Here is a 72,089-nt window from a genome sequence, read left to right as displayed (position 1 = left end):
CATATTCAGTGACCCTAATACCCCATACAGGAGGCGAGGGCCTCTATTCCTGCCTTTGGCCGGGGTAGTGTCCGCAGAGAGGCTGTATGGCAGCCATGTGTGGGTTGGAAGTACTGAATCCCAGCCTCCTCGATTCCCACATAGTATCCCACACAAAGCCCATTGACTCAGGCTTTGTGTGGGTTTCTGCTGTTTGTTTGTGGCTTTGGGGCTGGTAGGTGGATAGGAAGCTAAACAATTGGGTCCTCTGATCATTAAACATGTACACGCAGAGCTGTGTAGAGATAAACAGAATAAACGGGCAAACACGGTGCTTGATATGGCATTGTTATATACTGTTTATATAGAAGTGTATATACAAGTTTTTATGCACACAATGTAGATATTGTTTCCAGTAGATAGGTGTGTGGGTGGGGTGGGTTCAGTTAATATGAGTATCAGTATGTAAATGAAGAGTTGACATCTTTTCTGGATACAATACAATATTGCCTTTGCTCAGAGCTTTGTTTCTGGTATATTGTGAATAGATTACAAGCTGAAATCTTGCATGTTTCCAATCAATTTTGAGACTATCTGATTTAAGCTGTGATTTGTTCCATCTCTCATACTGCTTGTGTTTTCTTTACCCACATTCCATTTATATGGCTTCCTTTTGACTGGATATGACTGGAGGATAGCTAATGTGATGTCAATTTTTAAAAAGGGATCCAGAGGTGATCCCTGCAATTACAGGCCTGTAAGCCAGACTTCAGTACCAGGCAAACTGGTTGAAACTATAATAAAAAACAATATTGTCAGACACACAGATGAACATAATTTGTTGAGGAAGAGTCAATTTGGTTTTAGTAAAGGGAAATCATGCCTCACCAATCTACTAGAATTCTTTGAGGGGGTCAACAAGCATGTGAACCAAGAGGATCCAGTGGATATAGTGTACTTAGATTTTCAGAAAGCCTTTGATAAGGTCCCTCACCAAAGGCTCTTATGCAAAGTAAGCTGTCACAGGGTAAGAGGGAAGAGTCTCTCATGGATTGGTAACTGGTTAAAAGATAGGAAACAAAGGGTAGGTATATATGGTCAGTTTTCAGAGTGGAGAGAGGCAAATAGTGGTGTCCCCCAGGGGTCTGTTCTGGGACCAGTCCTATTCAACATACTCAAAAATGATCTGGAAAAAGGGGTAAACAGTGAGGTGGCAAAATTTGCAGATGATACAAAATTACTAAAGATAGTTAAGACCCAGGCAGACTACGAAGAGCTACAAAAGGATCTCTCAAAACTGGGTGACTGGGCAACAAAATGGCAGATGAAATTTAATGCTGATAAATGTAAAGTAATGCACATTGGAAAGCATAATCTCAACTATACATATAAAATGATGGGGTCTAAGTTAGCTGTTACCACTCAAGAAAGAGATCGTGGAATCATTGTGGATAGTTCTCTGAAAACATCCACTCAATGTGCAGTGGCAGTCAGAAAGCTAACAGAATTCTAGGAATAATTAAGAAAGGGATAGATAATAGGACAGAAAATATCATGTTGCCTCTGTAGAAATCCATGGTATGCCCACATCTTGAATACTGTGTGCAGATGTGGTGGCCCCATCTCAAAAAAGATATATTGGAATTGGAAAAGGTTCAGAAAAGGGCAACAAAAATTATTAGGGGTATGGAAAGGCTTCCGTATGAGGAGAGATTAATAAGACTGGGACTTTTCATCTTGGAAAAGAGACAGCTAAGGGGAGATATGATTGAGGTCTATAAAATCATGACTAGTGTAGAGAAAGTAGATAAGGAAGTGTTGTTTACTACTTCTCATAACACAAGAACTAGGGGTTACCGAATGAAATTAATAGGCAGCAGGTTTAAAACAAACAAAAGGAAGTATTTCTTCACATAACGCACAGTCAACCTGTGGAACTCCTTGCCAGGGAATGTTGTGAAGGCCAAGACCATAACAGGGTTCGAAAAAGAACTAGGTAAATTCATGGAGGATCGGTCCATCAATGGCTATTAACCAGGATGGGCAAGAAGGGTGTCCCTACCCTCTGTTTGCCAGAAGCTGAGAATGAACGACAGGGGATGGATCACTTGATGATTCCCTGTTCTGTTCATTCCCTGTGAAGCACCTGGCTCTGGCCACTGTCAGTAGACAGGATACTGGGCTAGATGGATCTTTCATCTGACCCAGTAGGACCAGTCTTATGTTCTTTTACATGCTACAATATGGGGATGCATTTTCTTGCTGCTATCATTAATAGTTTGAACAAGTATAGTTTTTTGTAGGTAAGAAAGTTTGGGGGTGTGTGCCCTAAATTCTTTGGTTCTTCTGAGATGCACTCAGTCCACCTAAGGATTGGGGGAGGGGAGGACACTTCTGATTCCATTTTGCCCTGTCCTTGGGCACAAATCAAAGCAGCCTTAAGACTAAGCAACTGACATAATACAGACTTCAAAATTTGAGACTGGCAATTCCCAGTTTTCTTTGCTGTCCTTAAGAAACGTATTGGGAATATTAGGGGTACATTTTGGAACAGGAAAGGAATTCCAGAAGGTTGCCACTTAATCTGCTAAGGTTAGATGTAGTACAGGCTAGGTTTATGGTATCAAAACCCAACTCTGCTCCAAATACAGAAGGTAAGGTTTCAGATTCCTCTTGACCTCTATAACACAGATTATTTTTTAGCTCAAATGGTAAATGCATGTGTTTTCTGAAGCTAAAAGACCAAGGTTCTAATAATGGACCTAATGGTTTTGAGCCTAAATGAGGGTAGTGCAAGTGTAAGTACAAAGTGTAAGTAAAATAGTTTGCACTGTTCTTGTGTTACAGGGTATTAATTATTACCCTATGGAGCCACTCAGAGAAGCGCTGTACTAACGGTATGTCTACACTATGGGATTATTCCGATTTTACAGAAACCGATTTTTGGAAACAGATTGTATAAAGTCGAGTGCACACGGCCACACTAAGCACATTAATTCGGTGGTGTGCATCCATGTACAGAGGCTAGCGTCGATTTCCAGAGCGTTACACTGTGGGTAGCTAACCCATAGTTCCCGCAGTCTCCTCCGCCCATTGGAATTCTTGGTTGAGATCACAATGCATGATGGGGCAAAAACAGTGTCACGGGTGATTCTGGGGAAATGTCGTCAGTCAATCCTCCCTCCGTGAAAGCAACGGCAGACAATCATTTCGCACCCTTTTCCCTGGATTGCCCAGGCAGACGCCATAGCATGGCAACCATGGAGCCCGTTCAGCCTTTTTTCACTGTCACTGTATGTCTACTGGATGTTGCTAACAGATGCGCTACTACAGTGCTACAGAGCAGCATCCCCTTGCCTTTTGCAAGTTAGCAAAAATGGTTACCAGTACCGTCTGCTGCTTTGCAAGTTGACAATGACGGTTACCAGTCATACTGTACTATCTGCTGCTGTCATGGGTGCTTCTGGCCGGCCTCAGTGAGGTCGGGCGGGGGCGCATGGACAAAAATGGGAATGACTCCCCAGGTCATTCTCTTCTTTAAGTTTTGTCTAAAGGGAGAGTCAGTCCTGCCTAGAATATCAGGCAAGCCTACTAAAGAACCAGAGAGGCAAACGGCCGCTCCGGGTCAGAGCCCCAAACATCCCGCAGAAATGATGAGCTGCATGCCATTCTAGGGGGTGCCCCTGCAACAACCCCACCCATTGCTTCCCTCCTCCCCCACTCTTCCTTGGCCACCGTGGCAGTTATCCCCTCATTTGTGTGATGAAGTAATAAAGAATGCATGAATAAGAAACAACACTGACTTTATTGCCTCTGCAAGCAGAGATCAAAGCGGGGAGGGGAGGGCAGCCTCCAGCTGCTATGATATTCCAGGCAGGAGTGAATCTCCAGGAGACAAAGCTTAAAGAAGAGAATGACCGGGAGTCATTCCCATTTTTGCCCAGGCGCCCCCCGGCCGACCTCACCAAGGCCAGCCAGGAGCATTCATGGGACGACGATGATGGCTATCAGTCCTACTGCACCATCTGCCATCCGGAAGGGAAGGGAAGGGGATGCTGCTGTGTAGCACTGCAGCACCGTGTCTGCCAGCAGCATCCAGTAGACATACGGTGACATTGAAAAAAGGCGAGAAATGATTTTTTTCCCTTTGCTTTAATGGGGGGGTGGGTTTGATGACATATACCCTGAACCACCCACAACAATGTTTTTGACCCTTCAGGCTTTGGGAGCTCAGCCAAGAATTCAAATGGTTTTCAGAGAGTGCAGGAACTGTGGGATAGCTACAGTCGTCAGTCGCCCCTCCCTCCGTGAGCGTCCATTTCAGTCTTTGGCTTTCTGGTACGCTTGTCTCAGCTCCTTAAGTTTCACACAACACTGTGTTGAGTCCCTGTTGTAGCTTCTATCCATCATGGCCTTGGAGATTTTTTCAAATCTTTTGGCATTTCGTCTATTGGAACGGAGTTCTGATAGAACAGATTCATCTTCCCATACAGAGATCAGATTCAGTATCTCCTGTACGGTCCATGCTGGAGCTCTTTTTTGATTCTGGGACTGCATGGTCACCTATGCTGATCAGCGCTCCACGCTGGGCAAACAGGAAATGAAATTCAAAAGTTTGTGGGGCTTTTCCTGTCTACCTGGCCAGTGCATCCGAGTTCAGATTGATGTCCAGAGTGGTCACAATGGTGCACTGTGGGATAGCTCCCGTAGGCCAATATCGTTTAATTGCGGCCACACTAACCCTAATCTGAAATGGCAATACTGATTTCAGTGCTACTCCCCTCATTGGGGAGGAGTACAGATATCGATATTAAGAGCCCTTTATATTGAAATAAAAGGCTTCATTGTGTGGACGGGTGAGCGTTAATTCGGTTTAACGCTGCTAAAGTCGAAATAAACTCGTAGTGTAGACCAGGCCTAAAGGTTGTACAACCAGACTTCTCTAAGAGTTCTAAATTCACTCCCATTGCCCAGAGAGGATATGTGCGTGACTTTTTTCAGGATAAAATAGACTTTTTCTGGACAATATCTGAAGACAATTGGTCAAACCATGTTTGAGAGTGATGATTAAAAATGATACCACTTTTTGAAAATACACTCACAATATCTGTTTGCGTTCCTCTCACTACAAATCTGTGATTGCCAAACTTGAAATTGTGCAAGCCATTAAACACCACTGAAATTTGTGACCCAGGCAACATTTTTTTTTAAATATTTATTTACCAAGAATTGCCATTATCATTTTGCATAGTGACCTAGGCCTTCTAAAACCTCCAATGCCCAACTAATGCTTTATAAAGTCTAGAGTCGAAGCAGTTCAAGCAGAAGAGGAATGGGAGCTCTGTGGATTATGCCTAAACTCCACAGTGCAGTTCAGAATAGGAGGGACTGGAGGTCGCAGGGAACCTGCTGGCTTTCTCCAGCCTCTCCAGAGTAAATGAGGCAGGGGAAAACAAAATGTGCCGTTTAGTGGTATGTGTGAGGAACAAGGACTGTGAAGGGCAGCATGAGCTGTCGGAACCAGAACGCTACAAAGCTCCACATTCCAAGGAGAGGAGGAAGGAACTTTTTGCTCCGGATCTAAAGGCAGGGAGAGGTCACTGGTTTCATGTGTTTTTAAACCATGGAAATTAACAGAATAAAGGCTCTCTCAGTGCAGGTTGCTATCTGCGTATCTACCAAGGAACTGCATAGTTAAAAAAATCTATGCATTTTAAGTCCGGAAATGAACAGATAAGGGAAGATAAATATTCCAATATACTCATAGTCTGTACAATCTCTTAGACAAACATAGCTATGTAAAATATCCTATTGCATATGCCAAAGCCAACTTTAATTCTACGCCTATAGACTCGTTTAGGAAGCCCTTGTAAAATAATACATGGTCCATTGTGGTATATTTTACATGGTTAGAGTCAGTGCTGGGAGAGGGCTTTTATAACACCCATGAGATGAAATGGAAAGATTAGATGCCTCAGATCAACCAAATGTGCACACACACACACACACACACACACCCTGGAGGTGGACCCGACCCAAAAACCTGAATTCAAATACACAATAGAGTTGAGAAATTTCAGAGCTGGATTCAGCTCTGAGGTTCAGACCTTGTTTCACCAAAAATGAAGAGACTCAAAGGAATAGATATGTATATCTTGCTTCTTGTGGAAGAATGTGCCTGGATCTTCTAATATGGCCTGATGTCTGCAATACTCCCTATAGTCAGCATTTGTATTCTCTGAGACGGGACCATGCTTAGTAAATGTACTACTGAGAAGTGTTCATTCCTATTGTTACTATGAGGGGGAAGGGTGAACCAATTTAGGCAAAGTGAAACCCAGCCAGAACCTGGCCTGGATTAGTTGCAGCAGAGCTGGTTGAAAAAGGTTCTCCTCTACTAAGGATCCTGTGTTTGCTGGAAGGATTCTTTCATTAGGGAATAATGCAGGGAGCAGAGATGAGTAAGCTCTGGTAAGGCTGCTCCCGCTGCCACTACACAAAGCTTCACTCCAAAAGCTAGGTTAGGTGGTGGAGCATCAGCACAGGACTAAGCAACTCAAGAGATTGGAGCAGGGCCGGCTCCAACTTTTTTGCTGCCCCAAGTGGCGAAGAAAAAAAAAAGATAAAGCCGCGATCGGCAGCACTTGGGCGGCAGTTCTACCGCGCTGCTTCATTCTTCGGTGGCAATTCGGCGGTCGGTCCTTCCCTCCGAGAGGGACTGAGGGACCAACCACTGAATTGCCGCCGAAGACCCAGACGTGCCGCCCCTTTCCATTGCCCGCCCCAATCACCTGCTTCCTGCACTGGTGCCTGGAGCCGGCCCTGGATTGGAGACAGGCTCTAAGGACTCTTGGAGTGCATTACACACTGATGCTAACCCATGAGTAGGGTTTTGCAAAGGGAGAAGTGATATGATAAAGGGCAGGGATAGCTCAGTGGTTTGAGCATTGGTCTGCTAAACCCAGGGTTGTGAGTTCAATCCTTGAGGGGGCCACTTAGGAATCTGGGGCAAAAATTGGTTCTGCTAGTGAAGGCAGGGGGCTGGACTCAATGACCTTTCAAGGTCCCTTCCAGATCTAGGAGATTAGTATATCTCCAAATTATTATTATTTGTGTATTTCCAAATTCCAAGGCCAGAAGGGACCATTGTGGTCATCTAGTCTGACCTCCTGTATAACACAGGCCACAGGACTCCCCCAAAATAATCCCTAGAGGCGATCTAGAAAACAATCCAGTAATAGTATTGCCCTATCTCACAGGGCTGTTCTGAGGATAACTATGCTAAAGTTTGTGAAGTGCTCAGATTTTATAGCAACGAGGGCTATATACCATAGGGCATAGCTAGATAAATTGCTTCCTACCCATATTTCAGTAGGGCCCTTTGGATTATTTCTCTTCTTGCTGGCAGCCACAGCTCCTCCCAGTTCAGTGTCCTCTGGGAATTTCTCTTCTCTGTTGGACATTCACTCCAGCAGATGAGGAACTGTATTAACAGACTACTGACAAAGTCACATTGTTATTTATCATTCATATAGCTATACTGATGCTCTGTTCTCTTTTTACCCCTAATAAAGCTTTCTTTGTTTCATACACACACTCAGTGGTTGTGAATGGAGAAGTATTGCAATTAAGTGCATTCAGGGAAGATATGTAGTGATTCCAGAAATTCTATGTGAGGGCAAGAGATGGCGGTGTTTGTTTGCTAGTTTTAAGAGGGACCCCTAGATATGTGGAACTTGGCCTTTGTTGCTGCTATTAATCACCTGGAAAAACGGCTACATAATAAACATTTCACACATTGTCCCCAGCACCTTCTAATTACTCAGTTCAAACACTCAAACTTATAAATGGATCCCATTCTCCTAAATCTAGTCTCTTAGAGTATGTCAGATGGGACTGGGCTCAGAACTTCCTTACAGCTGAGGGTTACCGCTGGAGCCCAGGAGCGGGACAATGGGCAGTAACAAGTGCCCGCTCCCCAGGCTGCGCCTGGTTTAAATGTGTTCTAAGGCTGGTGATGAAGAGAAGTCACCCATAAGAAAGGCAGTGAAAGCTCAATGGATTAGACCATGAGATCATGATTTGAGGAATGAGAACTAGTCGGCAAGATGAACCTACTGCTGTAACCAAACACTACTATTAGGACTGGTTTGAAATTTTTGGATGGACAGGTTCCATCAGAAAATGCCAATTTGTAAGAAAGTGAAATGTTCAACAGAAGTGAGTTTGTTCTGATGGAAGCTCCATTGAAAACTAGACAAGTTTCAGTCAGAAACTTACCTGATTTCCTGCCAGTCTACCTGCCTCCCTAGGTCCCTGGTATCCTATATGGATGGCTGCTGGGAAGCCCAGGGTCCCTGGCTCTGCAGCAGCCCATTGGCTCCCAGGGCTGCCTGATGAACTGCCCAGAGAGCAAGCTGAAAAAATCTGTTTCACTTGATCTGAAATGGAATTTCTTCTGTCTTTCCCTCCTGCAAAAAATATTTTTGACCTTTTGTCTTGATCTTTCATGGTGGAAAAGGTTGAATTTAGAATGGCTATAAAACAATACCGGTGAGAGAAGTGACTGTTTAGACCTATAGACAGGCTACGTTGCCTCTGACACCAGCAATTTACTCCTGTGTTCCTTCCCCTTGCCTTGTGGTGTCTCCTTGGCACTCCTTTTGGGGTCAAAGATTGATCAATCAGCTTCTTCCCTCCCCTCCCCACACTCTCCACCCTCTTCTCTCTTTCTTCTCCTTTTCTTTCTTCAATGTTCTGTTTGTCTCTGCTGGGATAGTGTTACCTGCAGGAGAGGAAGAAGTACTGCAACCAGATTCAGTCCAATACTTCCTCCAGCCCCTACAGGTAATGCTGGTACAGCCAGACTATGTCACTATCACCTGGCACTAGAAGGCTGGGTGCCAAGGGTGCATATCACAGGGAACTGAGAGAGGTTTTAGAGCTAAGAAAGGAGATTGTTTCTTCTGGGCATACACTTTGTCCTGGACTTCAGGAATGATTTCCAGGTGCTTCATGCTCTTAGGCCTGTGTGCTAAGCAAACCTAATGATGGGGCTCTCAAAGGAAACTCTGCCACACAGAGATAGGTCCATTGCAGCAGTTTCACCTGTATGTATCTAGGATATGCCTTAAAAAAACAGATGTGGTGCTAGGCCTGGTTTGGGAGGCAGAATCCAACAGATCCTAAGTAAAAATTTTTGACTCACAACAAATTTCACTTATGTCACCTTAGAGAAACAGATAGTGGGTGGGTTTGGCAGCACAATAGGAACCCATGTGTCACCTGCTCTCTCTTTTACTTGAGAATGTATACCAAGCTGTACACATTTCCCTTCCAAATAAATTGCATTTATAAACTAAGGAGCAAACTGCTATATATTTTATATCCTGTTCATTGCCATTTTGAAAACAACCACATGCTAAATTTTAGCAAGCGGACCATATAGCCAATGAATATCTCCCAAGTGGAACTGTTTTAGTTTAGTTGATTGGTTACTACTATGGCAGGTACAAGTATAAATAGAAGAACAAAACTCTTGATGGTCCCTCAGCAAGTACCTTGAGCCCCAGATACGTATTTCCCTTCTAATTTTCCTGCAACACTTTTGACCAAATGACTGTTTTGATTATATTGTGAACTGTGATTTTTTTGCCTTTGATTCCACAGACTGATTGTTATTCAGAGTAGGTGGAAAAAAACGTGGCCTGGCTTTTTTTTCCCATTTGCTTCAATGAGAACAGTGGGTGATCAGTATTTCTGAAAAGTAGATTGTACAGCAGAACAGCCAAAAGGGATTTTGAAAAGCAAATAGCCGAAGATAAAGACAAATAACAAAAAATTCTCAAAGAATATCAGAAGCAAGAAGCCTTTCAGGGTTTATTAAATTACTAGGGAGGAAAAGGACACTGCAGAGATGTTACTAAAAAAATACACCTCAGCCTTTCTAAAAGGGGATGATGGGCAGATACCTACCCCTGAGATACTTTATACAGGTGGTAATAAAGATGTGGCAGTGCTAGAGAGTGAGGTGTCAACATAAGACATGCTGGAACAAATGGATAAAATAAAAGAGCAAGAAGTCACCTTGACTGGTTAGTGACTTGGCTGAGCTGTTAACAAAAATCTGTAATAGATAATGAAATTTAGTAGATTGGAAGGTAGCCAGTGTTGATGCTATTTTTAAACAGGTGCTTAGGTTGAGCCTGGGAACTACAGATCAGAAAGCCTTACCAGGACCAGGTACATTAATTGAAAAAATAGAGAATTATAAAACACTTACATGATAGCATAAAGAGAGGACCAGCAGCGCTCCTGTAAAGGAAAATTGTCTGGCTAACCAATTAGAATTCTTTTTAGGGAGTTAACAAATTAGTGTATAAAGGAGAACCAGTAGATGTAATTTGTTTGGACTAGAGCTGGCCAGGAATTTTTTTCAGGGAAACAGATTTTTACTAGGAAAATGCCAATTTGTCAAAACAACATTTGTGAAAACATCTCAGTTTCAACAAACTCCTGATGAAACACAGGCATGGATCTGATGGAACTTTGTCTGGTTTCCTGCCAGCTCACATGGTGGGCTGCTGGGGAATCTGGGCGTCCAGGTGTTGTCAGAGTTATACCAGTGTGGTGCTCTGCTTTCTCCTTGTTGATATCACTCGGCTGCGTGCATGAGTTCCCTCTGTGTGCTGCCCCAGCTCTGCAGATAGCTGACACAGCAGACCTGACGAGAACCCCCAATAACCACAGAGTCCAGTAAGATGCAAAGTCACATCGGCTAGGTTTATTGCGACCTCGGACACAATGGCAGTTCCCTGTAGGTTTCTTAGCCTAATTCAGGGCATACTATGAGAAAGTGCCTCTTGGCAATGGACCCGGCTCAGTCAGTGGCGGGACTTTCCACTGCCCCCTCGGCTGGACAAAGACACCGCCCCAGGGATGCATTCTTATACACAGGTACAAACAAGTTACACATCACTCCTGACGTATGAGGTTCAACCCCTCTACGTAGCAAGGTACAACCCCTCTACGTATTAAGGTGCCGCCTCTCACCTTGTACATGTTGGTTCGATCAAAACAACTCTATCCATCATTTTACCCTTTTGCCCCTGTCATTGGGATGGGCCAGCCTGTTTCTTGTTATCTGTGTGGAATGTGCAAGTATGTGAATGTTCTGATATATAGTGTTCAGTACCTTTTAGGTACATATCTTCTTGCAGCATCAGCCCTTTCCTTGCTTCTGTGAGCAGGGCCTGCCTCTGGCTCACAGCTTAACTTTGCTTTGTGTTAGCAAAGTCTTGACCATTACTTTAGTTCAGGCCTCAGGCCTCATACCGGGCCTCTGATACCAAGGTTTATATCTTAGGGCCTCCTCTTACTACACCAGGGTTCATGGCTGTGGGGCAGCTCTGCCACATGAACTGCCTTGGAGTTGGGGACCGCAGAGCTTCCTGGTTTTGGGGCAGCACCATTATGTGGACTGCCTTGGGACTGGGGACTGCAGTGTTTCCAAGGTTTGTTGTTCTAGAGCAACCCTTCCATGTGGACTTCCCCATAGACTGGGTCCTCAAGGCTTCCAAGCTCCCTGCCACAGAGCTGGGCTCCTGAGCTCTAGCAGGGGCTCAGCTCTTAGCTCAGCATCAGGATACCTGGTAGCCCTGAAAACCCCAGCAACACTATGACAGATTAAATTATGCCTGATTCTGCTCTTCCTTAAGCCCTGATCTACACTACAAATGTACGTCTGTATAACTACATTGCTCAGAAGTGTGGAAAAGCCACACCCTTGAGCGACGCAGTTAGACCAATCTAACTCCTGGTGTAGACATGGCTATGTTGATGGGAGGACTTCTCTTGTCGATATAGCTACTGCCTCTAGAGGAGGTGGAATTCCTAGACCGATGGGAGAAAGTCTCCTGTCAGCGTAGGTGGTGTCTTCACTTAGTGCTACAGCAAAGCAGCTGCGCTGCTGCAGCTGTGTAAGTGTAGACAAGCCCATGTATATCAGCGGTAACTCTCCTGAAGCCAATAGAGTTACATGGGTGTATAACTGATTTGAGAAAAAAATCATCTCATAATGTATCTACTATGACTAAAACATGGTTTCTTCTTTAAAATAGTTATAAAATATGCTTTTTCTGTCCACATAGGCTAGAAAATACATGTTATGATGCATCTTAGTCACAACCACATTTATTACACAACCTTGTTTGTACATGAATATTTTTGTAGTATAGATGAAGCCAAAAGATATACATACAGCACTGTACATGGATCATTGTCTGGAAAAGGTAATCAGAATCTAGACACCGATGCAAGTGTTATCCAAATCAATGAAAAGATTTCCATTGGCTTGAATGGATAGAGCCCAAATAACCTGATCCAAAGATCACTGAATTCAATAGGAGTCATTCCGTTGACTTCAATGAGCTTTAGATCAAGCCTTTAACTCATATATATAGCTGAGGAGATAAAATGAGCCCCTTAGATGTGAAAGATTTTCATCCTACATTCAAAGTTTCCAGATGAATCTGAAGACTACAAACTGCAATGGAACAAAAGGGGTTTTGGTTACTGGCGGTTGTCCTGGTATTAGAACTCAGAACACCTCAGAAGGAGGTGAACTACCAAGTAAGTACACTTAACATTTCATCCCAAGGTGATGATGTATGAGCCTGAGCCTGCTGCTATTAAATTCAATGACAAAACTTCTATTGACTTCATATGGTGACCTACACTCTTTGCAGAATAAGGAGTTTGTTACAAAGGTAATAGAAAAACACATCTGAACTGAAACTGTACTTTATGTAACTGGAAAGCTGTTTCCTAATAATGATACTGTATCAAATTGTCTTAAAAAGTCTCACTTTAGGAGTTCTTCCCATCTAACTCAGGGGTCGGCAACCTTTCAGAAGTGGTGTGCCGAGTCTTCATTCATTCACTCTAATTTAAGGTTTTGCGTGCCAGTAATACATTTTAACGTTCTTAGAAGGTCTCTTTCTATAAGTCTATAATATATAACTAAACACTTGTTGTATGTAAAATAAATAAAGTTTTAAAAATGTTTAAGCTTCATTTAAAATTAAATAAAATGCAGAGCACCCCGGACCAGTGGCCAGGACCCAGGCACTGTGAATGCCACTGAAAATCAGCTCGCGTGCCGCCTTCAGCACCCGTGCCATAGGTTGCCTACCCCTGTTCTAACTGATCATATTCATGTCTTTGGTGCGGAGGAGGCTCCTCCCCAAGCTTCTTCCACATTCTGGTTACTTTAAATCCCAAAGAAACAATGATAACTATCACTGAAATGGGAGTAGCATCTCTCACATACATTATCTTTAGTCTTTCATCTTAGTCTGTGCACAAAAGGTCGGGGCAGCTTTAGTTTACGATATAGATAGAGCTTATGGAAAACTGGGAGTTCAGTCAGATTTGAAAGATCGTATTACAGGCCTGATCCTGTAGTCTTCACTCTGACTTTGGTGTTTTTCTGCCAATGGAAGATTTGCCTGAATATGGATCTATATTATTGAATTATTAAATACAGAGGGTCCATTCCTCAGGGAGTGTAAATTGGTGCAACTCCATTGAAGTAAATTGAATTGTGAATTTACACCTGATGAGACTGTCCTGGAGACTCTGAAAAAAGCTTTTTGTCCTTGAGATTCTGTCATATCTCTATTCTGTCGGACAGAAAAAGAGCAATAAGTTCCCCTCTCTGAACATACACTTAGGAGACCAAAGACAGCAAAAAAATAGCTCTCTTAACAGGGGAACAAATAACCCTTGTGTTGGTTGGCAGAATAGGAAAATGATAGAATCTTAATGACAAAAAGTACTATTCACATCCTCTGTATGCATCACCTGGATAATAGCATAGCTGGGAGGTTTAAGAGTAGCAGCCATGTTAGTCTGTATCTGCAAAAAGAACAGGAGTACTTGTGGCACCTTAGAGACTAATACATTTATTTGAGCATAAGCTTTCATGGGCTACAGCTCACTTCTTCGGATGCATAGACTGAACATATAGTAAGGAGATATATATACATACAGAACATGTATATTCAAGCCTAAGTTAATGGTATCTAGTTTGCATATTAATTCAAGTTCAGCAGTTTCTCTTTGGCTTTAACTTAGTCTCAAATAGAGACTGGGATTGGCTGAGTCATTACACAGATTGAATCTATTTCCCCATGTTAAGTACCCTCACACCTCTTGTCAACTGTCTGAAATGGGCCATCTTGATTATCACCACAAAAGTTTTTTTTTTTGCCTGTTGATGATAGCTCATCTTAATTTATTAGCCTCTTAGAGTTGGTATGGCTACTTCCACCTTTTCATGTTCTGTATGTTTATATATCTCCTTACTATATGTTCCAGTCTATGCATTTGAAGAAGTGGGCTGTAGCCCATGAAAGCTTATGCTCAAATAAATTTGTTAGTCTCTAAGGTGCCACAAGTACTCCTGTTCTTATAGCTGGGAGAAGCTCTCACATTAAGCCATTAGGCAAATCTCTTATCTGTGGTGTAATCAAGTAAATTATAAAGTGCCTTTTGGTCACAGTAGAAATACTGAACTTAATTCACCTGTGCGAATGCAAGGTAACTTTCCAACAACCAAAATGTTTACAGGTCCTCTATCATGAGAAGTGAGATCTGCATTCTCAGTATCTTTATTCTAACAGATTGGGGTTTTAAAAACCAAATTAAATATGGAGTTATGGAGAATTTATAGCTGCAAAACTGTATATGTCAGACTATCCCATAGATAGTCCAGTGGAAATTGATGGAGTATGGATTAAAAATAGCAAAGAATCCTGTGGCACCTTATAGACTAACAGACGTTTTGTAGCATGAGCTTTCGTGGGTGAATACCCACTTCTTCGGATGCCATCTTGGCACAAAAGCTCATGCTACAAAATGTCTGTTAGTCTATAAGGTGCCACAGGATTCTTTGCTGCTTTTACAGAACCAGACTAACACGGCTACTCCTCTGGATTAAAAATAAGCATTTATGGGGTGGGGGGGGGAGGGAAAGAAAAATACAGTAACCTGGACTTTGTTGCAAACAGCCAAACGCCAGTGTGCAGTAAGCTCAAAAGAGAGAAAGGACTGTGGATATCTGGGAATCAATGCTGTGGAATGCCAGACAAAGAGATGCTGTTTTGATGCAAGCATCAAAGGTGTTCCCTGGCGATTCATTCCCTACTCAAAGCCAGGTAATGTATCTATGTGAAATACTCTCGGCTTCCAGTGTTTCCTCCCTACATCAGAGTTTTGCTCTCTCTTAGAGATACTGACTATGAAAAAGGCAACTGTAGCATTTGTAGCTTCACCAGTGAAAGTTCTAATGATCAAACCTTTCCTAAAGTAGAAACTGTCTCATGCCCAGTAATTAGAAGCATTGTCAGGAAATTGTTATTAAATGGGCAGCCTCTGTCCCTTCTCAATGAACCTCTCTCCCAAAATGTAGTTTCTCTTTCCAGGCCAGGAAACCCAGCAGGTCAAGCTCCTAGAGTTACACTATGCATCACCTGGAAGATGGTACCAGAGATCTCTCTAATTACAAAGGGTTAATCCATTTTTAGAAATTGTTGAAGTCCAACAGGTCATTAGTTTATGACCTTGTCTTGTAACAACTTCTACTGATGTGTTTATAACCATCCATAACACTAATCATGTTTGTAACATGCTGATAATATCTATTATTCATTTATTCATAGCATTTTATATGCCATTGATAAATGAAAACGTAATATCAAGTATACCAGAATAATAAAGATCCAGTAGTCCAGCACACAGGAAAACTCAGTCTTAACACTCCCTTCCTTTGTAGTGACTATTCCTAGCCAAGCATAACTTTATAAGCCAACACTGTTAGCTTCCTTCTTTAACAAAGAGTTCATGGAAATCCTGTGTCTTATGATAGCCCAAGGGATTTCAATATTGAGAAAGATGACTCCCAAGATTTGTCTTCAAGAATACCAGACTTATTGTGAGCCATGGGACCAGGTAAATTACTCTGAACATGAACTTTCCTGGGAAAACAGGCAGGAAAAAGAAGCAGCAAAGCTCTCAAGCGTGCTGGATTTGTCATGACGTTTCACATTTCTGCTGAATCAGGAAGTGTGTTCTGCTGCCGAGCCCAGTCACAGCAATGCTAGGTGAGTGGAAGTGGGGAGCTCAATACTTGTAGTTTAGTGGAAGGTGGATTACACTGGAATTGAGATGAGCATGATTTCAACTCTCACCTCTACTGGCTGCTGTTGACAAGTCTATGTACTAAAGCAATCGGAGCTGGGCACCCAATTCTCTTAGGCCCTTTTGAAAATCCCACTCTACAATATTATAGTTTGTCAGCTTTTACTGCAAGAACTGAGATTTCATTTCTCAATTTCTCAGTTTTTCAACTGGTAGGATGTTTAAATCTAGATGTTCTTATATTTTAGAGAACAATGAGGTTCAATTTCTGAAAGCATATGAGATAAATGCTAAAAATTTGAATGAGCAGAGTACTGAAAACTAACCATGAACAGGTACATGTGAATGTGCTATGGAAGTAAAGGAAAGAAAGAACCGTGGTTATTCAGGTATTTCAGAAAAAGAATGCCAAACTAAGAGATGTTGTTTTTATTCAGAATACCCAAGTGTACCCTGGTGTTTCCATCCTCGGATAAAAAAAGGTAACATACCTCTATGAAATGTGTATAATTATCCTATTGCTTGAATACATGAAACAAATGGTAGTGGAGAGAGATGCTGTGTTCTCCCCGGCCTGCATTATGCTTCGTGTGATGCTGGTAAATCCTTTTTTGGCAGAACTTAATGAGTCCTTCCTTTATGTGGTGTTCTGTCTCTCTTATACAGACACAATCACAGTATTACAGGCTGCACAGCATGGTTCATCCTTAATTGGCTATCACATAATAGCAGTAGGGGGAGGGATAGCTCAGTGGTTTGAGCATTGGCCTAGTAACCTAGGGTAGTAAGTTCAATCCTTGCAAGGGGGATTTGGGGATTGGTTCTGCTTTGAGTAGGGGGTTGGACTAGGTGACCTCCTGACATCCCTTCTAACTCTGATATTCTATGACTCATTTTTAGTGGACTATGTGTGCCTAACTCAAAATATCCAATACTGTGTAATGTGGAGAGGATACCCTTACATATGGCATGAGCCAACTCCCATTAACATCAGTGGGAAATTTAATTTAATTTTAATTTTAATTAAAAATCTAAATAATTCCATGAACATTTTCATTGGAAAATATTTTGACTTTTTTTTTGACCAGCTTTAATGCTGGTTGTGAACTTGAGGGTAGGGAGAGGAATAATAACAAAAAAAATGTTTAAAAATGTTTGCAGTTTTTCATTAGAATATCTTTTCAACTAGCTGCAGTGAAGTGTCTATCTTCATTAACCTGATAATTATTGCATGGGCATCACAGTTATCTGTTGCCTACACAGATAAATGACATATATTGGTTTCGTATTGCTGTATGTACATATGGTACTATTCTTCTGGCCCTCCACAGCTAGTATCCTGTGTCCTCCAGTAGCCATCAGCACAAATCCCACATGAAGGGCAGATTCCAGTTGTGGCATCCCAGTCTTTATGCAATTTCCACTGTCAGGGCCTCTACTCTGATCTTAGTCACTTCTTGGACATAACAGAACTAAAGAAAAAGAAAATCTTGATATACTCCTTCGCATAGACCAACTGAACTGTGTCCAGTCATCTGAGCATGTGTAAAAGGGGACTGTTGAGCTGAACAATTGCATAATATACACCATTCAATTTGTCACAGCTTTGCTCCTTTGTGATTCAGAAAAATAATTTTCATTGACCTCTGGACTTGATGGGAAAATCTGACCCTTTAAATATTGGTTTCCCCTTTTTTCTTCTCTAGATTGTTAAAGAAAATCTACTCCCAGAACATACACCAGGAACTTCTGTCAATAGAACCACTGAAGAAGGAATGTGTTTAAATCTTCTGGTTTGTACTCTGTAATAATTCTGATTTCTGGGTCATTCCTGTCTTGGATCTACTTCTTAACAGGAGCTGGCGGGTGGAGTCAGGGGCGGAGAAGAGCCCTCGGCTGGCTGGTGGGCAGGCCAAGAGGAGCGGTGGTTGGTGTGAGGGAGGCAGCGGGCTGGTGGGGTCTCGGGGTGCTGTGCAAGTGGAGCAGGCTGGGGTCCCTTCTGAGCATGGGCCCGGCTCCATGGCACCATTGTAAACCCAGGACTGCTTTCCATGACCCCAGCATGTTCTTAACTCAAGTTAAATAACTTGAGGAAAAATCCTAGTGAAGAGAAGGCAGTAGGTAGTTTTCACATGAGTTAGCAGACAGCGATGGAGCCTAGCCTTTCATTCATATGAAAACTATAAACTGCCCTCAAGTTAGTTGCAAAAGGCTCAGGCAGGGAACTCATTAGAAGAGACAAGCAAGAGAGAGGCGGAGGTGTTCTATTGGTAACAAGCACAGGTGACTTGGTCTAGAAACCTGCCGAGTAGCTGCAACTACTGTATCATTAAAGTCAGAATTACTCATTGGTGTCATCCTGAGAGCTCTGGACTCTCACACAAGCAATCACTTAAGTATAGTTTCTACTACCTAAGTAGATGGGTATAGTTCCCATCACTTTGGTATTTGAAATATGTATCATTCTTGCTTGTTTGCAAAAATAAAATGTACCTTTAAATCATAGTGTTAGTGTTATTGTAACCATGTTGATCCCAAGAGATGAGAGAGACAAGGTGGGTGAAGTCATATCTTTCATTTGACCAATTTCTGTTGGTGGAAGGCACAAGCTTTTGAGCAACACACAGCTCTTCTAGAGTTTTTGTGACAGTCTGAATGACTCTCTTCTGTACTGTGAGGATAGTATTATCTGCAGGCAACAGGCTTAGAAACGTAAGTGTCATTTAAGCCCAAATTTTCAAAGTAGGGTGCCTATGGTCAGACAGCTAAATCCACGTTCAGGGCACTTAATAACCAGCCTGGTTTATAGAAATACCGAATACCCACAAACCAGTGTGAGCTGTGGATGTTCAGCCCCTCTTTAAAATAAAATAAAATAAAATAATAATGATGATAAAAAAATCAAACCACTTATTTAGGTACCTAACTAGCAACTCTTGGAGGACTTCCCCAACCCCTGCAACACTAAATGACTTAATTCTACAGCTAGAAACTATGGTCTAATATCCGAAATGAAAAGATATCTGATGCCATTGAAAGCAAATGGATAGTTGTGTGTGGGAAGGAGGGGTGGGGGGGTTCACAGGACTCTGTCCATGATCCCTTCTTCTTCACCCTCTACTTGTGATCTCTGGGTAACTATATCCACAAATATAAATTCAAGACTATGCAGATGACTCAAATATACCTCTCCGCTGCAGACCCAACTCCTTCTGTCCAAACTAAAATTTCAACCTGTCTCTCTGACAGCTCCTCACAGCTGTCTGTCAGCTCAAGCTCAAGATGGCTAAAACAGAGCTCTTAAGCTTCCCCCACCCTGAAACTTGCTCCACTACTTCTTTCCTCAGTCACTGTGGACAATACCGTCGCCTTGCCTGTCATTCAGGACTGTAACCCGGGCATCAGCTTTTACTCAGACCTCTCTCTAGAACTCACCAGGGGTTTTGCAGACTAAGCTAAATCACAGAAAGACACTTTTAATGTGGACTAAGAGTGTCACATGGGGAGTTTGTGTGGCATAGCTATTGCACTTTACATTCATGCTTTAGTTTATTCTGCACTACCTTCTCTGTGTAGATAAGCCCTAAATCTTGCCAATTCTTTCCATATAATGTCGCTGATCCTGTTCTTTTCTGAAACTAAAACTCTTGTCCACCTTGTACTCACCTTGTATCTCGATACTACAACATCCTTTTCTCAGGCTAGGACAAATGCACTCTTGCTCCACTCACAACCATTCCGAATTCGGCTGCAGAGATTATTTCCTAGCCCATTGCTTTGACCATGGCCTCTCTTCACATCCTTCCGCTGGCTCCCTCTTCATTGTCATATCTAACATAAGTTACTTATCTTCATTTTATATACCTTTCATGACCTATCATCTCTCATTCTGTATTCAAAGGTCAACTCGCACCTCTGATCAGTCCATGATACCAGCCTCCATCTAATGCACCTTTGTGCTTTCTCCTGTGCAGCATCTCACACTTGGGAGAGCTCCCTGTAAATGTCTGCAAAGCCAAATCATTTTTCTCCTTCAAATCCCTCCTTAAAATTCTCCTTTGATATATCTACAAAAAACTTGACAATGGTTAGGCTGTTCATGTGCTGAGACCACTGCCTATCATGCTAACCAATTTTGTCTCATTGTTTCATGTCTGTCCGTCTGCATCCATCTGTTGTCTCTTATACGTCAATTGTAAGCTTTTTGGGGCAGACTGTCTTTTGTTCCAGGTTTCTACAATGCCTAGCACAGGGGCTTATAAGAAGCACACAGAATCTTTTTAAAGGGGATAAGGCAACGTGCCGCATTTATTGAAAGTACAATTTGAGCATTAAAATCACATTCTTCCACTCTCTCTCTCTCGTTCTCTCTCTCTCTCTCTCTCTCTCTCTCTCTCTCTTTCACACACACACACACAGTTCTGCAGCTGGATTGTATAGTTACCAGTCCTCAGTGTTGCTTGGTCAGTTCCAGTAGCCAGCTGAAACTGCACACAAGGGAGGGGAGCCGGGCCTCTGTCAAATGCATTCGAAGCTCTGATGTTGATGTAGAACGAACCCAATATCCAATGGCAATACACCTTTCTTTTATAGTGATCAGTTCCCACACAAGTCTATGGACCTTGCTGTGTCACACTGGAGCTGTCAATCACGAGGTATTCAAGGTTGCTTTAATTAGCATTATTTTGAGTTGTTACCAGGAGATCCGCAGCTGTTTCTTATCTGTCCCTTTGGCTCAACTCTTTATCTCATCCTTGGGGTGTATGCCTTGGCTTTCGGGTCGTCAATCTGCCATCTGTGTGATAATCAAGTTGGTGCCTCTTGACTCCTCCACTCCCTTCTTGACCATCCGGCCCAGTTGTCCTTTCTCAGTTAAGTACTGTACATTCTTCACTCACACCCAACAGTAAATAAGGCAATTAAAGCCATAAAACTTCTATCCTTCTAAGAACAAATGTTAACACAATCAGCAAAAAGTAAACGCAGAACAATTTCTTCTCACTAATTCAAAGCTAGCAAAATGGAGTATAAAGCAAAATAAGCAAAATGGAGTACAATTTTATTTGAGACAATTTCTTCCCATTAGGCTTTTGCTTACACCACGGCTGGGCCAGGGCCCACCCACTTAGCATCCAGGCCCACACAAATTTGGGCCGGAGCCCCCAAATCCACAGGATGAGAGGAGGCGAGTCATTCCAGGCAGAGGGTATCCTTCATGGGGGTGTGTTTGAGCACGGCTAGCGCTGGGGCCAGAGACAGGAGAAGCAGCACACAGCACTGGCAGGAGAGGGACACGGCCAGCTGAGCAGATGGACACCAAGCAGGGATGAAGGGCTGGACAGATCTTGAGCCCTGGAAGGGCCTCCCTCTACCCCCGCAGCCTCATCTTCTGGTGCCTGCTGAGAGGTAAGGGCCGGCAGAGACAGGCCCCCCATCTCCGCCTGCCCACCCAGTTTTCCTGTCCTAGCTACACCTCTGGCCTAGCACAATGAGTCCTGGTCACGACTGGAACTCCTGTGCACTTATACAATACAAATAATAGAGAGGACTTAGAACCTGGGTCTTCCACATCCGAGGTGAATCTCCTAACCACTGGACTATCAGAGAAACATTTTGAAAGGTCTGAGTTTTGTTCCGACACAGAATGAAAACAAATGTTAAAACCTCAAAATTTTTCAAGAAATGGCATTTTTATTGTCTGGCGCACCAGAGCCCTAAATAAAGTCAAAGATCTTACTCCAAAACACTATTACCAGCCTCTCACTTTAGGTCTCTTTTCTAGAGCTTCTCCCAAGATTGTTTTTAACTTGCTTCCTGTGCCTCAGATGATTACCCATTTGGTAATGAGCTGCACCTGTGCCTTAAACAGATCATGGCTTTTCTAGCCATTAGTAGCCAGGCAACCATCAGCATTAGCTCCTACACAGGAATACATATTTGCTCATTATTTCTTTTCCTAGTTTCCTTCGTGCTGGGTGGGAGAAAAGAAGTTGCAGCAAATTCAGAAAATTTAAATGCAAAAGAACACTTTACTATGTTTTTTATCATTAATGTCACTCTACTACTTATTCATATGCCTCCAGCCCAAGCCCCAAAGTCTACACAACAATGAAACATGACTGCAGCCCGACCCTGTGACCCCTGAGTCAGCTGGCCTGGGCCAGCTGTGGGTATTTCTTAGCTGTGTAGATATACCCTATGCATCAGGACTCATTCTGCTTTATTCCAAATACTTAATCTACCTGGCCACAGTTTTTCTCAAGCAAGTCGTTTGTTTCTAGTTTGTCCTCTTACATCTGATATATATATAGCTAATATTAATTCTGTGCATTTACACACTGCTTTATCATCTGTAGATCTCAGAGCACTTTATAAAAGGTGGGTAAGCACTTTAATCTTATTTTGCAATTAGCCTAAAACCTGAGATTTGAAACAACTTTATGAGAGGCAATGTGGTCCAGTGGACAGTGTATGAGTCCGTTAGGGATTCTGCCCCACATTTCCTACATAACCATAAGTGAGTCACTTAAATTCTGTTCCTCAGTTGCCCCAAACACTTCACTGTTACAGTGATGTTATTGATCATTATTAGGGCTGTGTGTCTGTCATGGAGGTCCCAGAAGTCAGGGATTCCATGACTTTCTGGGACCTCTGTGACTTCTGTAGCAGCCAGTGTGGCTGACCCCATGGCTGCCCAAGCAGCTAGCTCCAGAGCCAGCTGCTCAGGTGGCCCCCAGGGCTGCCACACTAGCCACTGCTCCAGGCCCCAGGCAGCAGACCTGGGGCGGCCGGAGTAGCCGCCATCCGCTGGCCCTGGCAGCTGGCATCACTGGCCCTGGGTGCCCTCCCAGCAGCGGCTCCCCCATTTCCCACCCCCCAGTGACCTCCCAGGTCTCTCCAGCGGCCCCTCTCCCCTCCTCCCCCCGCACAGATTTAATCACAGGTATTTTTAGTACAAGTCATGGACAGGTCAGGGGCCGTGAATTTTTGAATACCCGTGACTAAATCCTAGCCTTAATCATTATTTTAAAAGAGTTACTTACGCTGTATCTTAGCCATCAGCTCTGGGCCTTAGCTGAGCCTTTATCAGTCCTCTATCAGTCCTTCTGTAGCATCTGCAGTTATCAATAGTGTGACATTTTAAAGAATAAGGCCTGGATTTATGCCATTTAGATAAGCCTTGAGAGATAATTATCTGGAAATAAAAGAAAGAACCAACAAACTATACAGAAACTGCTTCTTTCAGATGTTTTGTTGCTGGTTTTATTTTTACTGTGTGGACGAGGGAAGTGCAACTCTGCTTCTCCTCCAGCCTTCTTTATACGTATAGCAGGAGCCCGAAGTGCTACGGATAGGTAGTCTATTGTAGACGGGAGCTACCATATGATTGAAGTCAGGCATGTACTTAAGTACCTTACTAAACTGAGGCCTCAGTTCTGAAGTGAGAAAACTGTTAAAAATCCTACATAACTTTCATCTGCTTTTCAGGTTTTCCCCCTTAACCCTGAATTATACACTACCAGAAAGTGCTGAGATACTACAGTGATGAGAGTGGTATAAGAAGCCATATAGAATAGAACTAGTGTCCCAGACATATGGACACTGAGGCCCAAATATTTAAGTGTTGCAGCACTCAGCTGATTTAGGCTCTTAGGCACCAAAATCCCATTGACAGTTGATGGGATTTAGGCTCTTTAGGAGCCTAAATCTCTTTTGAAAATGGTCTTTATGCTCCTAAATCTATTAAGCGTTGCAACGCTGAGTGCGGCAACACTTATGTCCTTTTAAAAATCTGCATCTTGGTGGCTTGCCAAAATATCACTTTTTTAATATTAAAAATAATTGATACTGAAATTGGCAGAACGCACCCACGACAGAGTATCGACTTACTTCTGATAAGGTTAGGTTGACAGTGCGGAATGTAAAACCTGATTGCCACATAAGCTTTAAACAAAGCTTTATATCTACACCAGCATTTTCCCACTTTCAAATACTTATCACTTCACTGGACATTGTATGGGCTAGGAAATGGTTTAATCAAAAAGAGATAAATGGAGAGAACTGCCAAAAAAGCCTCCTTAGGTAAATGTTATTTGAAACTATTCGAGCAAACAAAACTGCTATAAAACAAAACCCTCTAGGGACATTTTCATCCGTAGACTCACACTCTTCCTAAAGACTGAACACTGAAGACTGCAATGGAAAATAAGGTGTTCTGGTTACTGACCATTTCCCTCATTGTGGGGCTCAGCAATGCCTTGCTGCGTAAGTGCATGTTTAAAATATCATGTTCAGGGCATAAGCTCAAACCACCTGAAATGAATCAACACTAATTCTGAGTATTGTTAAATAAGGTATTTCTCAAAGATCCTGCTTTATAATTTCAGTAATGTTAAATATTAAGAAACTATTATGTTAATTGTTCTAATGTTATGCTGAGATGTAAAATTTAGTACATCTTTGTACTTTAGCTTTGTTATGACTATAAATGGGAAAGAATGAAAATTAGGACCCCTTTAATATTTTTCTTGGCATGAGTGGGAAGGAGAGAGCAAAGACGTTTGAGATCTAATAAATTATGTTTCTTTCTGTCATGCAGAGATAACTAGATGTGAGTCCGTACTTCTAACAATAATGTTTTTTATCTGGAGAGATTTGTCCACATGGGCCCAATTTTGATCTGGATGTTTGTGCAGAGTTCTGCTGACTTCATTGGAAGCTGTTTGTGTCCAGGGAAAAAAATTATCCCAGAGATGGGAAAAATAGACCTGGAGGAATTAGACATAATACAGCCTAGTGGCAAGGCACACTACCTAGTGTATTAGCAGCATATAGCACTTCTTTCAAGAGCTTAGCTCATGTTTTTGTATTGGAGAGCGTCCTTTTGCAGCAGTGTTTGATGGCACTGCTTACAAAAGAGATCTATATGATAAAAAGATGACCATCCATGTCCCCAAAATATACAAAATGTAGTCTTTGGGCCCCTTGCATGTGCATACTTGGCCAGCTGCTCACAAAAGAGAATACAGAATTTGCAATAGAGCAAAAATCAGTGAAGCATGTTTTACATACTCATATGTAGGATCTTATTTTTCTATGGAGTTAATTTTATTTAAAGAAAAAAAGTCAGTTACTTTAGAACCAGAATTAAGGTTTTGCAAATTGGGAATTACTTCACAATTTTACAAATTTATAAACAGTTCTTGTTTTGGATTTAAGCTTCCAGCATTCCAAACATTGCAACATTGTTCTATTGTAGGAGAAGCAGATAGCTCCTTCTCTGCCTATCTTATAATTTTATACTGCCGCCCATCCCCATATCATCTGAAAGCCTTCCATGAATATAGGCTAGCAACAGTGAGGCCCCTAGAGGACTTCATGCTAGACTGACTAGTCCATTTTCATGGTCCAAGTTAAATGCATTCTAAAGTATATAAGCCAGCATATATAATTAACATACTTCAGATTTTTAGTTATTCTAATATTGTTAAAAATACAAGGAATTGTAATACACAAATTTATAAGACACAGTACTGCAAAATCCTTATTATGCAAACCTCAAAAAGCTTTTCCTGAGACCCCGATCATGCTCCCATTAAAGTAAATGGCAAATTTCATTGACTTCAATGGGCAAGATCAGGCCTTAGGAGCTGCAGAACCAGGTTGTGCCTATTTGTCCCCATGAATTTGGATGGACCTCTCTCCGGAAATCCACCCAGCTTTTGAAAAGGGCCTGCTCTTCAAAACCAGATTGTGAGTGTGTCTTAAATACTTACATAGCACCATACATGTACACAGTGCTTTACAAAACATGAACAAAGACAAGATTCTGGCTACACAGAATTTACCCTCTAGAAAGGGTAAGAGAATCGTGTCAAGAATCAAATCTCAAGAGAGTCTAGGCATTTCAGACCTGAAGTTTGGAAAACACGCCACTCCCACTAAGTAAAGTAGCAAGAAAACAATTTCAAATAAACAAGAAATAAAAAGGACTAGTTTTCATATCTGTGGTATTAGATGATTTAAGCAAAGTACTTGATATAGTAAACCAGTTCCCACTTTTGCATTTCTTTTGCCCAGTCTGCTCTCACTTTTCACTGGGATTTTGCACAAATGTAACTCCATTGATTTCAGTGCAGTTTCTTTCAATTTACAGCAATGTGAGATCAGAACTGGGTTCTTTGTATCAGCTACAACATTAGGGACAAATTCATCTCTGGGGTACTTGCCTGGGGTTCTACTGACATAGCTAGAATTTGGCTCTTAGTATTTTAGAATTACAACTTTGTACTACCAGTAGTTGTATAATTTTTGTAGTGAAGTAAAACTACTGTACAGTAATGCTCACTGTCACTGTGCTGGAGGCTTCTTTTGGAGAAAGACTGCCAATTGTGCGAAGCTGTGTAGTGGTTTCATAGTGATAAGAGCAAATATTCAGCAGTCTCAGGACACTAGACTCATTTAAATTGTGAATTTGAACATATTTCTTCTGCAATATAAGTCTAAGGAAATAACCCATTTCACTCCTTGGTCCCATGCTGAGGGACAGTTTTGAGCTGGGTCTATTTATAGTTTAAGGTAATAAATTGCTTAGGTTTATGAAAGTGCTTGATGTGCCTGAAAGTGTCATTTTGAATCCCTTAAATAACTGATGCATAATCATTTAGTGAAAAATATGTTAGGCTGTTTACCTTGTACTTTGTTTTAAATAGCTCCAGGTGAATGTGATGTGCAACCAAAAGCAAGAGAAAACTGTGGATATCCAGGCATCACTGAAATTGAATGTAGTGCAAGACAATGCTGCTTTAATTCAGATGCCCCAGATAGCCCCTGGTGTTTCAAACCGGTTCCAGCAGATGGTAAGTGTGTGAAGGATGACAGTTTTTTCAGTACTGGCAGACAGACTTTTATTTGTATAAATCCCAGTTCTGCAAGGTGTTGAGCATCTTCCCCTTCCATTAAAGTTAATGCAGCAACTTTCAGGAGGACTCCTGTGATCAGTTAAATGTCATGCTAAGGTAGGTCTTGGTGCTGTCTGCTGCATGGTGACTTTACCATCTTGTGAATGAAAAGTACCATATAACTAAATGCATTCTTACATATTAATGTGTACAGAAGCCACACTGTGAAGCAGAAATTACATTTTAGTAAATCAGTAGATGTCAAAGATAAATGGAAGATTACAAATGTGACTGCTTTAGAGAGGTTATCAATCATCTACAATTAATAGATACATTGAAAGAAGATGAGGAAACAGAGGAAAAATTCAGAGGATTTGGGAGGCTGGGGAAAATCTTGTTTAAAGTGGTTTTCAGTTTATGTCTCTCGTTTATTTTTCCATTTCCTTCCTATTCAACACGATCTGGCACCCCTTTATGTGAAAATATTTAGAGTTCAGTTACTAATTTGTTTCCTTTATTGATGACAGGGGAAAATTAAACTTAGTCCTAACTTTCATAATGTCATCACAGTGTTTGTGAAATGGGTTTTGTTGAAATTGTTTGAGATAGGTAATGCACTTAGTCATTTTCATTTTTTTCCTTCTCCACCCAGAATGTCAACTGTAAAATGGATCTTCTCTAGAAACGTGTTTCTCACAGTGGAGTTCTTCATTATGACAATGACAAAGTGCTCTCATCTGTACAATGTATGCAATCTGTAATTATGCTGATTTTCATGCAGGTCATTTCTGATCCCTCTGTTTTCTTTACAATGACATAGTTTACCACTGCAATCTTTTTTCTATACTTTAGCATCATGCACCTGCCTGAAACAATAAAAGCAGCAGAACAAAAATTGCAAGATGCTTCTTTGGTATTTTTGTGCTCTAAATAGGTTGCCCTTTCCTGGAAAGTGGACATTTCTTTCTCTGACTTTCCAAGAGAAATCTATTACTGACAGTTCTGGAGAAAAATACATCATCATATTGTCAATAAGACACTACACATTAAAACATTACCAAAAAGATGAAACTAGCTCAAGTTGGTTATGAATTAAAGTTACCAACTAAAGACTTTCCTGTAGCCTACATGATCATAGCAGGGCCGCCCAGAGGATTCCGGGGGCCCGGGGTCTTCGGCGGCGGGGGGCCCTTACGTTCCGGGACCCGCCGCTGAAGTGCCCCGAAGACCCAGGGCGGGGCCCCCCCCCGGCCGCCGAATTACCGCGGAAGCTGGACCCGCCGTCGAAGTGCAGCCCGGTCTTCGGCGGTAATTCGGCGGAGGGGAGCCCCCGCCGCGGGTCTTCGGGGCACTTTGGCGGCGGGTCCCGGAAGGGAAGGGCCCCCAGCCGCCGAATTACCGCCAAAGACCAAGCTGAACTTCGGCGGCAGGTCCCGCTCCATCTTCGGCGGTAATTCGCCAGCGGGGGGTCCTTCCGCCCCGGAGCGGAAGGACCCCCCGCCGGCGAAGACCGGGAGTGAAGAAGCTCCTGCGCCCGGCCCCGCAAGAGTTTTCCGGGCCCCCTGGTGCGAGTGAAGGACCCCGCTCCAGGGGCCCCAAAAAACTCTGGTGGGGGCCCCTGTGGGGCTCGGGACCTGGGGCAAATTGCCCCTCTTGCCCCCCCCCTCTGGGCAGCCCTGGATCATAGTCTATTTCCAAATGGTCAAGTATCCACATGACTAACCCATCACCTATGGCATTGATTGATAACTTTGTTGGCTGCCTTAGCAGACACAAGGACTAATGGGACCAAGGAGACTGAACTACCTCCTCACCCCTACAAGTACTTCCTCCAGATCATGGTTAAAGCACATGGATTAGGCAATGTGGACAAGTATGCAATACTACTACCCATGCTGCTGGAGATTTTAGTCTCCAGGGCTTTCATGCCAGAACTTTTCACAGATGTGCTCAAACAAACCTTGTTTAGATGAAGAGAACTGATGAACTAGTCAGACAATTCTATGTCACTTGGATTTGATTTTAGGATATGCACTTGCAAAGGATCCCTGTCATGGGAAAAATGCCATGAGCTCAATCCATTTCCCGCTGAAGTATTTTCCTTGACACATTGATCAGGGCCCATGTTTGTACTGAACTGGAGCTTGGAATCCATCTTTTCAGTCATACCCTCATTGCAGATTTCCTCTGCCTTTAAATTCAGCTTTCTAAGCTGTGTCTTGGAAAAAGTGATTAATCCCTATTGACACACCAGATAGATCTTTTTACTTTTATCCTATACAAAACCCACACTTATTGCTGAGAAAGAAAAGAAAGTAATGGCATTTTAAGCTTTTCATTTCTCAGATGTAATATTGGGAACAATTGCATAGCCTGATCAGAAATAGCCTGCCAGTTTCCACATTTGAAACTGAAGTCACCCAGTAGATAGCTTTACCTTTTATAGACATCAATAATAATTATGTATTTATATTTATGGTTACACTTCCTAGAGCAGGGGCTCTCAAACTTTTGTACTGGTGACCCCTTTCACACAGCAAGTCTCTGAGTGCGACCCCCCTTCTACATTAAAAACACTTGTTTATATATTTAACACCATTATAAATCCTGGAGGAAAAGTGGGGTTTGGGGTGGAGGCTGACAGCTCGTGATCCCCCATGTAATAACCTCACGATCCCCTGTGGGGTCCTGACCCCCAATTTGAGAACCCCTGTCCTAAAGGTCTGGGCCTGATTCTCAATTGCCTTGCATCTTGTGTAGTCACACTTATTTGAACTGGGCTAGATCCTGGACCTGGAAATTTTGTACCAGTGGTGCAAAGGAACAGTCAAGCATCTTTAACCAGACAGCTGAAGATTCTCCTGCTAGTTCTGGACCATCTACTCCAGCTCAACACTCCTTCTTTATGCCCTGTTATGGGAGCATGACCAGGAACATGTTCATCTGGAGGAGGCTGCATACAGAGTGCCCCTGAACTCTTGCTATTCCACATTGCCAGAACAGCCCCTTGGGGGTAATAAGCAATGGGGCACAGCTTAGATCAGTGCGAAGGCTACTCTAAAGTGCCCAAAGTCAAACCGGCCCCAGGACTGGGGAACCAAAAAAGTGGCATAAAGTCCCCTTTTGTGTCTTCTTTTGCTTGGATCCTGGACTGGACACAGTTTGGCAAGACCAGATGATCAGATTTAGTAAGTGTGAAGTAGGTGTAACATGCTACCATTCTGATTTGGTGGGATTTAACACTTGCTCTGCACAGGTCCAAACAATTACACAATGAGCCAGATAGTGGAGTACCAGCCTAGTGTGTCTGTCTGTGATGGACCACATTAAAGTGCTCTCATTAGGATGGTGAAGCTCTGAGCTGCCCCTTTGAGGGGCTTTGCCTCATTGGTAGGATAGAACCCAGAAAGCTATGGACACTAAGTAAGCTAGAAGGCAATTTTTCATCAAATATAAAACCATTGTCATATGTTCTAAAAATATTAAACTTCAGCTTTTACATATGACAGAAATATTGGATGTGCCCAGCCAATACAGTCAGGGAGGTTACCAAAGTAACACACACTTTGTTTTGACTGATGTGGAAGGGGCCAAGACATATGTTATGGCTGGCCATTTTAGCTTCTGTCATAAGCTGTCTTGATGTATTCTACACCACCCCATTTCTGGAACTAGCCTTGCAATAGCATCATCTTCAACCAGAGGAATAACTCAAGGAGCTCAATAACTATAAGGCATATTTTCTAATCCACTAATCATTCTCCTGGCTCTTCTCTGAACCCTCTTCAATTTACCAACATTGTATTTGAATTGTGGGCACCAGAACTGGACACCAGTACCAAATACGGAAATAAAATAACCTCTCTACTCCTACTGAAAATTCCCATTTATGCATCAGGATCTGTCACCTGACATGCTGAAACTACCTCTGAGCCTGTTTCCCCTGATGGCTTGGGACTTCAGTACCTTGCCTTGTTGAGCAAGACAGTGCTACTCTGCTGCAACACAGACCCAGGTCTGAACCCGCCCCCCCCCCCAAGCTGCAGGCTTTAACTGAAAACCAGTAGGTATTCCTGTCTCTAGCACCCAGACACCAGCTCCCAATGGGATCCAAACCCCAAATAAATCTGTTTTACTCTGTATAAAGCAATTTCAGGCATTGTTGGGGTATGTTGTCCATAATCTGCCAGATGGGAAGCTGGATGAAAGAAGACGACCTTCACATGGTTCACCCTGTTAAGTGGAAAACCACAACTAAAGTCATCAAACTGGCAACTGAATGTTGATTGTCAGTCAAAAGACCAACAAAATAATAAGTATAAGTAATAAATAAGTAACTAATTAAAAGATAGGAAACAAAGGGTAGGAATAACTGGTCAGTTTTCACAAAGGAAATAGATAAATAGCAGGGTATCCCAGTGCTGTTCAACACATTCATAAATGATCTAGAAAAAGGGGTAAATAGTGAACTGGCAAAGTTTGCAGACAATACAAAATTACTCAATATAGTTACGCCAAAAACGGACTGCGAAGATTTACAAAGGGATCTGTAGCAGCGTGACACCCACTTCTTGCGAGTGCCCCCTTCTGGTAGGGTGTATCTGCAGTTTTTCAATTTCCTCCACTCATGGTGCTCCCTGTCAGCAGCTGCGCTTGTCAGGCAGGCTTTTGGTGACTCATCCCTCTCACAGTCCATGTGAGAAACTAAAGAAAACAACCTCCTTCTGGGGTATACTGTCCAACCGGGCCTATTTCAAAGTCCTCAGTAATGTCCTGCAGCTCCTCTTTGACTCAGTCCCTTCACAGTCCAACAGGGCCTATTGCAATACCTTTCCACTGGCAACATCTCTGTAGCCCTGCCTGGGCTCTGGACCTCAGTCTGACCAACAGGGCCTATCTCAGTACCCTAGTTGGCCAGCTTACTTGCAAAGGTTCCTACTCTGGGAGGAAACAGACCCCTAGGGCTTCCTACCTGGTGACTCTTCATCTGCCCTTTAGTCCTCTGACTCTGGATCTCCAGCTGGGTCAGTCTCAGTTCAACCCCCTTCAAAGGGGTTTACAGTTCCACAAACAGTCCTTTTCCTGGGCATGTCTAAACTTCCTTCTCTCAGGTCACAGCCACTTCCCCAATAGCTGTTGGAGGGGACCTGGGCCCACCCACTACTTTGAGCCCCAACCCAGGAAGCCTCTAAGTCAGGCCTGCACAACTCAAAGCGGCGAGGGCCATATTACTCCAAAGAAAACAGCTGAGGGCCAAAATCCCCCCGGTGCCACTGAACGCCCCCCAGCGCCGCCCAGCCCCCTGAAACAACCTCCCTTTCAAGCGCTGCCAGCTCCGTGGAAACAAACCCTCCTTCCCCAGCGCAGCCCCACCGAAACCGGTATTGAACCTTGGTAATATGTTATAGTGGGCCCCTAAGGTCGTATAATTAAGGTAAAAGAAAAATGTCTTTTTGCTAGAAGTAGAATAAGATCTTCCCCCCACTTTGTAATCAGTTGCCCTGTTGAATGAATGAGGTGTGACTGAGGAAGGCAGCACCTCCAGACAGCTGCAGGTCAGAACATGTAGGGATAAAATGAGAAAGGCCAAAAGCCAGGTAGAGTTGGAACTTGCAAAGGGAATTAAAACCAATAGTAAAAGGTTCTATAGCCATATAAATTAGAAAAAAACAAAGAAAGAAGAAGTGGGACCGCTAAACACTGAGGATGGAATGGAGGTTAAGGATAATCTAGGCATGGCCCAATATCTAAACAAATACTTTGTCTCAGTCTTTAATGAGGCTAATGAGGTGCTTAGGGATAATGGTAGGATGACAAATGGGAATGAGGATATGGAGGTAGATATTACCACATCCGAGGTAGAAGCCAAACTCGAACAACTTAATGGGACAAAATCAGAGAGCCCAGATAATCTTCATCCAAGAATATTAAAGGAACTGGCACATGAAATTGCAAGCCCATTAGCAAGAATTTTTAATGAATCAGTAAACTCAGGGGTTGTACCGTACGACTGGAGAATTGCTAACATAGTTCCTTTTTTTAAGAAAGGGGAAAAATGCGATCCAAATAATTATAGGCCTGTTAGTTTGACATCTGTAGTATGTAAGGTCTTGGAAAAAAATTTGAAGGAGAAAGTAGTTAAGGACACTGAGGTCAATGGTAATTGGGACAAAATACAACATGGTTTTACAAAAGGTAGATCGTGCCAAACCAACCTGATCTCCTTCTTTGAGAAGGTAACAGATTTTTTAGACAAAGGAAATGTAGTCAATCTAATTTACCTTGATTTCAGTAAGGCAGTTTGATATGGTTCCACATGGGGAATTATTAATTAAATTGGAAAAGATGGGGATCAATATGAAAATTGAAAGGTGGATAAGGAACTGGTTAAAGGGGAGACTACAATGGGTCGTACTGAAAGGTGAACTGTCAGGCTGGAAGGAGGTTACTAGTGGAGTTCCTCAGGGATCAGTTTTGGGACCAATCTTATTTAATCTCTTTATTACTGACCTTGGCACAAAAAGTGGGAATGTGCTAATAAAGTTTGCAGATGACACAACGCTGGGAGGTATTGCTAACACAGAGAATGACCGGGATATCATACAGGAAGATCTGGATGACTTTGTAAACTGGAGTAATAGTAATAGGATGAAATTTAATAGTGAAAAGTGCAAGGTCATGCATTTAGGGATTAACAACAAGAATTTTAGTTATAATTTGGGGCCACATCAGTTGGAAGTAACAGAGGAGGAGAAGGACCTAGGAGTATTGGTTGATCACAGGATGACTATGAGCTGCCAATGTGATATGGCCGTTAAAAAAGCTAATGCAGTGTTAGGATGCATCAGGCAAGGTATTTCCAGCAAAGATAAGGAGGTGTTAGTACCGTTATACAAGGCACTGGTGAGGCCTCATCTGGAATACTGTGTGCAGTTCTGGTCTCGCATGTTTAAGAAGGATGAATTCAAACTGGAACAGGTACAGAGAAGGGCTACTAGGATGATCCGAGGAATGGAAAACCTATCATATGAAAGGAGACTCAAAGAGCTTGGCTTGTTTAGCCTAACCAAAAGAAGGCTGAGGGGGGATATGATTGCTCTTTATAAATATATCAGAGGGATAAATATTAGGGAGGGAGAGGAATTATTTAAGCTTAGTACCAATGTGGACATAAGAACAAATGGCTATAAACTGAACACTAGGAAGTTTAGACTTGAAATTAGATGAAGGTTTCTAACCATTAGAGGAGTGAAGTTCTGGAACAGCCTTCCAAGGGGAGTAGTGGGGGCAAAAGACATATCTGGCTTTAAGACTAAGCTTGATAAGTTTATGGAGGGGATAGTATGATGAGATTTTGGCAATTCATTTGGCAATTGATATTTGATTATCAGCAGGTAAGTATGTCCAGTGGTATGTGATGGGATGTTAGATGGGATGGGATCTGAGTTACTACAGAGAATTCTTTCCTGGGTGCTGGCTGGTAAGTCTTGCCCATATGCTCAGGGTTTAACTGATCGCCATATTTGGGGTCGGGAAGGAATTTTCCTCCAGGGCAGATTGGCAGAGGCCCTGGAGGTTTTTCGCCTTCCTCTGCAGCATGGGGCACAGGTCACTTGCTGGAGGATTCTCTGCAGCTTGATGTCTTCAAACCACGATTTGAGTACTTCAGTAACTCAGACATAGGCTAAGTGTTTGCTACAGGAGTGGATGGGTGAGATTGTGTGGCCTGCATTGTGCAGGAAGTCGGACTAGATGATCATAATGGTCCCTTCTGACCTTAAAGTCTTTGAGTCTATGAAAGGGGATGGGAGCCAGACCAGATCAATAGAACAAGTCAGCCACCTACTCGTAGCTTGCCTCCTCAGCCCCCCACATCCCCAGCTTGCCTGCCCCCGCTCGCCTTCTCAGCCCCCACTTCCCCGGCTCGCCTACTCACCCCCCGCCACTGCCTGCCCACTCAACTCCTCAGCCCCCCACCCCCCCCCGGCCAGTGATGAGCTGCCAAAATCTTAACTGGTTCCCTCCTCACCCCATAAGGGGGTCGTGGCCCCCCCCAAGAGTCCTGCCCCATCCAACCCCCTGCGTTCCTTGATGCCCCCCCAGGACCCCTTCCCCATCCACCTCCCTTCCCTGTCCCCTGACTGTCCTCTGCCACCCCATCCAACCTCTGCCTCCTTCCTGATGGCTCCCCTGGGACCCTTGCCCCCATTCAACCCCCCTGTTCCCCACCCTCTGACCGCCCCGACCCCTATCAACCCACTCACCCCTGACCACCCCTCTGAACTCCCCTGCCCACTAGCTTATCGCGCTGCCTGGAGGTGGCTGGCGGCACTACAGCCGCGCCACTCAGCTGGAGCCGGGCCACGCCGCCGCCATGCAGCACCTGGAGCACCGGGTCAGGCCGAGCTCGCAGACCCCCCGTTTTCTGCGAATCAGCTGTTCTCACGGGAAGCCTGGGAGGGCTCTGAAGCGGTGCGGCGGCTTCATGCTCAGGCCTCAGAGAGACGGAGGCAGAAGTGAGCTAGGGCGGGGGGCGCGAGGAAGGCCGCCCACGCCGCAGCCGGTAACCTGGGGAATGCGCAAGGGAACCACTCCCCTCCCCAGCTCACCTCCGCCTCCGGAGATGATATAAATGCATGGGATGTCCACGCCTTGAATACCATGTGCTATTCTGGTCACTCCATCTCAAAAAAGATATTCGAATTTTAAAAAGTACAGAGAAGGGCAACAAAAATGACTAGATGTATGGAACACCTTCCATATGAGGAGAGATTAAGACAACTGGGACTGTTCAGTTTAAAGACAACTAAGGGCCAGGAATATGGTAGAAGTCTATAAAATCATGAATGGTGTGAAGAAAGTGAATGTGAAAGTGTTATTTACCCCTGCACATGACACAAGTACCAGGGATCACCCAATGAAATTAATGGGCGGCAGGTTTAAAACAAACAAAAGGAAGTACATCTTCACACAACACACAGTGAACTTGTGGAACTTGTTGCCAGGGGATGTTGTGAAGGCCCAAACTATAACTGTATTAAAAAAAAGAATTAGATAAGTGCATGGAAGACAGTTCCATCAATAGCTATTAACCAAGATAGTCAGGGACACAACCCCATGCTCCAGGTGTCCTTAAGCCTCTGACTGCTAGAAGCTGGGATTGGATGACAGGGGATGGATCACTGAATAATTGCCCTGTTCTGGCACCAGGCACCAGCTACTGTCACAAGGCGGGATGCTGGGCTAGATGGACCATTGGTCTGACCCAGTGTGGCCATTCTGATGTTCTTATTATGAGGACCCAGTAGAGTGGGGCTCCACCTATGTCTGGTTCCCCCTGTGGTGTGAGCTTAGCTTGTGCCAAAGGCAGAAGTTGAAGCAGGTCTTCTGCTGTTCTAACTTCCCCTGGTGTGAGCGGTCAGGGATCATGGAGTTGCAGCCAGCTTTCTGAGGCCACCACTCCTCGTTATGCAGCACAGACAAAGTGGAGAATCAGGGTCATAATTTTGAAAGAAAGAGGAAACATTCAGAATATTAAAAACAAACTGGTATGCAACACACCATTTATATATTTTATTTGGATTTATTGAAAATGATAAACAGTTGCCCAATATATAAACCAGTGAAGAGGATTTTTTTAAAAAAATGAGTTGGTACCCAAACCCCATCCCCATCCAGTAATTAACTGTGTCATTGTATAAGACAGGAATGATCTGGAAATCAAAACTATTATAGAGTAGAAATCGCAAGATTTAAACACATTCCTTCGTCAATGGTTCTATTGACAGAGAAGTTTCTGGTGTATGTTCCTGGGGTAGATTTTCTTTAAGAATCTGAGGGTAGAAAAAAAAGGGAAAACCAATATTTTAGAGTCAGATTTTCCCATCAAGTCTACAGGTCAATGAAAAGTATTTTTCTGAAGCCTAAAGCAGCAAAGCTGTGACAAATTGAGAGGTGTATATCAGGCAATTGTTCAACACAACAGTCCCCTTCTACACATTCTCAGATGACTGTACACAGTTCAGTTGGTCTAATAGAAGGAGTGTGTCAAGATTTTCTTTTTCTTTAGTTCTGTTATACCCAGGAGGTGAGTAAGATCAGAGCAGAGGCCCTGACAGTGGCAGTTGCATAAAGGCTGGGATGCCACAACTGGAAACTGCACCAACTTTTTGTGCCCTTCATCTGAGATTTGTGCTGATGGCTACTGGAGGACACAGGATCCTAGCTGTAGAGGGCCAGCAGCAGAACAATAGTATATATCAGGGGTTGGCAACCTGTGGCACGCGTGCCAAAGACGGCACGTGAGCCGATTTTTAATGGCATGCTGCTGTCTGCTGTAGTCCTGGCAGGCAGCAGCGTGCCATTAAAAATCCTGCCCAGCCCGGCCCGGCCCGCTCTTCTCTTCCCTCCGCCCCCTTGCCCCCACCCGCGGGGGTAGGGGGCAAAAGCTTGGTCCTGCCGGCTCCCCTGCCTCTTCCTGCAGTGTGCTGGGTTCCTGCCCCTCCTCCTCCTCTCTGACCCTCCCTCTCTGCCAGCTAATCAGCTGATGGCCCTTGCAAGGGAAGGGCTGGGGGACGAGTGGAGTCAGCGTGCTCGCTGCTTCTGGAGGAGGCAGAGAAGAAGCGGGGGCAGGGCTTGGGGAAGGGGGGCATATTCCCTCCAGCCCCCTGCCATGAGCACCCCACGATCCCAGTACACAGCCCCAGCCCTCTGCCCTGACCTCCCGCACACACACCCAGCCCTCTGCCCTGAGCCTGCAGCCCCGCACACACACCCAGCCCTCTGCTTGACTCCTTCACCGCCCCCCCACGACCCTAGCCCTGTCTCTGGCACCCCCACACATACCCAGGCCCCCACACTCCATATCCTGACATCTGGCTGCACCCCTCACATACCCCCAGCCTTCTGCCCTGACTCTTGCACCCCCACATCCCCATCCCCACCCTGAGCACCAAACGGGAGCTCCTGCATCTCCCCCCCCACATTCCCACCTGCACCCCTTGCACTAAATGGGAGCTGCCCAGGTAAGCGCTCCACACCCAAACCTCCTGCCCCAATCCTGAGCCCCCTCCCTCATTCTAGCTCCTGGTCAGACCCTACACCCCACTCCCCAGCCTGCTCCTTCACCCCCAGCCCTGTGCTCAGTGCACTCCCACCCTCAGCTCAGTGCAGAGAGAGAGGAACAGAATGTGCCAGAACCAGGGAAAAGGTAGGTACCCACTGTATGTGGGCAGGGCTGGGACCCCAGACCGGCAGCGGGGTGAGTGGGTCCGGTCCGGCAGCTGGGATCCTGGCTGGCAGGAGCCGGCAGATGGAACCCCTGAGCTGCAGTGGGCTGAGCAGGCCAGCGGCGTAAGATCAACATTTTAATTTAATTTTAAATGAAGCTTCTTAAACATTTTGAAAACCTTGATTATTTTATAATACAACAATAGTTTAGTTATATAGTATATAGACTTATAGAGAGAGACCTTCTAAAAATGTTAAAATGTATTACCGGCACATGAAACCTTAAATTAAAGTGAATAAATGAAGACTTGGCACAGCACTTCTGAAAGGTTGCCAACCCCTGGTATATATCATATGCACATAAACCAATACAGGAAGATGAAACAAATGTATGTCATATATCTGCATAGGGAAGAAATAACTGAGATTCCCCTACAATAGTCTCTATTTTTCAGGTTAATGAAGATGAAAAAATCACTACAGCTAGTTGAAAAGTTATTCTAATGCTAAACCATGACTTTTTTTACCTTTTTTTTTTTTTACTATTCTCCTCCCTACTTTCAAGTTTCCAACCAGCAGTAAAGCTGGTGAAAAAAAAAAAGTTAAAGTGTTTTCCAATTAAAATGTTCATGGAAAACATTTAGATTTTTAATCTAAATTAAATTAAATTAAATTAAGACTGGTATTTTTGAAGACCAATATTGGGAGTCATATTTTTCATTAATGTAATCCTCTTAGCTAACGTAAGACACAGGACTTCCACACACTCTTGGTTAAAGAAGGAAGCTAACAGTGTTTGTTTATAAAGTTCTGCTTCTCTGGGGATAGTCACTGCAAAGGAAGGGAGTGCTAAGAGTGAGATTTTCTGTACTATGTGTGTTGAATTGACCTGTCTGGACTACTGGATATTTATTATTCTTGTCTCACTTGATATTATCATTCATCAACGGGATATAAAGTGTTAATAAATGAACACTAGATGTTATGAGCATGTTACAAACAGGATTAGTGTTATGGATGGGTTATAAACACATCAGTAGAAGTTGTTTATAAGCCACGGTTGTAAACAAACTAATGACCTGTTTGCCGCCAACAAGTTCTAAAAATGGATTTACCCTTGGTAATTTATTAAACCTTTATAAATCATTTATGAATGGAATGTTAATGCAAAGGATGAGCATTAGTCCACTAGCCTTAAAAATTATGTGGTTCCAGTTTAGGCTGCCACCTGAAATACACTCTGGTCATCAAAATCCTGAGAATAAAGTTGAAGTCTGTTGTGCATTAGGGACTAAGGCAGTTTCTGACAAAGATTTGTCTTCACAGATGTACAGATTCACAGGCTGAATGGCCAAAAGGCTCCATTAAAATCTTCTTTGTAACGTAGGCCCTGGACTGTCATCTAGCGATCCCTTCATTGAATCCAATAACAAGCAGAGTGTGGACAGCTATACTTGATTTAAAAGACTGCAAGTGATGAAACATTTACTGCATCTCTTGGTAAATCTCTTTCAGTGGTTAATTACAATCGCTATTCAAAATTCACACCTTATTTCCAGTTTGAATTTTTCAGGCTTCAGTTCCAGCCACTGGATCTTGCTATTCTTTTGTCTGCCAGATTAGAGAAACCTATCACGTTACAGGTGATGCAGAGTGGGAGGGTGACCTGCTGGGTTTCCTGGCCTGAAAAGGGAAACTACATTTTGGGAGAGAGGTTTACTGAGAAGGGACAGAGGCTGCCCATTTACTAACCATTTGCTGACGATGCTTCTAATTATTGGGCATGAGACTACTAAAGGAAAGTTTTGATCATTTCTTTGAACTTTCATTGGTGAAGATACAAATACTATGGTTTCCTATTTGGCAGCCAGTAAGTCTGCAAGAGAACAAAAGTCTGACGTAGGGAGGGAACACTGGAAACCAAGAATATTTCACATTGATACATGGCCTGGCTTTGAGTAGCGAATGAAGCACTAGGGAACACTTTTGATGCTCGCATTAAAGCTGGTCAAAAAAAAATTGTTAAAATGTTTTCCAATAAAAATGTTCATGGAAAACATTTAGATTTTTAATCTAAATAACATTAAATGAAATTTCCTATTGATGTTAACGGGAGCTGGCTCATGCGGTATCTAAGGGTATCCTCTTCACATTAGGCATTATTGGTTATTTTGAGTCAGGCACACATGGTCCACTAAACATGAAATTGGACTACTAATACCAGGACCCAATTAAGGATGAACCACACTGGGCAGCATGTGATACTGTGAGTGTGTATAAGAGAGAAAGATAAGAAAATAAAGGAAGAGCCCATGAGGTTCTGTCAACAGGGAATTTGCCAGCATCACACAAAGCATAACAGAGGCCGGGGAGAAAACGAGAATCATTCTCCACTTCCATTAGTTTCATATATTCAAGTAATGGGATATTTATAGACATTTCATAGATAGAGGTATGTTACCTGTTTTGAGGTGAGGATAGAAACACCAGGGTACATTTGGGTACTTTGCATCAAAACAACATCCCCTCGTTTGGCATTCTTTTACTGAAATGCCTGCATATCCACAGTCCTTTCTTTCTTTTACGTTCATAGCACATTCACCTGTACCTGTTAAAGACAAAGTCCAAGATTTTGTGTATTATCCTATTCATGGTTAGTTTTAAGTACTCTGCTCATTGAAATTTTTAGCTTAATAGCAGTGTCATTTATCTCCTATGCTTTCAAAAGTTGAAATTTATAGCTCTCTCAATATAGAATCCCCCAAATTTAAATATCCTACCAGTAGAAATACCAGGAAATTAAGAAATGAAATCTCAGTTCTTGCAAGTAAAACCTGACAAACTATAATACTGTAGAGTGGGATTTTACAGAGGGCCTTAGAGAGTTGGGTGCCCAGCTCCAATAGTTTAGTGCATAGGAAAGTCAACCGCAGTCAGTAGAGGTGAGTGTTGAAATCTTACTCTTCTCAATTCCAGTGTAATCAACCTTCCAACAATAAACTATAAGTATTGAGCTCCACCCTTCTACTCACAGCGGAACACATGGCCGGATACAGCAGAAATGTGACATGTCATGCCAAATCCAGCACGCTTGAGAGCTCTGCTGCTTCCTTTTCCTGCCTGGAACCTGTACAGCACTGTTTTAACAAGAAAGTTCCCTTTCAGAGTAGTATATCTGCTCCCATGGCTCACACTAAGTCTGGTTTTCTTGAAGACAAATATTGGAGTCATCTTTCTCAATACTGAAATCCAGTTGGCTAACGTAAGACACGGGACTTCCAAACACTCTTTGTTAAAGAAGGAAGCTAAGAGTGTTGGTTTGTAAAGTTCTGCTTGTCTGGGAATAGTCACTGCAGGGGAAGGGAGTGCTAAGAGTGAGTTTTTCTGTACTATGTATGTTGAATTGACCTGTCTGGACTACTGGGTATTTATTATTCTAGTCTTACTTGATATTAAGTTTTCATTTATGCATGGCATATAAAGTGTTAATAAATGAATACTAGCAATTAAGCGCATGTTACAAAGGGGATTACTGTTATGCATAGTTATATACACCTCAGTAGAAGTTGTTCTAATCCAAGGCTATGAATAAACTAATGACCTGTTTGGTTCCAACAGTTTCTAAAAATGGGCTAATGCTTGGTAATTTATTACCCATTTTAAATGATTTATGAATGTATTGTTACTATAAGGAATGACCCTTAGTCCACAAGCCTTAAACATTATGTGGTTTCAATTTAAGTTGCCATTTAACCTGACAAAGTACCCACTCTATCTTTGGCATTATTGGATATTTTGAGTCAGGCACACATGGTCCACTAAACGTGAGATTGGACTAGGACTAGTACAGGGAGCCAATTAAGGATGAACCACACTGGGCAGCATGTGATACTGTGAGTGTGTATAGGAGAGAAAGATAAGAAAATAAAGGAAAAGACCATGAAGTTCTGTCAAAAGGGGATTTGCCAGCATGACACAAAGCATAACGGAGGCCAGGGAGAAAACAAGCATCATTCTCCACTTCCATTAGTTACGTATATTCCAGTAATGGGATAATTATACACATTTCATAGAGGTATGTTACCTTTTTTGAGGTAAGGATAGAAACACCAGGGTACATCAGGGTATTTTGCATCAAAACAACATCCCTTATTTACACATTCTTTTACTGAGATGCCTGCATAACCACAGTTCGTTCTTTCTTTTACCTTCATACCACATTCACCTGTACCTGTTAAAGACAAAGTCCAAGATTTTGTGTATTGGACTATTCATGGGGTTTTTTCAGTACTCTGCACATTCAAATTATTAGCTTAATAACAGTGTCATTTATGTCCTATGCTTTCAGAAGTTGAAATGTATAGCTCTCTCGAAATGGAATCCCCTAAATTTAAACAACCTACCAAAAGAAAAACTGGGAAGTTGTGAAATGATATCTCAGTTCTTACAAGTAAAATCTGATAAACTATAATATCGTAGAGTGGGATTCTGAAGAGGGCCTTAGAGAGTTGTTTGTCCAGCTCTGATTGCTTTAGTGCATAGGAATGTCAACTGCAGTCCGTAGAGGTAAGAGTTGAAATCATGCTCTCCTCAGTTCCAGTGTAATTCACCTTCCACCACTAAACTACAAGGATTGAGCTCCCCCCTTCCACTCACGTAGCAGTGCTGTGACTGGGCTCGGCAGCAGAACACACAGCCGGATTCAGCAGAAATGTGAAATGTCATGCCAATTGGCAGGATGTGATCAAATTATGCACCAATACATTTACTACATGCTACATTATTCTTTATTCTTCATTCTTAATTATATGAAATAAAAACATAAAATCCTACTACTACAGGTCTTCTAAAGACTCTTGGTTAAAGAAGGAAGTTAAGAATGTTGGTTTGTAAAGTTCTGCTTGTCTGGGGATAGTCACTGCAAGGGAAGGGAGTGCTAAGAATGAGTCTTTCTGTACTATGTGTGTTGAATTGACGTGTCTGGACTACTGGATATTTAATATTCTGGTCTTACTTGATATGAAGTTTTCATTTATGCACGGCATATAAAGTGTTAATAAATTAACACTAGCTATTATGCTCATGTTACAAAGGGGATTACTGTTATGGATGGTTATATACACCTCAGTAGAAGTTGTTATAATCCAAGGCTATGAATAAACTGATGACCTGTTTGGTTCCAACAATTTTTAAAAATGGATAATGCTTGGTAATTCATTTACCATTTATAAACCATTTATGAAAGGAATGTTAATATAAAGGATGACCATTAGTCTACTAACCTTAAAAATTATGTAGTTTCAATTTAAGCAGCCACCTGAAATACGTTGTGGTTGTGCGTTAGGAACTAAGGCAGTTTCTGACAAAGATTTGCCTCCACAGAGGAACTGATTCACAGGCTGAATGGCAATGAGAATGATGGTGAAAGTGCAATCTTGGAGGGCTTTGCAACTTGTCACAGCAGCACAGTGTGAGTGAGCACCCCGGCTGGTGGGTGAGAGGGCTCAGTGGTACCCCAGTTCCAGATGACACCCCGGGGGGAACCTGACACAGTACCCTCTCCACATTAGGCATTGTTGGATATTTTGAGTCAGGCACACATGAGATTGGACTAGGACTAGTACAGGGAACCAATTAAGGATGAACGACACTGGGCAGCTCGTGATACTGTGAGTGTGTATAAGAGAGAAAGATAAGAAAATAAAGGAAGAGACCATGAAATTCTGTCAAAAAGAGATTTGCCAGCATCACACAAAGCATAACGCAGGCCGGGGAGAAAACAAGCACCATTCTCCACTTCCGTTAGTTTCATATATTCTAGTAATGGGATAATTATAAACATTGCATAGAGGTATGTTACCTGTTTTGAGGTGAGGATAGAAACACCAGGGTACATCAGGGTATTTTGCATCAAAACAACATCCCCTAGTTTCGCAGTCTTTTACTGAAATGCCTGCATAACCACAGTTCGTTCTTTCTTTTACGTTCATAGCACATTCACCTGTACCTGTTAAAGACAAAGTCCAAGATTTTGTGTCTTTTCCTGTTCGTGGTTAGTTTTCAGTACTCTGCTCATTCAAATTATTAGCTTAATAGCGGTGTCATTTATCACCTAGGCTTTCAGAAGTTAAAATTCATAGCTCGCTCAATTTGGAATCCCCTAAATGTAAACACCCTACCCATATTAAATCTGGGAAATTGAGAAATGATATCTCAGTTCTTACAAATAAAGCCTGTAATATTGTAGAGTGGGATTCTGCAGAGGGCCTTAGAGAGTTGGGTGCCCAGCTCCCATTGCTCTAGTGCATAGGAATGTCAACTGCAGTTGGTAGAGGTAAGAGTTGAAATCATGCTGTCCTCAATTCCAGTGTAATCCACCTTCCAACACTAAACTACAAGTATTGAGCTCCACCCTTCCACTCAGAGCGAAACACAGCCAGATTCAGTAGAAATGTAAAACGTCATGCCAAATCCAGCACGCTTGAGAACTCTGCTGCTTCCTTTTCCTGCCTAGAACCCGTACAGCACTGTTGACAGGAAAGTTCCTGTTGAGAGTAGTTTACCTGCTCCCATGGCTCACACTAAGGCTAAATCTGGTATTCTTGAAGACAATTATTGGAGTCATCTTTCTCAATACTGAAATCCCGTTGGCTAACATAAACATTAAGTTGCAATGAAAAAGAAAAGGAAAAGAATGCCATGATTGTGTATTTTAAAATGCGAACCCTACAACAAATTGGTGACCCTAAAACGGTCTTTTACTGCCTTGAAATCAGCCCAGTTACAGAATCCGGCTGAGGCATCTTTACCAAATGACTCACCAGCCCATTCCTTTCTGCTATTTAAAATGGGTGGCTGGTAGGATATGATCAAATTATGCACCAAGACATGATACTTTATTATTCTTTATTCTTCATTCTTAATTATATGAAATAAAAACATAAAATCCTACTACTACAGGTCTTCTAAAGACTCTTGGTTAAAGAAGGAAGCTAAGAATGTTGGTTTATAAACTTCTGCTTCTCTGGGGATAGTCACTGCAAGGGAAGGGAGTGCTAAGAGTTAGTCTATCTGTACTATGTGTGTTGAATTGCCATGTCTGGACTACTAGATATTTATTATTCTGGTCTTACTTGATATTAAGTTTTCATTTATGTATGACATATAAAGTGTTAATAAATGTATATTAACTATTATGCACATGTTACAAAGGGGATTAATGTTATGGATAGTTATATACACGTCAGTAGAAGTTGTTATAATCCAAGGCTATAAATAAACTGATGACCTGTTTGGTTCCAACAATTTCTAAAAATGGACTAATGCTTGGTAATTAACCATTTTAAACCATTTATGAATGGAATGTTAATATAAAGGATCCTGTGGCACCTTATAGACTAACAGACGTTTTGGAGCATGAGGATAAATGGACACAAATCAGATATTAGGAATGGCAATATACAAAAACCTGTAGGAGAACACTTCAACCTCCCTGGCCACACCATAGCAGATCTTAAGGTGGCCATCCTGCAGCAAAAAAACTTCAGGACCAGACTTCAGAGAGAAACTGCTGAGCTTCAGTTCATCTGCAAATTTGACACCATCAGCTCAAGATTAAACAAAGACTGTGAATGGCTTGCCAACTACAGAACCAGTTTCTCCTCCCTTGGTTTTCACACCTCAACTGCTAGAACAGGGCCTCATCCTCCCTGATTGAACTAACCTTGTTATCTCTAGCTTGCTTCTTGCTTGCATATATATACCTGCCCCTGGAAATTTCCACTACTTGAATCTGACAAAGTGGGTATTCACCCACGAAAGCTCATGTTCCAAAACGTCTGTTAGTCTATAAGGTACCACAGGATTCTTTGCTGCTTTTACAGATCCAGACTAACATGGTTACCCCTCTAATACTTGACAATATAAAGGATGTCCATTAGTCCACTAGCCTTAAAAATTATGTGGACTCAATTTAAGCCGCCACCTGAAATACGTTGTGGTTGTGTGTTAGGAACTAAGGCAGTTTCTGACAAAGATTTGCCTCCACAGATGAACAGATTCACAGGCTGAATGGCAACGAGAATGCTTGTGAAAAGTGCAATCTTGGAGGGCTTGGCAACTTGTCACAGCAGCACAGTGTGAGCCTCAGCAGGTGGGTGAAAGGGCTCAGTAGTACCCCAGTTCCAGGTGACACCCCGGGGGGAACCTGACACAGTACCCTCTCCGCATTGGGCATTATTGGATATTTTGAGTCAGGCACACATGGTCCACTAAACATGAGATTGGACTAGGCTAGTACAGGGAGCCAATTAAGGATGAACCACACTGGGCAGCATGTGATACTGTGAATGTGTATAAGAGAGAAAGATAGGAAAATAAGGAAAGAGACGATGAAGTTCTGTCAAAAAGGGATTTGCCGGCATCACACAAAGCATAACGCAGGCCGGGGAGAAAACGAGTATCATTCTCCACCTCCATTAGTTTCATATATTCCAGTAATGGGATAATTATACACATTTCATAGAGGTATGTTACCTGTTTTGAGGTGAGGATAGAAACACCACGGCACACCTGGGTATTTATCATCAAAACAACATCCCTTATTTACGCATTCTTTTACTGAGATGCCTGCATAACCACAGTTCGTTCTTTCTTTTACCTTCATACCACATTCACCTGTACCTGTTAAAGACAAAGTCCAAGATTTTGTGTATTGGACTATTCATGGTTTTTTTTCAGTACTCTGCACATTCAAATTATTAGCTTAATAACAGTGTCATTTATGTCCTATGCTTTCAGAAGTTGAAATTTATAGCTCTCTCGAAATGGAATCCCCTAAATTTAAACAACCTACCAATAGAAAAACTGGGAAGTTGTGAAATGATATCTCAGTTCTTACAAATAAAGCCTGACAAACTGTAATATTGTAGAGTGGGATTCTGCAGAGGGCCTTAGAGAGTTGTTTGTCCAGCTCTGATTGCTTTAGTGCATAGGAATGTCAACTGCAGTCCGTAGAGGTAAGAGTTGAAATCATGCTCTCCTCAGTTCCAGTGTAATTCACCTTCCACCACTAAACTACAAGGATTGAGCTCCCCCCTTCCACTCACGTAGCAGTGCTGTGACTGGGCTCGGCAGCGGAACACACAGCCGGATTCAGCAGAAATGTGAAATGTCATGCCAATTGGAAGGATGTGATCAAATTATGCACCAATACATTTAATACATGCTACATTATTATTCTTTATTCTTCATTCTTAATTATATGAAATAAAAACATAAAATCCTACTACTACAGGTCTTCTAAAGACTCTTGGTTAAAGAAGGAAGTTAAGAATGTTGGTTTGTAAAGTTCTGCTTGTCTGGGGATAGTCACTGCAAGGGAAGAGAGTGCTAAGAATGAGTCTTTCTGTACTATGTGTGTTGAATTGACGTGTCTGGACTACTGGATATTTAATATTCTGGTCTTACTTGATATGAAGTTTTCATTTATGCACGGCATATAAAGTGTTAATAAATTAACACTAGCTTTTATGCTCATGTTACAAAGGGGATTACTGTTATGGATGGTTATATACACCTCAGTAGAAGTTGATATAATCCAAGGCTATGAATAAACTGATGACCTGTTTGGTTCCAACAATTTTTAAAAATGGATAATGCTTGGTAATTTATTAACCATTTATAAACCATTTATGAAAGGAATGTTAATATAAAGGATGACCATTAGTCTACTAACCTTAAAAATTATGTAGTTTCAATTTAAGCAGCCACCTGAAATACGTTGTGGTTGTGCGTTAGGAACTAAGGCAGTTTCTGACAAAGATTTGCCTCCACAGAGGAACTGATTCACAGGCTGAATGGCAATGAGAATGATGGTGAAAGTGCAATCTTGGAGGGCTTTGCAACTTGTCACAGCAGCACAGTGTGAGTGAGCACCCCGGCTGGTGGGTGAGAGGGCTCAGTGGTACCCCAGTTCCAGATGACACCCCGGGGGGAACCTGACACAGTACCCTCTCCACATTAGGCATTGTTGGATATTTTGAGTCAGGCACACATGAGATTGGACTAGGACTAGTACAGGGAACCAATTAAGGATGAACGACACTGGGCAGCTCGTGATACTGTGAGTGTGTATAAGAGAGAAAGATAAAAAAAATAAAGGAAGAGACCATGAAATTCTGTCAAAAAGAGATTTGCCAGCATCACACAAAGCATAATGCAGGCCGGGGAGAAAACAAGCACCATTCTCCACTTCCATTAGTTTCATATATTCCAGTAATGGGATAATTATAAACATTTCATAGAGGTATGTTACCTGTTTTGAGGTGAGGATAGAAACACCAGGGTACATCAGGGTATTTTGCATCAAAACAACATCCCCTAGTTTCGCAGTCTTTTACTGAAATGCCTGCATAACCACAGTTCGTTCTTTCTTTTACATTCATAGCACATTCACCTGTACCTGTTAAAGACAAAGTCCAAGATTTTGTGTCTTTTCCTGTTCGTGGTTAGTTTTCAGTACTCTGCTCATTCAAATTATTAGCTTAATAGCGGTGTCATTTATCACCTAGGCTTTCAGAAGTTAAAATTCATAGCTCGCTCAATTTGGAATCCCCTAAATGTAAACACCCTACCCATATTAAATCTGGGAAATTGAGAAATGATATCTCAGTTCTTACAAATAAAGCCTGTAATATTGTAGAGTGGGATTCTGCAGAGGGCCTTAGAGAGTTGGGTGCCCAGCTCCCATTGCTCTAGTGCATAGGAATGTCAACTGCAGTTGGTAGAGGTAAGAGTTGAAATCATGCTGTCCTCAATTCCAGTGTAATCCACCTTCCAACACTAAACTACAAGTATTGAGCTCCACCCTTCCACTCAGAGCGAAACACACAGCCAGATTCAGTAGAAATGTAAAACGTCATGCCAAATCCAGCACGCTTGAGAGCTCTGCTGCTTCCTTTTCCTGCCTGGAACCCGTACAGCACTGTTGACAGGAAAGTTCCTGTTGAGAGTAGTTTACCTGCTCCCATGGCTCACACTAAGGCTAAATCTGGTATTCTTGAAGACAATTATTGGAGTCATCTTTCTCAATACTGAAATCCCATTGGCTAACATAAACATTAAGTTGCAATGAAAAAGAAAAGGAAAAGAATGCCATGATTGTGTATTTTAAAATGCGAACCCTACAACAAATTGGTGACCCTAAAACGGTCTTTTACTGCCTTGAAATCAGCCCAGTTACAGAATCCGGCTGAGGCATCTTTACCAAATGACTCACCAGCCCATTCCTTTCTGCTATTTAAAATGGGTGGCTGGTAGGATATGATCAAATTATGCGCCAAGACATGATACTTTATTATTCTTTATTCTTCATTCTTAATTATATGAAATAAAAACATAAAATCCTACTACTACAGGTCTTCTAAAGACTCTTGGTTAAAGAAGGAAGCTAAGAATGTTGGTTTATAAAGTTCTGCTTCTCTGGGGATAGTCACTGCAAGGGAAGGGAGTGCTAAGAATTAGTCTATCTGTACTATGTGTGTTGAATTGCCATGTCTGGACTACTAGATATTTATTATTCTGGTCTTACTTGATATTAAGTTTTCATTTATGTATGACATATAAAGTGTTAATAAATGTATATTAGCTATTATGCACATGTTGCAAAGGGGATTAATGTTATGGATAGTTATATACACCTCAGTAGAAGTTGTTATAATCCAAGGCTATGAATAAACTGATGACCTGTTTGCTTCCAACAATTTCTAAAAATGGACTAATGCTTGGTAATTTATTATCCATTTTAAACCATTTATGAATGGAATGTTAATATAAAGGATGCCCATTAGTCCACAAGCCTTAAAAATTATGTGGGTTCAATTTAAGCTGCCACCTGAAATACATTGTGGTTGTGCGTTCGGAACTAGTTTCTGACAAAGATTTGCCTCCACAGATGAACAGATTCTCAGGCTGAATGGCAACGAGAATGATGGTGAAAGTGCAATCTTGGAGGGCTTAGCAACTTGTCACAGCAGCACAGTGTGAGGGGGAGCCCCGGTTGGTGGGTGAAAGGGCTCAGTAGTACCCCAGTTCCAGGTGACACCCCGGGGGGAACCTGACACAGTACCCTCTCCGCATTGGGCATTATTGGATATTTTCAGTCAGGCACACACGGTCCACTAAACATGAGATTGGACTTTGACTAGTACAGGGAGCCAATTAAGGGTGAACCACACTGAGCAGCATGTGATACTGTGAGTGTGTATAGGAGAGAAAGATAAGAAAATAAAGAAAGAGACCATGAAGTTCTGTCAAAAGGAGATTTGCCAGCATCACACAAAGCATAACAGAGGTCGAGGAGAATACAAGAATCATTCTCCATTTCCATTAGTTTCATATATTCCAGTAATGGGATAATTATACACATTTCATAGAGGTATGTTACCTGTTTTGAGGTGGGGATAGAAACACCACGGCACACCTGGGTATTTGTCATCAAAACAACATCCCTTACTTACACATTCTTTTACTGAGATGCCTGCATAACCACAGTTCTTTCTTTCCTTTACCTTCATACCACATTCACCTGTACCTGTTAAAGACAAAGTCCAAGGTTTTGTGTATTGTCCTATTCATGGTTAGTTTTCAGTACTCTTCTCATTCAAATTATTAGCTTAATAGAAATGTCCTTTATCTCCTACGCTTTCAGAAGTTGAAATTTATAGCTCTCTCGAAATGGAATCCCCTAAATTTAAACACCCTACCTGTATTAAAACTGTAAATTGTGAAATGATATCTCAGTTCTTACAAATAAAACCTGACAAACTATAATATTGTAGTGTGGGATTCTGCAGAGGGCCTTAGAGAGTTGGGTGTCCAGCTCCAATTGCTTTAGTGCATAGGAATGTCAGCTGCAGTTGGTAGACGTAAGAGTTGAAATCATGCTCTCCTCAATTCCAGTGTAATCCGCCTTCCAACACTAAACTACAAGTATTGAGCTCCACCCTTCCACTCAGAGCAAAACACACAGCCGGATTCAGCAGAAATGTGACATGTCATGCCAAATCCAGCACGCTTGAGAGCTCTGCTGCTTCCTTTTCCTGCCTGGAACCCGTACAGCACTGTTTTCCCAGGAAAGTTCCCTTTCAGAGTAGTTTACGTGCTCCCATGGCTCACACTAAGGCTAAATCTAGTATTCTTGAAGACAAATATTGGAGTCATCTTTCTCAATACTGAAATCCCGTTGGCTAACATAAACATTAAATTGCAATGAAAAAGAAAGGGAAAAGAATGCCATGATTGTGTATTTTAAAATGCGAACCCTACAACAAATTGGTGACCCTAAAAACATCTTTTACTGCCTTGAAATCAGCCCAGATACAGAATCCGGCTGAGGCATCTTTACCAAATGACTCATTAGCCCATTCCTTTCTGCTAGTTAAAACAGGTGGCTGGCAGGATATGATCAAATCATGCACCAATACATTTAATACATGCTACATTATTATTCTTTATTCTTCATTCTTAATTATATGAAATAAAAACATAAAATCCTACTACTACAGGTCTTCTAAAGACTCTTGGTTAAAGAAGGAAGCTAAGAATGTTGGTTTATAAAGTTCTGCTTCTCTGGGGATAGTCACTGCAAGGGAAGAGAGTGCTAAGAGTGAGTTTTTCTGTACTATGTGAGTTGAATTGACCTGTCTGGACTACTGGGAATTTATTATTCTGGTCTTACTTGATATGAAGTTTTCATTTATGCATGGCATATAAAATGTTAATAAATAAATACTAGCTATGATGCGCATGTTACAAAGGGGAGTATTGTTATGGATGGTTATATACACGTCAGTAGAAGTTGTTATAATCCAAGGCTATGAATAAACTGATGACCTGTTTGCTTCCAACAATTTCTAAAAATGGACTAATGCTTGGTAATTTATTAACCATTTTAAACCATTTATGAATGGAATGTTAATATAAAGAATGTCCATTAGTCCACTAGCCTTAAAAATTATGTGGGTTCAATTTAAGCCGCCACCTGAAATAGGCTGTGGTTGTGCGTTAGGAACTAGTTTCTGACAAATATTTGCCTCCACAGATGAACAGATTCTCAGGCTGAATGGCAATGAGAATGATGGTGAAAGTGCAATCTTGGAGGGCTTTGCAACTTGTCACAGCAGCACAGTGTGAGGGGGAGCCCCGGCTGGTGGGTGAGAGGGCTCAGTGGTACCCCAGTTCCAGGTGACACCCAGGGGGATCCTGACAGTACCCTCTCCACATTGGGCATTATTGGATATTTTGAGTCAGGCACACACGGTCCACTAAACATGAGATTGGACTTTGACTAGTACAGGGATCCAATTAAGGGTGAACCACACTGGGCAGCATGTGATACTGTGAGTGTGTATAAGAGAGAAAGATAAAAAAATAAAAAAAGAGAACATGAAGTTCTGTCAAAAGGGAATTTGCCAGCATCACACAAAGCATAACAGAGTCCGGGGAGAAAACAAGCATCATTCTCCACTTCCATTAGTTTCATATATTTCAGTAATGGGATAATTATACACATTTCATAGAGGTATGTTACCTGTTTTGAGGTGAGGATAGAAACACCATGGCACACCAGGGTATTTGTCATCAAAACAACATCCCTTATTTGTGCATTCTTTTACTGAGATGCCTGCATAACCACAGTTCTTTCGTTCTTTTACGTCCATACCACATTCACCTGTACCTGTTAAAGACAAAGTCCAAGGTTTTGTGTATTGTCCTATTCATGGTTAGTTTTCGGTACTCTGCTCATTCAAATGACCCATTAGCCCATTCCTTTCTGCTATTTAAAATAGGTGGCAGGCAGGATATGATCAAATTATGCACCAATATATTTAATACATGCTACATTATTATTGTTTATTCTTCATTCTAAATTATATGAACTACAAACATAAAATCCTACTACTACAGGTCTTACAAACACTCTTGTTTAAAGAAGGAAGCTAAGATTGTTGGTTTTTAAACCTATGCTTCTCTGGGGATAGTCACTGCAGGGGAAGGGAGTGCTAAGAGTGAGTTTTTCTGTAATATGTGTGTTGAATTGACCTGTATGGACTATTTGATATTTATTATTCTGGTCTTACTTGATATTAAGATTTCATTTATGCATGGCATATAAAGTATTAATAAATGAAAACTAGCTATGATGTGCATGTTACAAAGGCAGCAAAGAGTCCTGTGGCACCTTATAGACTAAAAGACTATTGGAGCATGAGCTTTCATGGGTGAATACCCACTTCGTCGGATGTCATGCATCTTTGCTGCTTTTACAGATCCAGACTAACACGGCTACCTCTCTGATACATTAGAAAGGGGATTACTGTTATGGATGGTTATATATACCTCAGTAGAAGCTGTTATAATGCAAGGCTATAAATAAACTGATGATCTGTTTGGTTCTAACAATTTCTAAAAATGGACTAATGCTTGTTAATTTATTAACCATTTTAAACCATTTATGAATGGAATGTTAATATAAAGGATGCCCATTAGTCTACTAGCCTTAAAAATTATGTAGTTTCAATTTAAGCCGCCACCTGAAATACGTTGTGGTTGTGCGTTAGGAACTAGTTTCTGACAAAGATTTGCCTCCACAGATGAACAGATTCTCAGGCTGAATGGCCACATGAATGCTGGTGAAAGTGCAATCTTGGAGGGCTTTGCAACTTGTCACATCAGCACAGTGTGAGTGAGCACCCCGGCTGGTGGGTGAGAGGGCTCAGTGGTACCCCAGTTCCAGGTGACACCCAGGGGGATCCTGACAGTACCCTCTCCACATTAGGCATTATTGGATATTTTGAGTCAGGCACACATGAGATTGGACTAGGACTACTACAGGGAACCAATTAAGGATGAACCACACTGGGCAGCATGTGATCCTGTGAGTGTGTATAAGAGAGAAAGATAAGAAAATAAAGAAAGAGACCGTGAAGTTCTGTCAAAAGGGGATTTGCCTGCATCACACAAAGCATAACGGAGGTCGGAGAGAAAACAAGCATCATTCTCCATTTCCATTAGTTTCATATATTCCAGTAATGGGATAATTATACACATTTCATAGAGGCATGTTACCTGTTTTGAGGTGAGGATAGAAACACCAAGGTACATCTGGGTATTTTGCATCAAAACAACATCCTCTAGTTTCACATTCTTTTACTGAAATTCCTGCATAACCACAGTTCGTTCTTTCTTTTATATTCATAGCACATTCACCTGTACCTGTTAAAGACAAAGTCCAACATTTTGTGTCTTTTCCTGTTCGTGGTTAGTTTTCAGTACTCTGCTCATTCAAATTATTAGCTTAAAGGCGGTGTCATTTATCTCCTATGTTTTCAGAAGTTAAAATTCATAGCTCGCTCAATTTGGAATCTCCTAAATTTAAACACCCTACCCATATGGAAACTGGTATTCTTGAAGACAAATATTGCAGTCATCTTTCTCAATATTGAAATCCCGTTGGCTAACTTAAGACACAGGAATTACAAACACTCTTTGTTAAAGAAGGAAGCTAAGGGTACGTCTACACTACGGGACTATTCCGAATTTGCATAAACCGGTTTTGTAAAACAGATTTTATAAAATCGAGTGCGCGCGGCCACACTAAACACATTAAATCGGTGGTGTGCGTCCATGGTCCGAGGCTAGCGTCGATTTCTGGAGCGTTGCACTGTGGGTAGCTATCCCGTAGCTATCCCATAGTTCCCGCAGCCTCCCCCGCCCCTTGGCATTTCCGGGTTGAGATCCCAGTGCCTGATGGGGCAAAAATCATTTTCGCGGGTGGTTCTGGGTACAGCCTCACCCCTCCCTCCCTCCCTGATAGCGGCAGACAACCGTTTCACGCCTTTTTTGCTTGGTGAACCGTGCAGACGCCATAGCACAGCAAGCATGGACCCTGCTCAGCTCCATACCGCAATCGTAGATGTTTTAAACACCTCGCGCACTCTCGTGCAGTATATGCTGAACCAGGACCTTCGAGCCGAGGCGAGTAAGAGGCGGATACGGCAGCGCGGCGATGACAGTGATGAGGACGTGGACACAGAATTCTCTCAAACCGCGGGCCCCGGCGCTTTGGAGATCCTGATGGTAATGGGGCAGATTCTATCCATTGAACGCTGATTTGGGGCCCGGGAAACAAGCACTGACTGGTGGGACCGCATTGTGTTGCAGGTGTGGGACGATTCCCAGTGGCTGCGAAACTTTCGCATGCGTAAGGGCACTTTCATGGAACTTTGTGACTTGCTTGCCCCTGCCCTGAAACGCCATAATACCAAGATGAGAGCAGCCCTCACAGTAGAGAAGCGAGTGGCGATAGCCCTGTGGAAGCTTGCAACGCCAGACAGCTACCGGTCAGTCGGGAATCAATTTGGAGTTGGAAAATCTACTGTGGGGCTGCTGTGATGCAAGTAGCCAAAGCAATCACTAAGCTGCTGCTACGAAGGTTGTGACTTGGGAAACGTGCAGGCCATAGTGGATGGCTTTGCTGCAATGGGATTCCCTAACTGTGGGGGGGCAATAGATGGAACCCATATCCCTATCTTGGCACCGCAGCACCAGGGCACCCAGTACGTAAACCGGAAGGGGTACTTTTCAATGGTGCTGCAAGCACTGGTGGATCACAAGGGACGTTTCACAAACATCCACGCGGGATGGCCAGGGAGGGTTCATGACGCTCGCGTATTCAGAAGCACTACTCTGTTTAAACGGCTGCAGCAAGGGACTTACTTCCCAGACCAGAAAATAACAGTTGGGGATGTTGAAATGCCTGTCGTTATCCTGGGGACCCAGCCTACCACCTTGATGCCATGGCTCATGAAGCCATACACAGGCAGCCTGGACAGTGGTCAGGATCTGTTCAATTACAGGCTGAGCAAGTGCAGAATGGTGGTGGAATGTGCATTTGGCCGTTTAAAGGCTCGCTGGCGCACATTACTGACTCGCTCAGACCTCAGCCAAACCAATGTCCCCTATGTTATTGCTGCTTGCTGTATTCTCCACAATCTCTGTGAGAGTAAGGGGAGACCTTTATGGCGGGGTGGGAGGCTGAGGCAAATCACCTGGCCGCTGATTACGCGCAGCCAGACACCAGGGAGATTAGAAGAGCACACCAGGAAGCGGTGCGCATCAGAGAAGCTTTGAAAACGAGCTTCATCAATGGCCAGGGTACAGTGTGACTGCTGTGTTTGTTGATGAACACCCAACCCCCTTGATTGACTCAGTCCCTGTAAGCAACTCCCCCTCCCCCTTCGAGTACAGCTTACTTATGCAAATAAAGTCACTCTCATTTAAAAAGCATGAATTCTTTATTGATTCATTATAAAAAGAGGGAGAGAAGTAAGGGTGTGCTTTGGGAGGAGGAAAGGAGGGATGGAGAAGGCCATTAAAAAAAAATTCAGAGTAACGGCATCCTTCTGGTTGGGCTGTCCACGGGGGTGGAGTGGGCGGGTGCACGGAGCCTCCCCCCACGCGTTCTTACACGTCTGGGTGAGGAGGCTAAGGAACATGGTGAGGGGGGAGGGTGGTTATACAGGGGCTGCAGCGGCACTCTGTGATCCTGCTGCCGTTCCTGAAGCTCCACAAGACGCCGGAGCATGTCAGTTTGATCACGCAGCAGCCCCAGAGTTGCATCCCGCCACCGCTGATCTTCCTGCCGCCACCGCTGATTTTCCTGCCGGTCTTCCTGCCGCCACCTCTCATCTCGGTTGTCCCTCCTGTCCTCACGTTCATCCCTCCTGTCCTCACGTTCACTGGCCTCTTTCCTGTAATTTGAAACCACGTCCTTCCACTCATTCAGATGAGCTCTTTCATTGCGTGTAACTTCCATAATATCCGAGAACATCTCATCTCGCGTCTTCTTTTCCTCCGCCTTATCTGTGCTAGCCTTTGGGATGGAGGAGGGACGCTTGAAAAATTTGCAGCTGCATGAGGGAGATAAATATTTAGAAAGATACATTTTACAGAACAATGGTTATACTCTTTCACAGTGAAAAGCACTATTCACCTTACATAGCACATGTGATTTCCCTACAAGGTCGCATTTTTCATCTTAATAGTGACTGCTTGCATCTCTGGGGTTACAGATCTCAGACACAGGTCCAGGCATCAGGATTCAGCTTGCATGCGGCCATGGTAAGCCACTGTCTCAGTGATTTAACCTCCCCCAATGCATGGCTAATACCACGCTAGCTCCTGCTAATCAACAACCTTCCCCCCCCCACCCACTGCTTGTCCGGTAGCTTGGGGAAGATCGCCTCGCCGGTGACCAAACAGAAAAGATCATCGGCATTTCACTCCTCCCCTCCCCCCGCTTCGCTACGTGCAGGAAAGTGTTTTTTTTAAGCTGCTGCATTCCACGAACCCAGTAGAGAAATGGCCACCCCCCTTACTTAAATTCCTGATTTTTAACCAGGTTATCCTGAACGATATCACTTTGCTGAGGATAACAGAACAAGATAAAGAGCGGATGCTTCTTGAATGCCAGCAGTCACCGGGACCATACGCCGCTATGCTTTGCCACGCAATGATACCTGATTACTTGCTACATGCATGGCATGGTAAAGTGTCCTACCATGGTGGGCGGAACAAGGATGCCTTGCCCAGAAACCTTCTGCAAAGGCTTCTGGAGTACCTACAGGAGCGCTTCATCGAGATGTCCCTGGAGGATTTCCTCTCAATCCCCGGACATGTTAACAAACTTTTCTAAATAACTATACTGTCTGCGAATGCATCCCAAGTCCTCTGGGCAAATCAATCATTAAAAAAGGCTTGCTTAAAAAACACTGTTTGCTATTTGCAAAGGTACACTCACCAGAGCTCCCTTCCAGGGCGTCATTCTCTGGAATAGTTGCTTGTGAGGGCTGGGAGCAGGGTAATTCCGTCAGGGTGATAAAAAGCTCCTGGCTGCTGGGGGTCACGGATTGCTGTGTGCTCTCTGCGAGGTCTTCCTCTTCTTCTTCCTCTTCATCTTCCCCGTCTGCATAATCCTCAGACATGGCAGAGATTACAACCCCCACCTCGGAATCCACGGTCAGGGTGGGGTACTTGTGGCGCAGCCCCTAAAATTCCATGCAGCTCATCATAGAAGCGGCATGTTTTTTGACCTGCCCCGGACCTTCCGTTTGCTTCTTTGGTTTTCTGGTAGGCTTGTCTGAGCTCCTTAACTTTCACTCTGCACTGCACGGAGTCCCTGCTGTGGCCTTTAGCTGTCATAGCCTTAGAAATTCTTTCAAATACTTTTTCATTTCGTCTTTTGGAACGCAGTTCTGTTAGCACTGAATCCTCTCCCCATATAGCGATCAGATCCATTACCTCCCGAGTGGTCCATGCTGGGGCTCTTTTTCGATTCTCAGGAGACAGCATTGTTAACTGTGCTGATGAGCTGTGCGTGGTCACCTGTGATGATGAGCTCTCCACGCTGTCGAAGCAGGAAATGAATTTCAAAAGTTCGCGGGGCTTTTCCTGTCTACCTGGCCAGTGCATCCGAGTTGAGAATGCTGTCCAGAGCGGTCAGTGGTGCACTGTGGGATAGCTCCCGGAGGCCAATACCGTCGATTGCGGCCACACTAACCCTATTCCGATATGTTAATACCGATATTAGCGCTACTCCTCTCGTCGGGCAGGAGTACAGAAACCGATTTAAAGAGCCATTAAAATCGATATAAGGTGCCTCCTAGTGTGGACGGTTGTGGCGTTAAATCGGTTTTACGCTCCTAAAACCGATTTAAACGCCTAGTGTAGACCAGGCCTAAGAGTGTTGGTTTATAAACTTATGCTTGCTGGGGATAGTCACTGCAAGGGAAGGGAGTGCTAAGAGTGAGCTTTTCTGTACTATATGTGTTGAATTGATCTATCTGGACAACTGGATTTTTATTATTCTGGTCACACTTGATATTAAGTTTTCATTTATCAATGGCATATAAAGTGTTAATAAACGACTACTAGATATTATGTGCATGTTACAAACAGAATTAGTCTTATGGATGGTTATAAACATATCACTAGAAATTGTTATAAGCCACAGTTATAAACAAACTAATGATCAGTTTGGCTCCAACAATTTGAAAAATGGATGAACCCTTTGTAATTTACTAACCCTTTATAAACCATTTATGAATGGGATGTTAATGTAAAGGATGACCATTAGTTCACTATATTAAAAATTTTGTTTTTTTCAATTTAAACGCCACCTGAAATATTCTATGGTCATCAAAATCCGTGAATAAATTTGATGTCTGTTCTGCATTAGGAACTAAGACAAAGATTTGCCTCCACAAATGTACAGATTCACAGACTGAATGGCCGAAAGGCACCATTAAAACCCTCTGTGTAACATAACCCCTAGAATTTCACTTAGTGCAGTGGTTCTGAAACGAGGGCCACCACTTTTTCAGTGAAAGCCCCTGGCAGGCCAGGCCGGTTAGTTTTCCTGCCATGTCCGCAGGTTCAGCCGATCGCAGCTCCCACTGGCCGAGATTTGCTGCTCCAGGCCAATGGGGGCTGTGGGGAGCGGTGGCCAGCACATCCCTCGGCCCGTGCCACTTCCTTCAGTCTCTGTAGGCCTGGAGCGGCGAACCGCGGCCACTGGAAGCTGCGATCGGCCGAACTCGCGGATGCAACAGGTAAAGAAACCGGCCCAGCCCACCAGGAGCTTTCCCTGAACAAGTGGCAGCCCTAGTTTGAGAACCACTGACTTAGTGATCCCTTCATAGAGCCCAATAATGAGCAGGGTGTAGACAGCTATACTTGATTTAAAAGACTGCAAGTGATACAAAATTTACTGCATCCCTTGGTAAATCTTACAGTGGTTAATTACCCTCACTATTCAAAATTCACACCTTATTTCCAATTTGAATTTTTCAAGCTTCGTTTCCATTCACGAGATCTTCATATGCCTTTGTCTGCCAGATTAGAGAGATCTCTGGTATGATGTTCCAGGAGAACTAGAGTGTTGACCTTCTGGGTTTCCTGGCCTGAAATGGGAAACTCTACGTTTTGGGAGAGATTCACTGAGAAGGTACAGAGGCTGCCCATTTAATAACAATTTCCTGATGATGCTTCTAATTACCGGGCATGAGTCGGTTTCTACTTCAGGAGAGGTTTGATCAGTTCTTAGAACTTCCATTGGAGAAGCTACAAATTCTATAGTTGCCTATTCGGCAACCAGTATCTCTGAGAGCAAAACTCTGATGTAGGGAGAGAACACTGGAAACCAAGAATATTTCCCATAGATACATTACCTTGTTTTGAGTAGGGAATGAAGCATGGTCATATGAAGTCCATAGAAGTTTTGTATTGGCTCATACATCATCACCTTGGAATGAAATGTTAATTGTACTTACTTGGTATTTCACCTCCTTCAATCAGGATTCTGCATTCCAATACCAGGCCAATCGCCAGTAACCAAAACCCCTTCTCTTCCATTTCAGTTTGTAATCTTCAGCCTTTAGATTCTTCTGAAAAATTTAAATGTAGGATGAAAATCTTTCACATCTAGAGGGGCTCATTGCATATCCTCAGGTATATCTGTGAATTAAAGGCTTGATCAAAAAGCTCATTGAAGTCAATGGAGCAAGGACAGATTCTGATTACATTTTCCAGACAATGACCAATCTATTGCATGTATATCTTTTCACTCCATCTACACTACAAAAATATCCGTGTTTAAGCAAGGTTGTGTAATAAACATGGCTGTGACTAAGCTGTCTTATAGTGTGTAGTTTCTTCTCTGTGTTGACATTTAAAACATATTTTTATAACTATGATAGAGAGAAAACCATGTTTTAATCCTAGTAGATATATATGAGATGATTTTTTTTCTCAAATCAATTATACACCATGTAATCGGTCGGTCGGGGCTCGACCCTCCAGCGGGCAGGAGGGGAGCCGCACCGACCCACCCCTGCTCGCCCGCTAGCCCCCAGGAGCCACGGAGAACAACGCCAGACCGCCGGGCCCTCCGGCACCGGCGCCAGGCAAAGAGCAGTACAAACAGGCCCAGGCCCTCTGGAGCAGGGGCTGGGCAAACAGTAGTTCAACCAGGCCCAGGCCCTCTGGAGCAGGGGCTGGGCAAACAGTAATTCAAATAGGCCCAGGCCCTCTGGAGCAGGGCTGGGCAAACAGTAGTTCAGATAGGCCCAGGCCCTCTGGAGCAGGGGCTGGGCAAACAATACTTCAAATAGGCCCAGGCCCTCTGGAGCAGGGCTGGGCAAACAGTAGTTCAGATAGGCCCAGGCCCTCTGGAGCAGGGGCTGGGCAAACAGCAGTTCAAATACACAGGGCTCAGACCCTCAGGCAGGGCTGAGCAGCAGTTCAAGTTCAGAGGCTCAGGTCCTTGTGACAAGAGCTGAGCAGCAACCAAGTCAATAGGCCCAAGCCCTAGATCAGGGCGGGGCAGCAAACAATAGCTCAGGGGGCGCAGATCCTCGCAGCAGGAGCTGAGTAGCCCCCAGCAAGTGCAGGCTTCTAGGCCTCAGCGCTGAGGTGAGGGGGGAGACTGCCACCCGTGCATGGGGTGGCAGGGGGGACACAGGCCCACCCACTCCACTGTGTCCCAGCCCGGGGCCCTAGCAGCGGCGTGGATCCGCTGCAGTCAGTGGGGATCCTGGCCGCAACACACTGACATGGGCACATCAGTGCCCTCAGCCGGACAGGGGTCGGCTACCCCCGGGCTACACTCCATCTCCCCCTCAGGGCCTACCTCGTCAGTCACACCCGGTTCAGGCCAGTCTGTCTGCATCGGCTCTGGCGGAGGGCTTGGCGGCAGGTCCGGCAGCTCCCCCGGGAAGTTGGGCCAGGACTGTTCGGGCGGCTCCTCTGGGTAACAGCAAGGCCGAGGGGGCTCCTCGTCCTGGCGGGTGCTCGGCAAGCCTGGGGGCTCCTTGTCGTAGCGGCCGCTAGGCAATCCTGGGGGCTCCTCCCAGTACCGGCTCCGGGTAGGCTCCGGTGGCTCCTCCTTGTAACGGGCGCGGGGAAGCTCCGGCCAGGCAGGGCAGCTACCTTGGGCCGAGGAGGGCTCCCACCCGGGAGCTCCCGCAGGCACGTCTGCTCTCGGCGGTGGCTGGCTCCTGACTGAGCTTGGGCGCGCTCCTTTTCTACTTCCTGCCCCGCCCCATGACTTCCGGGGGGCGGGGACCGGGGGTTGGAAGTTCCGCCCACTGCGGTGTTGGCAGGGCAGCTCCCTCTGCCGGGCAGGAGGGGAGCCACACCGACTCACTACACACACACACCCCTTAAGTCTGGCTCCCGTTCATCGGGGCCAGGCTCCTCCATCTCTCCGATACGAGACAGGAAGTCTGCGTTGGCATGGTCCTTGCCAGCCCTGTGTAGAACGGTGAAAGCGTAGGGCTGCAATGCCAAGTACCACCGCATGATGCGGGCGTTATTGTCTTTCATGCGTTGTATCCATTGAAGGGGGGCGTGATCTGTGACCAGGGTGAAGGGGGCCCCCAGCAGATAGAACCGGAGGGCTTCTCAGGCCCATTTAATGGCCAGCGCCTCCTTTTCCACCACGGAGTAGTTCCTTTTGCGAGGGAACAATTTCCTACTAAGGTAGAGTACGGGGTGATCTTGACCCTCCACATCTTGAGACAGAACTGCGCCCAACCCCACCTGGGAGGCGTCCATCTGTAGAATGAACCCTCGGTGGAAGTCCGGGCTGTATAGAACGGGCTCTTGGCAGAGGCAGTGCTTCAGCCGTCGGAACGCTGCCTCGCAGTTCGCGTCCCAGCGCACCTGTCTGGGGCTATCCTTGGTCAAGAGCCCCGTTAAGGGCGCGGCTATGGAAGCAAACTGGGGAATGAAGCGTCGATAATATCCGATGATGCCCAGAAACTGACGAACGTGGCGCTTCGTCGTTGGTGTTGGGCAGTCCAGTAGGGCCTGTACCTACCCCACGAGAGGCCGCACCTGGCCCCCTCCGACCATGTAGCCCAGATAATTCATCTCCTGCCAGGCGATGCGACACTTCTTGGGGTTAGCGGTCAACCCCGCTTGCCTGAGTGACCTTAGGACTGCCGCGACCCGGGGCAAGTGCTCCTCCCACCGACGACTATAGACGACCACGTCGTCCAGGTAGGCGGCGGCGTACTCGTGATGGGTCTGTAACAGGCGGTCCATCAGCCTCTGGAAGGTCGCCGGGGCCCCATGAAGACCGAAGGGCATCCGGGTAAATTGATAGAGCCCCGAGGGGGTGGCAAAGGCAGTCTTCTCCTTCGAGGCCTGGTCGAGGGGGATCTGCCAATACCCCTTACTGAGGTCGAGGGTTGTGATGTATCGAGCTTCGCCTAGCCGATTTAGTAACTCGTCTACCCAGGGCATCGGGTACGCGTTGAAGCGTGAGATGGCGTTAACTCTCCGAAAGTCAATACAAAACCGTCTGGAGCCATCTGGCTTGGGTACGAGCACCACGGGGCTGCGCCACTCGCTCTGGGATGGTTCAACGACCCCCAAAGCTAGCATCGCCTGGACCTCTTCTTCGACGTCGTCCCGCATTCGATAGGGTAGGGGCCGGTTCGTTTCGCGGATCACCTTCCCGGGCTCCGTCTGGATCGAATGGCACACCAGATTGGTCTGCCCTGGGACAGCGGTGAAGGTCTTCTGAAATGCTCTCAGGAGACAATTAGCCTGCTTCCGCTGCTCGTCCGTCAATGATTCGCCCAGCGCTGGTGCGAGGTGTTCCTCGGGCCGGGGTACGCGAGGTCCCAACTCCGGTTCGGGGGGACACGGGTTAATTAGGAGGCCCTCTTGTTCACACCAGGGCTTTAATAGGTTGACATGATATCGTTGGGTCGCCTTGCGCTTGCCCGGCTGACGAACCTCATAGGTGACGGGTCCTGTCTTCTTAACCACCTCATACGGCCCCTGCCAGCGGGCCAGTAGTTTAGACTCACTGGACGGCAGGAGAAGCAAGACGCGGTCCCCCGGCGAAAATTCGCGGACCCGGGCTCCTTGATTGTAGGTCCGCTCCTGTCGGCGTTGGGCCGCCCTCAAATTCTCTCTGGCTAGGGCTCCTGCCTGGGTAAGGTATTCCTGTAGCTGGATGACATAGTCTAAAAGACCTTGGGTCGGGGAGGTCGTCTGTTCCCAGGCCTCCCGCACCAGGTCCAGGAGTCCCCGAGGGCGGCGGCCGTAGAGAAGCTCAAAGGGCGAGAACTGTGTCGATGCCTGGGGAACTTCCCGGATCGCTAACAGCAGGGCAGGCAGGAACTGATCCCAATGACGGAGCTCCTCGGGAGGGAATTTGCGCATCATGCTTTTAAGGGTTCTATTGAAGCACTCAACTAGTCCGTCCGTTTGCGGGTGATAGACGGACGTGCGGAGTTGCTTGACCCCTAAGATACCGCACACCTGTTGGAGCAGCCGGGAGGTGAAGCTGGTCCCTTGGTCCGTCAATATCTCCCGGGGAAGTCCCACCCGGGCGAAAATCTTCATCAATTCCCGGGCCGTAATACTCCTCAAGGGGATGGCTTCCGGAAACCGGGTGGCGTAGTCCACAAGGACGAGAACATGCTGAAACCCGGTCGTTGTTTTGGGGAGCGGACCCACGAGATCCATGGCGACCCTCTCGAAGGGTATCTCCATGAGGGGCATGGGAACCAAGGGTGCCCGGGGTACTCCAGGAGGGGCTGCTAGCTGGCATTCTGGGCAGGACCGGCAGTACTGCTTTATATCCTGGTGAATCCCCGGCCAGAAAAACCGCCCTAGAACCCGGGCTAGGGTCTTCTCTTGCCCCAGGTGTCCGGCGGCCGGGACGTCGTGAGCCAGCTTCAGCACGGCCCGCCGATGGCACTGGGGAACCAGTAGCTGAGTCCGGGGCTCCCGGGTCCGCGGGTCCCGGTCCATCCGGTACAGGCGGTCCCGACGCAACTCAAAGTGGGGCCACTGAGCAGCTCGCTGGGGTTCAATCACGGACCCGTCTATGGCCGCGAGTTGCTCGTAACAGGCGCGGAGGGTAGGGTCCGTCCTCTGGTCCTGGCAGAAGTCACTGTCAAAGCGGGGCCCCTCCGGGGGCTCCCGGTGTGGTTCCTCCTCTCGGGTGGGTCCCGGCCCCTCTCCTACGGTGTCCGCTAGGTCTTCGGACAAGTGTTCCGGGGTGTCTGCTTCGAAGACCGGCTTGACCCGCAAGAGTTCCTTGAAGGCGGGCCAGTCCCGCCCCAGGATGACAGGGTAGGCCAGGCCCTGCGCCAGGCCGACTACCAGATCCCGAGTGACCCCTTCAACCGTCAACGAGACTCGGGCACTAGGATAGAGCTTGACATCCCCATGTAAGCGGGAGTCGGCCGGGGGTCCCAAGTCCTGGCGCACTAGGGTCTGGCCACAGCCGGAGTCAATTAGGGCCCGAGCGGACTGGTGGCCGACAACCACCGGGACGGTTAGCTTGGGGTTCTGGGGCAGTCGCGCTCGATTGTGTCCTGGCCAGACCTGGCCGAAGCTACAGTCCATCCCGGGGCAATCCCGCTGCAGGTGCCCCCGCTTCCCACAGCCAAAACAGGGGCTGAGCTCAGGCCGCCGAGTCCGAGGGGCCATTTGGGTCGGCCCACGAGGCGGTCTCCGACGGGGCCCCGGGGCTCCGTGGCGGATGGGCCTGGGCCTGGTCCGAGGGGTTGTCTCCTGGCCTCGGGCCCGGGGCTCCGGGTGGCAGCTCGGTCCGTGTCCTACCTGCCGGGTTTCACTGGGGGATTCCCCCTTCCTTTCCACCCGTGAGGTGTCTACCCTGACCCCGGGAGGGTGTTAGGGGGATCCTACCGCCGTTTCAGCGGCGAGGAAATCCTCCATCCCGCTTACGGCCTCGGCCAGAGTCGTGGGCCGGTGACGTAGGACCCATGCCCTGCCCTGGGACGGCAGGGTGTGAATGAATTGTTCGAGGACGACCTGTTCAGTAACTTCCTCCGCCGTCCGCTCGCCTGGTTGGAGCCACCGCCGGCAGTTCTCTTTTAGCGTCTGTGCGACCACGCGGGGCCGAGCTCCCGTGGGGTACACCTGGCTTCGGAACCTCTGCCGGTATGTCTCCGAGCTGACGTCTAGCGCGTCTAATATGGCGGCCTTTACTCGATCATACTGCCGGGCGTCCTCCATAGGGAGTCCTCGGTACGCCGTCTGCGCCGCCCCGGTTAAATAAGGGGCGAGTAGCGTGGCCCACTGGTCCCGGGCCCAGCCGGCGACCAGGGCCACCCGCTCGAAGGTTACTAGAAAAGCCTCGGGGTCATCGTCCGGGCCCATCTTGGTTAAGCGGAGGGGGGCCGCCATCCGGGGTGGTCCTGACCCCTCGCAGGCGGGTCCCTCCGCGGGACGAGGGTGAGCGATTAGCAGCTGTTGCAGCTGGGCCCCCAGCTGTTGCAGCAACTGCTGCTGCTGTTCCAGCTGGGCTGTGTGCAGGCCTTGTTGCAGCTGGAGGTGGGCTGCATCCCTCTGTTGCTGGTCCTCCCGCTGGGTCGCCTGCTGCTGCTGCTGATGCTGCAGCTGGGCGGCCAGCTGCCGCTCCTGACTTTCCACGATCAGCTGGATTATGCGCTCCATCTCCATTTGGGTATTGGGGCCGACTTGGCAGTCGTTGTCCCCTCTTCTAGCCCTTTCTCCCAGGGCTTAGGTTCAGGGCCCTGGTCAGGTGCCAATGTAATCGGTCGGTCGGGGCTCGACCCTCCAGCGGGCAGGAGGGGAGCCGCACCGACCCACCCCTGCTCGCCCGCTAGCCCCCAGGAGCCACGGAGAACAACGCCAGACCGCCGGGCCCTCCGGCGCCGGCGCCAGGCAAAGAGCAGTACAAACAGGCCCAGGCCCTCTGGAGCAGGGGCTGGGCAAACAGTAGTTCAACTAGGTCCAGGCCCTCTGGAGCAGGGGCTGGGCAAACAGTAATTCAAATAGGCCCAGGCCCTCAGGAGCAGGGCTGGGCAAACAGTAGTTCAAATAGGCCCAGGCCCTCTGGAGCAGGGGCTGGGCAAACAGTAGTTCAAATAGGCCCAGGCCCTCTGGAGCAGGGGCTGGGCAAACAGTAGTTCAAATAGGCCCAGGCCCTCTGGAGCAGGGGCTGGGCAAACAGTAGTTCACAAACACAGGGCTCAGACCCTCGGGGGGGCTGAGCAGCAGTTCAAGTTCAGAGGCTCAGGTCCTTGTGACAAGAGCTGAGCAGCAACCAAGTCAATAGGCCCAAGCCCTAGATCAGGGCGGGGCAGCAAACAATAGCTCAGGGGGCGCGGATCCTCGCAACAGGAGCTGAGCAGCCACCGGCAAGTGCAGGCTTCTAGGCCTCAGCGCTGAGGTGAGGGGGGAGACTGCCACCCGTGCATGGGGTGGCAGGGGGGACACAGGCCCACCCACTCCACTGTGTCCCAGCCCGGGGCCCTAGCAGCGGCGTGGATCCGCTGCAGTCAGTGGGGATCCTGGCCGCAACACACTGACATGGGCACATCAGTGCCCTCAGCCGGACAGGGGTCGGCTACCCCCGGGCTACACTCCATCTCCCCCTCAGGGCCTACCTCGTCAGTCGCACCCGGTTCAGGCCAGTCTGTCTGCATCGGCTCCGGCGGAGGGCTTGGCGGCAGGTCCGGCAGCTCCTCCGGGAAGTTGGGCCAGGACTGTTCGGGCGGCTCCTCTGGGTAACAGCAAGGCCGAGGGGGCTCCTCATCCTGGCGGGCGCTCGGCAAGTCTGGAGGCTCTTTGTCGTAGCGGCCGCTAGGCAATCCTGGGGGCTCCTCCCAGTACCGGCTCCGGGTAGGCTCCGGTGGCTCCTCCTCGTAACGGGCGCGGGGAAGCTCCGGCCAGGCAGGGCAGCTACCTTGGGCCGAGGAGGGCTCCCACCCGGGAGCTCCCGCAGGCACGTCTGCTCTCGGCGGTGGCTGGCTCCTGACTGAGCTTGGGCGCGCTCCTTTTCTACTTCCTGCCCCGCCCCTTGACTTCCGGGGGGTGGGGACCGGGGTTGGAAGTTCTGCCCACTGCGGTGTTGGCAGGGCAGCTCCCTCTGCCGGGCAGGAGGGGAGCCACACCGACTGACTACACACCAGTGTAACTCTGTTGGCTTCAGCAGGGTTACCCCTAATGTACATGGGGTTGTCTACACTTATACTGCTGCAGCAGCACAGCTGCACTGCTGTAGCACTTAGCGAAGATGCTACCTAGCCAACAGGACACCCTCTCTCGTTGGCATAGGAACTCCACCTCCCCTAATGCCAGTAGCTTGGTCGATAGGAGAAGCCCTCCAATCAACATAGCACTGACTACACCAGGAGTTAGATCAGTCTAATGATGTCAGTCACAGATGTGACTTTTCCACACTTCTGAGCAATGTAGTTATACAGACTTACATTTGTAGTGTAGATCAGGGCTTAAGGAAGAGCAGAATCAGGCATAATTTCATCTGTCATAATGTTGCTGGGGTTCTCAGGGCTACCAGGTATCTTGATGCAGAGCTAAGAGCTGAGCCCCTGCTAGAGCCCAGGAGCCCAGCTCTGTGACAGAGAGCTTGGAAGCCTTGAGGACCCAGAATCTAGGGTAGTCCACATGGCAGGGTTGCTCTGGAACCACAAACCCTGGAAACACTGCAGTCCCCAGTCCCAAGTCATTCCACATAGTGGAGTTGCCCCAGAGCCACAGAGGCCAGAAACTCTGCCGTAACCAATTCCAAGGCAGTCCATGTGGCAGAGCTGCCCCACAGCCATGAATCCTGGAAGACCAGATTCCCCAGCAGCCCACCATGTGAGCTGGCAGGAAACCAGGCAAAGTTCCATCAGATCCCTGCCTGTGTTTCGTCAGGAGTTTGTTGAAAGAAACTGAGATATTTTCACAAATGTTGTTTTGACAAATTGGCATTTTCCTAATAAAAATCTGTTTCCCTGGAAAATTCCTGACCAGCTCTAGTCCAAACACATTACATCTACTGGTTCTCCTTTATCCACTAATTTGTTAACTCTCTAAAAGGAATTATAGTAGGTTAGAAAGATAATTTTCCCTTGCAGGAGCTCTGCTGGTCCTCTCTTTAGAGCCCTACCAAATTCACGGCCATGAAAAACGCATCACTGACCGTGAAATCTGGTCTTCTCCTGTGAAATCTAGTCATTTGTGTGCTTTTACCCCATATTATACAATTTCATGGGGGAGACCAGCATTTGCAAATTGGGAGTCCTGACTCAAAAGGAAGTTGCAGGGGGGTTGCAAAGTTATTTTAGGGGTGGGTCACGATATTGCTACCCTTACTTCTGCACTGCCTTCAGAGATGGGTGGACAGAAAGTGGCAGCTGTTGGCCAAGTGCCCTACTCTGAAGGCAGTGCCCCATCAGCACAGAAGTAAGGGTGGAAATACCATACCATGGCATTACTTCTGCACTGCTGCCTTCAGAGCTGGGCGGCCAGAGAGTGGCAGCTGCTAACTGAGGGTCCAGCTCCGCAGGCAGCAGTGTAGAAGTAAGGGTGGCAATACCATACCATGCCATCCTTACTTCTGCACTGCTGCTGGTGGTGACTCTGCCTTTAGAGCTGGGCTCCCAGACAGCAGCCGCCGCTCTCCAACTGCCCAGCTCTGAAGGCAGCACTGCCACCAGCAACAGCGCAGAAGTAAGGGTAGCAGTACCACAATCTCCCCTACAATAACCTTGTGACCACCCCACAACTCCTTTTTGGGTCAGGACCCCTACAAATTCAACATCATGACATTTCAGATTTAAATAGCTGAAATAATGAAATTTGCCGTTTTTTAAATCCTATGACCATGAAATTGATCAAAATGGACCATGACTTTGGTAGGGCCCTAGCTATCATGTAAGTGTTCTATAATTCTCTATTTTTTAACTTAATGTATGTGGTCCTGAAGTAAGGCTCCCTGATCTGTAGTTCCCAGGCTCACTTTAAGTACCAGTTTAAAAATAGCAACAACATTGGCTACCTTCCAATCTACTAACACAGTAATTAATTTTCATTATCTATTACAGATTGTTGTTAACAGCTCAGCCAAGTCACTAACCAGTCAAGATGACTTCTTGCTCTTTTATTTTATCCATTTGTTCCAGCATGTCTTATACTGATACCTCACTCTCTAGCACTGCCACATCTTTATTACTACCCGTATAAAGTATCTCTGGGGTAGGTATCTGCCCATCATCCCCTTTTAGAAAGGTGAAGGTGTATTTTTTTAATAACTTCTCTCTAGAGTCCTTTTCCTCCTTAGTAGTTTAATAAACCCAGAAAGGCTTCTTGCTTCAGATATTCTTTGAGAATATCTTGGTTTTTGTCTTTATCTTTGGCTATTTGCTTCTCAAATTCCCTCTTGGCCCTTCTGCTGTATGATCTGCTTTTCAAAGGTACTGATCACCCACTGTTCTCACTGAAGCGAGTTAGAACTGTGGGTTCACAGCACCTTCGGAATAAATTAGGCCATGTTTTTTTCCATCTGCCCTGAATAACAATCAGTCTCTGGGATGAAATGCAACAATCACAGTTTACAAGATAATCAGTACAGTTATTTGGTCAAAAGCACTGAAGGAAAATTAGCGGGAAATACGTACCTGGGGCTCGAGGTTCTTGCTGACTGAGCACCAAGAGTTTAGTTCTCCTATTTATACTTGCACCTGCCATAGCAATAACGAATCAATTGCATTACATAGTTCCACTTGGTAGATGTATTCACTGTGTGGTCAGATAGTTAAAATTTACGAGGTGATTACTTTTAAACCATCTTTGACCAGGATATGAACAGGATATAAAATAGTTAGCAGCTGGCTCCTTATTTTATACTGACACACCCATCAACATATTGTTTCTGTAAGCAGAGTCAGGATGAGCCCTACCCTGACATCTGGTGGTACATTATGAGGAGTGGGCAAAGGAATTTTAGGAATGTGCATTTGCATTGGGCAAAGGAATTTTAGGAATGTGCATTTGCATTGGTAAACCTACTCCACTTAGCATAACACACAGCAGCATGGGAAGGTTATTTTCACACTGTGGAATCCCCAATTTCTTTGTTATTGGGGCAGGAAGGAAAAAAAGGGGCTGTTACCTTAATTATGTGAATGAGGAACTATGAGACTGCTTTATGACAGAAATGACTCAACCTACATTAAATAGTACTTGCTAGACAAGGGACAGGGGTTCCAAAACCCAGTGAAGAGAGAGAGGCTGGGGACTGGTGTGTGTACCTGATGGTATGGGCCCCTTTTGAGGGCCTGGAACACCAATTGCACTTCCTCCTCTCTCCACTGTTAAAGAGCAGAGCTAATTTTGAATCCTTTAGGAGTCCATCTAGAGGCTGCTGACCTGAATTCATGTTGGGCCATGTGGCAGTGGGGCTCTCCTACTACAAGTTGAAATCACTAGGAGCTGAAATCACTAAAAGAGCTAAGCTTACTAAGCTGAGATCACTGAGTGCTGTGTTAAGTAGTGGGAGAGCCTGAAGATCTATCACCAAGCAGCTGGCAGAGCGGAGCAGTCTGCAGCACGTTGGAGCAGCCCATGGAACAGTGAGCAGTGTGGAGCGGTTTGTGGGGGACGGCTGACGTGGTTCACGGGTCTGCTGGAGGAGCGGCACAGCTGGTGGAGTGGAGCCAGTCGTGGTGAAGGCTGCAGCAGAACTCCACGGAGAAGCGGGGCAGTCGGCCCTGGCCCACGTAAGGTGTCCCTAGCACCCTGAGTGTGTGACCCCCCCCATTTCCACCCAGGCTGGTGGAAACTCTGCAGATAAACTTTTGAACTCTGGGGTGGCACTGACCGGAGACTGAGACTTTTGGGTTGTTGGACTTTGGGGTG

At 45.0% G+C, this 72,089-nt stretch overlaps 2 protein-coding genes across 2 annotated transcripts; one reads left to right on the top strand and one right to left on the bottom strand.

Moving 5' to 3' along the window:
* Nucleotides 1–24,324: 24,324 nt before the first annotated feature.
* On the top strand, nucleotides 24,325–27,954 carry LOC120375628 (trefoil factor 3-like). Its single transcript, XM_039496380.1, has 3 exons — nucleotides 24,325–24,444; nucleotides 26,892–27,038; nucleotides 27,733–27,954. The coding sequence occupies exons 1-3, from the start codon at nucleotides 24,378–24,380 to the stop codon at nucleotides 27,744–27,746; spliced, it is 228 nt and encodes a 75-aa protein (XP_039352314.1). The 5' UTR covers nucleotides 24,325–24,377; the 3' UTR covers nucleotides 27,747–27,954.
* Nucleotides 27,955–36,692: 8,738 nt separating this feature from the next.
* Nucleotides 36,693–70,927, bottom strand: LOC120376040 (putative gastrointestinal growth factor xP4). The gene is made up of 11 exons (XM_039496956.1): nucleotides 70,850–70,927; nucleotides 60,701–60,814; nucleotides 54,438–54,584; nucleotides 52,900–53,046; nucleotides 50,755–50,901; nucleotides 48,625–48,771; nucleotides 46,845–46,991; nucleotides 44,170–44,316; nucleotides 42,394–42,540; nucleotides 40,771–40,917; nucleotides 36,693–36,913 (listed from the first exon to the last, which is right to left on the bottom strand). Exons 2-11 carry the CDS (start codon nucleotides 60,780–60,782, stop codon nucleotides 36,906–36,908), a joined length of 1,266 nt encoding a protein of 421 aa, XP_039352890.1. The 5' UTR covers nucleotides 60,783–60,814; nucleotides 70,850–70,927; the 3' UTR covers nucleotides 36,693–36,905.
* Between the last annotated feature and the right edge of the window lie 1,162 nt (nucleotides 70,928–72,089).

Source organism: Mauremys reevesii, linkage group 1, assembly GCF_016161935.1.
Source record: "Mauremys reevesii isolate NIE-2019 linkage group 1, ASM1616193v1, whole genome shotgun sequence".
NCBI lineage: Eukaryota > Metazoa > Chordata > Testudines > Geoemydidae > Mauremys > Mauremys reevesii.
The sequence above is the reverse complement of the archived record's forward strand: the minus strand, read 5'-3'. Positions and strand labels throughout refer to the sequence as shown.

What these genes read in the sequence shown, in the direction of transcription:
- LOC120375628 (XM_039496380.1), top strand. Translation starts at nt 24,378, where the DNA reads ATGGAAAATAAGGTGTTCTGGTTACTGACCATTTCCCTCATTGTGGGG. An exon ending in GCTCAGCAATGCCTTGCTGC is followed by an intron (nt 24,445 to 26,891) that starts GTAAGTGCATGT and finishes TGTTTTAAATAG; the next exon opens with CTCCAGGTGAATGTGATGTG.
- LOC120376040 (XM_039496956.1), bottom strand. Translation starts at nt 60,782, where the DNA reads ATGGAAGAGAAGGGGTTTTGGTTACTGGCGATTGGCCTGGTATTGGAA. An exon ending in CTATCCTCACCTCAAAACAG is followed by an intron (nt 53,047 to 54,437) that starts GTAACATGCCTC and finishes TGTCTTTAACAG; the next exon opens with GTACAGGTGAATGTGGTATG. An exon ending in CTATCCTCACCTCAAAACAG is followed by an intron (nt 42,541 to 44,169) that starts GTAACATACCTC and finishes TGTCTTTAACAG; the next exon opens with GTACAGGTGAATGTGGTATG.